This window comes from Epinephelus fuscoguttatus, linkage group LG6 (assembly GCF_011397635.1).
Source record: "Epinephelus fuscoguttatus linkage group LG6, E.fuscoguttatus.final_Chr_v1".
Taxonomy (NCBI): Eukaryota; Metazoa; Chordata; class Actinopteri; order Perciformes; family Serranidae; genus Epinephelus; species Epinephelus fuscoguttatus.
The window spans coordinates 17,700,215-17,761,209 of record NC_064757.1 but is presented as its reverse complement, the minus strand read 5'-3'; the positions used below and the strand labels follow the sequence as shown (position 1 = coordinate 17,761,209).

At 41.8% G+C, this 60,995-nt stretch overlaps 3 protein-coding genes across 9 annotated transcripts in view; 1 reads left to right on the top strand and 2 right to left on the bottom strand.

Moving 5' to 3' along the window:
• Positions 1–3,637: 3,637 nt before the first annotated feature.
• Positions 3,638–42,466, bottom strand: bmp1a (bone morphogenetic protein 1a). The gene is made up of 20 exons (XM_049579324.1): positions 42,107–42,466; positions 32,411–32,524; positions 26,812–26,937; positions 24,099–24,216; positions 22,497–22,675; positions 21,987–22,092; positions 16,753–16,877; positions 14,939–15,054; positions 14,715–14,817; positions 13,366–13,482; positions 12,822–12,967; positions 12,538–12,733; positions 12,157–12,282; positions 9,609–9,769; positions 9,273–9,453; positions 9,025–9,150; positions 8,720–8,847; positions 7,431–7,644; positions 6,258–6,508; positions 3,638–4,833 (listed from the first exon to the last, which is right to left on the bottom strand). The coding sequence occupies exons 1-20, from the start codon at positions 42,249–42,251 to the stop codon at positions 4,699–4,701; spliced, it is 2,913 nt and encodes a 970-aa protein (XP_049435281.1). The 5' UTR covers positions 42,252–42,466; the 3' UTR covers positions 3,638–4,698.
• A 4,841-nt stretch (positions 42,467–47,307) lies between these two features.
• Positions 47,308–59,406, bottom strand: kansl3 (KAT8 regulatory NSL complex subunit 3). Of its 7 annotated transcripts, none has more exons than XM_049579325.1 (21): positions 59,221–59,406; positions 58,823–58,877; positions 57,874–58,148; positions 57,528–57,698; positions 57,308–57,398; positions 55,468–55,653; positions 55,240–55,368; positions 55,011–55,127; positions 54,827–54,925; positions 54,335–54,406; positions 54,138–54,212; positions 53,850–54,007; positions 53,654–53,717; positions 53,323–53,511; positions 52,102–52,258; positions 51,669–51,746; positions 51,140–51,319; positions 49,933–50,020; positions 49,588–49,715; positions 49,063–49,169; positions 47,308–48,200 (listed from the first exon to the last, which is right to left on the bottom strand). In XM_049579325.1, the coding sequence occupies exons 2-21, from the start codon at positions 58,847–58,849 to the stop codon at positions 47,964–47,966; spliced, it is 2,628 nt and encodes an 875-aa protein (XP_049435282.1). In that variant the 5' UTR covers positions 58,850–58,877; positions 59,221–59,406; the 3' UTR covers positions 47,308–47,963. The 7 variants fall into 7 exon arrangements, with proteins under 7 accessions (XP_049435282.1, XP_049435283.1, XP_049435285.1 ...); XM_049579326.1 differs by having other exon boundaries at positions 49,063–49,166; XM_049579328.1 differs by lacking the exon at positions 58,823–58,877.
• Positions 59,407–60,345: 939 nt separating this feature from the next.
• Positions 60,346–60,995, top strand: part of LOC125890622 (beta-microseminoprotein-like) — a 977-nt gene continuing 327 nt past the window's right edge. Inside the window, exons 1-4 of the mRNA XM_049579340.1 lie at positions 60,346–60,500; positions 60,617–60,698; positions 60,801–60,906; positions 60,991–60,995. The exon at positions 60,991–60,995 is cut by the window's right edge and continues 327 nt beyond it. Coding sequence (XP_049435297.1) covers positions 60,498–60,500; positions 60,617–60,698; positions 60,801–60,906; positions 60,991–60,995 — 196 coding nt within the window. The 5' untranslated portion in view covers positions 60,346–60,497. The remainder of the gene's footprint in view (positions 60,501–60,616; positions 60,699–60,800; positions 60,907–60,990) is intronic.

The window sequence follows — 60,995 nt, the reverse complement described above, 5'->3', positions numbered from 1 at the left end:
TGATTTTTCACAGCAGCACTCCTTGTATGAAAATCACATTTACCTGCACATAACAAGTACAGGCAGCTGGTGTATGAAGAAATAATACTCCTTTAAAGGGAAATGATATGTTTCCTGATGTGGAAATACTGAAATACAGCCTGCCCTTACTGGAGAAAACTCCCTTCAATCATCGACTCTACATTAATGCTGATTCCTGTATATCTGAATGGGAGTATGGGTTCATTGTTTTTGCTCTTGACTCAAATGAGACACATTTAGATCTGACACATTTAAGTGTAGTTAAAGGAATACTTCACCCACTAAATGATCACTTGTGTATATGTTACTCACCCGGCCTTACTTTGTTTTTCTCAAATGCCTTCATTGTGAACGAAGAATCCAAAAACAGAAAAAAATTCTTGATGAATTAAAGTCATAGTCATAGTCGTCAGACTACATTCACCCATTTCCACACACATTCATACACTGGTGGCCAAGGCTACCATACAAATTGCCCTACTCACACACCAAAGGCAATTTGGGGTTCAGTTTTTTGCCCAAGGATACTTTTTACAAGCAGCCTGGAGGAGGCAAGGGATTGACGACCTGAGTCCCAACCATTTACAATCTCACACAACTCTTGCAGTGTAATGTAAGTCTTATTTTTCCAGTTGTATGTTCAGTACTTTCCACAAGCATGCCTTTTTGCTAAATCTGTATTATTTAAAACACGTCTGCATTAACAGTGTGGATATGCTATTCATCATTGTGAGACTGTTAACACATACTGTTTACATACGGTTTTAACGAAAGTGCTTGTGTTTGGGATGTACTGAGCGTATGACTGGATAAATAAAACCGATGTTTTGATATAGTTTTGCTGTTGTTAAACCCGGCCCCCAGTGACTTCATCAAAAATGTTCTCAGTTTTGGATTCCCCATTTACCATGGAAGCATGGGACCGGGGGGTGTGCTCCAGTTATCGGGGTATCACACTGCTTGGCCTCCCTTGGAACGTTTTCTCCAGGGTGCTGCCCGACTGTCGAATCTCAGATTCAGATGAAGCAAAGTGGATTCTGTCCTGGCCGTGGAACAGTGGACCAGCTCTTTACCCTTGCAGAACTGCTGGAGGGGCTGTGGGAGTTTTGGCCTCTGCAAGGGTTGTCCTTTGTCTCTGATTCTCTTTGTGATATTCATGGACAGGATCTCAAGGCACAGCTGGTGGAAGGAAGGTGTCCAGTTTGGGGACCTTAGAAAAGGTCCATGCATGATGTGGTTCTTTTGGCTTCATCACACCATGACCTCCAGCACGCACTGTGGGGTTTGCAGCCAAGTGTTAAGCGGTCGGGACAAGAGTCAGCACCCCCAAATCCAAGGCCATGGTTCTCTGCCTGAAAATGGTGGATTGCCCCCTCTGGGTTGGTTACCTCCTGAGTTACCTCCCCAAGTGAAGGAATTCAAGTATCTCGGGGTCTTGTTCATAAGTGAGGGTAAAATGGGGTGTGAGATGGATAGGTGGTTTGATGTGGCATCCACAGTGATGCGGGCACTGTGGCGGACTGTTGTGTTGAAGAGAGAGCTTAGCCAAAGGGCAAAGCTTTACCAGTCCATCTACAATCTGACTCTCACCTATGGTTTGGAATAATGATTGAAAGAATGAGATGCAAGCAACTGAAATGAGTTTCCTCCGAAGGGTGGCAGGGCATCGCCTTAGAGATAGGGCCAGGAGCTCAGACATCTGGAGGGTGCTCGGAGTAGAGCTGCTGCTCCTTTGTGTCGAGAGGGGCCAGGGGCATCTGATCAGGATCCCCCCAGGGTGTCTCCCATTAAAGGTTTTCCGGGCACATCCAACTGGTAGCAGACCCTGGGGTCAACCAAGAAGAGGCTGAAGGGATTATGTATCTCATCTAGTTGGGAAATGCCTCAGGATCCCCCAGAGGAGCATCTGGAAAGTGTTGCTGGAGAGAGGGACGTCTTGAGTAGTTTGCTTAGACTGCTGTCCCCAGGACCTGGCCCCAGATAAGTGGATGGAAATAGATGATGGATGGACGGACGGATGGCATGTGATGAAAGCAGTTTTTGTACCAGATTCAACCGGTAACACAGGGTGAGTAACTGATATACAAACGGTCATTTGGTGAGTGAATTATTCCTTCAATGATCTAGTGTTAATGATTTGGTGGCATCTAGCGTTAAGATTACAGATTGCAACCCACTGAAATGTCATCAGTTAGCCAAGCATGTAGAACTACAGGGGCTAACATGAAAACTTGAAAACACAAACGAAAATGGCCCTTTCTAGAACCAGTGTTAGGTTTGTCTATTAGGGGCTACTGTAGAAACAACATAACGGACTCTGTGGGAGAAAACCCGCTCTAAGTAGATATAAATGGCTCATTCTAAGGTAATGAAAACACAACAATTCTTAATTTTAGGTGATTATGAACTAATGAAAACATAGTTATGTTATATTCAGTTCAGTTTTTCCAATATATCCCCCTAAATCCTTCAGATTACTACAAACATCAGATTACACAAATCCAGAACATGCTGGATAATGTAATCATTTCCCATCTACTCAGATAACTAAGTAAAAAATGGACAAATGTGAAATTCCATCTTCAAAAGAAAACAAATTTATGTACAAAAGTACTGTACCTGCACCTTTCAGGAATCCTTATCATTTATTTATGAATGTGAAATGTGTCTTGATCCTTTTACAGTGTTTACCCAGACTGCAGTCTGGTTTCATCTGCATGTATTTTGCAGCCCTTTATGTAGTGGAATGAGGGGGCCAATTTCAGTTGTGCCAGTCTGGCAGTTTTCTGTGCAACTACGCTGCTTGGCTCCTCGTGTTTTTATAAAATAAAAAAAGCATGAGAGAATGGTAATGGAATAATTATTGAGGGAGAGTGAGGTTACATGTAGGGGAATGAATATTTAACAAGGCAGAGAATGAAATGCTTTCCTTCTGGAGTCTGAAATGACAAGCTCCGTCTATAAATAGTGACTCAAAGATAAGATGAATGAGGGGTATTTATATTTAGCTTTGTTGTTTTTTTTGTGTTTGCTCAGTGTCAGAAAGTTATTTCGAACACAGACCAGTGCGCCATTTAAGTCTTCAGCTCCGTATTACTCCTCCTACTCACATGTCCTGGACTGCACTCAACCAGCTATTCCGTCAGTGCGATTCAGGACATGGTTTAACTGAAATGGCACAAAACTGGTTTACAGTTATTGCTAAATAATGTGCACACAGGTCAGACATCACACAGATGCGTCAGACTGCAATGTCACACAACATTATTCTCATCGTGTTGAGTGAGAAATAAATGGAGAAAAGGAATGAGTGAGCAACATAGTATATTCAACAATAGACCAATGGCTATACATTAGAAGGCAATTATAGGGCTAATTTCAACAGTACCTTTCAATCTTTACATTATATATGTAATTACTATAACAATAAATACCCAGGCTCATTTGGTTCTTGAGAAATACTTCATTGTACCAAGAAAAGGCATTTTCTCTGGAGAGAAATTATTTTACATCAGAACTGTAAATCAACACTGAAACATAAGTCATATTTTTATTACCCCTTGTTACAGGGCACACACAATGTTCAAGTATGCCCGAGGAACTAAATGGAGCAATTAAAAAAAAACAAAAAAAAAACAAAAAAAAAAAAACCAGAAACAAAAAAAAAAAACCAATGAAGAATAAGAGAGATAAAATGCATTTAAAAATAAGTGAACTGGCATTGCATTTCACAAAAATTCATAAGCTCATGATTTTGGAACAATTCACTGTAAAGTGCTAACTGGTTCGAGCTGAGAAAAGCACATGTTCCCTTTGAAAGATCATACACATTACTTTATACATGGAGGTACAGTAATAGCCAGTCATCAGGCAAGCAATTACCAACCAGAAGACATGGACCACAACTCATTTATTAGTCCTTTAATAAGATAACTGCTTCCTTAATTTCCTTGTTAATGTTGAAAACAACGAGAATCTTGCCACTGGTTGCCAGGACAATGCCAATTACAAATGCTGGTGTTGTCACTGTACAGTTTTCCTTCTCTCCTTGTAATTACATGCAATTGACTGACATACAGCATCAAAAATCTCAAGTCAAGTCCTTCTAATCCTCTTACAGATAGGAATCCTTGAACCAAAGGGATGAGAGTGTGAGGAGAGGAGAGCAATTATTGAGGAGTGAAGGAGACCTTCCCTTACTCCTCCTCCTCTTCCTCTCCTCCCCCTGGATGTGGTGGGCTGGCCCGACAAAAGCAGGGATCTGTCCAGCTGATGCCTGCCTTCCTACAGGTCCTGAGAATCCACTGTTTTCCTTTGTGCCTCTCGTTAGGAGGCACGTTTAAAAAAAAAGAAGAAGAAACAAAAAAACATCTGGAGGGGTCTGGGTCAATAAATTTTCCCCTACTGTCCGCCTAAGGTGGACGTTCATCCTCCCACCCCAATCCTAACCATACAAAGGTAAAAACAAGGTGTACTGCAGAATGGCTTTACTCCTCACAGTCTGTGGGGGGAGCTAGAGCCCCTAGGAGCTGAGGTGCGGTTGGTGGTCTTGCGGCTGTTCTGTCGTGTCTGATTCATCTTGGTGGCCGAAGGTTTCCGAGCGTCAGGCTGGCGCCTCCCCTGGGGGCCCCTCCGCTTGCCCCTTTGCCCCGCACGGCCCCTTCCGGCCCCCGCTGGTCACTTGCGTGAGTGCAGTGTGTCCTGGAACTTGGTGCTGGTGTAGCGGACGTGGAATCCTTTTTTGTTGATTGTATCGTCAGAGCGGAACTTGATCACAATGGAGTCACCGGCCGAGTAGATCTCCTCTGGAGGCTGTAGGGAGAGACAAAACAACGGTTTCATTTGTGCTGTCACTGATGCGTTCTGCTTCTTTGACTGCACTTCAATTAAAACTAAAGACTTCTCACATGCTGAAACTTAAGTCAAATCAGTGACCATGACGGATGGCTTCTGACTGCCGAGGACTGCTAGTTCTGTCAAAGCCAGGGGCCACGTAAAGGGTCTGGGACCAGGATTGGCCCTTTCCAGCTTCATTCTGATTAAGGCTTTGGCTGCTATTGAAGTGAGGATAAAATATACGCCGATGATTAGTTCCAGGTGCACTGCTCTACAGAGCTCATTTCTCCCCTGAACAAAACCATATACTGCGCAACACTTCATATATTTCTACTGTCTTGAGTATAAAGCCGGCCAAACTGTTTCCAGTGAAACAAAAGGGGGTATTAACTTTATAATGTGCGCACAGAAAACACGTAACACTTGACCTGACTGCTTGTCAGATTACACGAATATTAATTCGGAACATCACACTGGAAAATAATTAGATGTTTTGAGGTGCTCCGGGTTACAACAAAAGCTAGCGCTACGATGTCAGGGCAGGCAAAGCTTGTGCAACCAACTGTAAAACACCAGGCTGTTGATTAAAGCTGTCATTCATAACATGAATAACATATCTACAATAGCCCATAAGTCTTGGTTTATTGGTTAAAGGGATTTAAAACGCAGGAAAAAGTGGCCTACAAATTTAATTGTACACCCAGCAAAATGTCGTCTGCTATATAACGTAGAGAAAAGCCCTTGGGCTAAAAGTAAGCCTCCCCACACTATAATGAGTTTTCACCCTACTTTGGGACTGAATTGTGTCAGTTTATTTCAACCTGTTTTATAAAAGGAAACTTGATTGAGGAGCCACTCCCCGGGGTTCCGCGGGTGTTATGTCCCCTCCAGCAAATGATTCACAGGAACAGGCGTGAGTAAAAGGCCAGAGCTTATTATTGAAGTGTGTAAATGAAATCAAGCTGTTCTCTGACCTGAGGAAACTTGTGTTTCAATTCCCTGCTGGCCTCATTGTTCTGGACTCAGGCTGCAGCCTCAGCATTGGCTGATTAATTTGCTGTTACAACTTGATGCCAGAGACTCTGATAGGCTATCGGCACCCAGGGAGTGATGGCTTGTGTTGACCTACAACCGCCTCCGCAGCAACACTCCCAAACCCAGAGCAACACATCAACTTTAACTAAGTGATTAAAGCTGGAGTATGGACTGGAATCAAAAGCCCCAGGGTGGTTCACAAAGTCACCCTTCTACAAACTGCTGGCAAAGGTTATTCAGCAGCAGCACTAATTTCAGAACAACTGTCAGACTAGTGCTGCTGCTACACAGTAAAACTGAAAAAATCTGTGACAAGTCAATGAGAGACATTTGGAGAGTAGCAGTTGTTAAGAAAATGTTCTCACCCCTGAGCCACAGTAACGTCCCAGCCGTGGAGACTTGGTGTCTGCTCCATCGAAGAGCTCCATGTAGTCATAGCCGCAGTCCGCCTCCTCCTCAATCTCAAAGGTCTGGAAGATGAGCTCCACGCCGTAGCCCTTCTCCGCTGAGATCACCCACTGACAGTCGGAGGCCCCAGGGTAGTTGTTGTCCCCGAACTGGGCATGGGAGAACAGGTCCTTGGTTTTGACCTCCGCCTTTAGGCGACCTCCACACTCTGTGAACAGAAAAGTTGAGTAAAAAAAAATTCAAATCATCCCTGCCCACATGAACTGGCTCTCTCCTAATGGGTCAGGGGGCTGTTCAGGATGGTCGAAGGGACGACGAGCAAACAACCCTCTACAGCCAGCTTCCTCCCAAGGGCCTGGGGGCAACTAAAGGGGGTAATCACTGCCTCACACTGAATAAACAAAAATACTGGCAACATGGAAAAAAGAAAGGAATGAAATTTACAGACGGAGACGAAAGAAATATCACAAAATGACTGGAAAATGGGATGTCATTAGACACCCCAGCCAGGAAAACACAGTTCTGTCCTTTACACATACACACACGCGCACACACAAAGGAGCCCTATACAACAGACTACCCTTGTTAATATACACACATCCCACACCACAGGATCTAACATATTAACGGGGATTTTGGGGCTTTTTTTGTTTTCTTTGTACTGTCTGCAATCCTGTCATAACACCCAATGTATTAAGTTTTGTCTTGTCTAGTCTCACCTCTCTGCCTCGCTTAACAAAAAGAAAAAAAAAAGTAATCCACGAAAAAAAAAGGAAAAAAAAGTTGAGTTGGATTTCGTCGTACAGCTGCTGTGCATGTTGTTCTCTTGCTCATTTGTGGTTTCACAGTCATACGGATACAAAGGATTCCTTAACATGCTCTGTAGTTAGATATGAGTCATAATCATTCTCAGACAGGGTGGTGAATTTCGACTAAAACTAAATCCTGTGAGCATTACACTCAAAAAACATTGTTAAGTTTGATATGTGAGTAGCTGACCTAAAATTAATTTGATGTCTTCAAACATGAAGGCTAAAGGATTTTATTGGAATCCCTCTTAGCTTCTATTGTGTTTTATTTCTTAAGCAGGAGGAGAAACTGAGTACTGTTACAACAGCATCTGTACTTACCTGCAGTATGTGAAGCCTCGAAGCCTTTCTTCTGCACTGAGTTATCAGAGAAGAAGCGAATGAACAACTTGTTGGCACTAGACATGATGGGTGGGGGCTCTTTGGTGCCACAGAAGCGACCCAGACTCGGAGCTTTCCCATCTCGCCCATCGTAAATCTCAATGTGGTCATAAGCACACTCCAGGTGGGCCTCCATGTCGATCTCATTGAAGGCCTGCGACAAAACAAAATGGTAAGTATGTTTAAAGAAGTGTGTAACAGATAGAAAAGCATGAGATCAAACTTTAGGTATTTTAAAGGGACAGTTCACCCGCAAGTCAAATAAACATATTTTTTCTCTTACATGTAGTGCTGTTTATCAGTCTAGATTGTTTTGGTATGAGTTGCCGAGTGTTGGAGATATCGACCGTAGAGATGTCTGCTTTCTCTTTAATGTAATGGAACTAAATGGTGCTCGGTTTGTGGTGTTCAAGAGCCAAAAAATGTGCTTGGAAAACTCAACAGAAATTCTCTTTCTGGAAATCATGACCCAGTGACTCAAAATAATCCACAGACCCTGTTCTGAGCAGTTTCATGTAGGAGTTATTTGCTTTCTGCCAAACTACACCCGCCAACCATATCACAGCTCAGAAGGAAGCGTGTATCTTCAGCTAGTTTTCCTTGTGCTGTCACAAGCACGAGCCTCTCATCCATGAGTAGATGCACGCTTCCTTCTGCACGGTAATACTGTTCCATTATATTCCAGAGAAGGCAGACATTTCTACTACCGATACTTTCAGCACTCGGCAACTCACACTAAAACAATCTTGATTAATAAACAGCACTACAAGTAAGAGGAAAAATATCTATTTGTGATTTTAGGGTGAGCTGTCCCTTTAAGCTTCTGACGTTTTCCTAACAGTGATAGGTGCCATTTCATTCTCTCAGCACACAGGTAAAACAGAGTTAAACAGGAAATACTTTGCTAGAAGATGTCCTCCAAATATTTTACATTCTTATTTAGAAACAGAGGCATGCATGGTGTACTTTGATATTATGAGTTGGTAACTGATTTTCTTATAATAAATCATTTACTCTATGTCAGTGACATGATAGACAAAAAAGCAGATAATAACAGAAGAGGGAGCCACACATCATTTTTAGGAGTGACATAACAGTTTCTGACAGCAGCACAGTAAACACAGATGTCCTCAGTGGATTAAGCAATTCAGCTACACGAATAAGCAGCACACAAATAACTCCGTGACTGACAAGTGAAATCATACAGAGAGCAGGAGGAAGTGACATACAATTTTGATGCGGTGGCCCGGAGTGGTGGTGAGTGCCCAGGTGCAGGCCTTCTTGCTGGGGTATTTATCCGGCCAATTGGGGCTGGTGATGACACCACTGACACTATTCACAGTGTGATCACAGCCAGCTGTATAAAGACATCATTGAGTCAATGCAGACCTCTGTATCATGCTAATATGGAACAGATTCCAACAGTAAGTATGTGCTCATCGACCCTAATGGCTGCTGTTACTATAAAAAATAAGGCAGGAACAAGAATAAATGTGCAACCGTATCAAAGAGACGAGATTTTGAGGTGAAATACCTTCTTTACAGTCATGTTTGTTTTCATGCAGCACAAAGCCACTCCTGCACTGACAGCTGTAGCTCCCAAAGGTGTTGACACACTCATGTTGACAGCCACCGTTCTCCTTAGAGCACTCGTCTTTGTCTGAGGAAGCACAGAGGACACAACCTTGGTGACTGCTTCCTTTTAAGACCGACAGATAGCGGCTCTAAGTGACCGATTGAAAAGACTTGCGATGCTTTGCACATCACTGTCAGAGGACTCACCTGAAAAGAACTGCGCTTTAAAGCCTTTTTTGGACACTGTGTTGTCTGACTTGAACTCAATGCGCATGTTGTTGTACTGGGATGTAATAGCCTCTGGTTTCTCTGCCCCACAGAACTTCCCATGTAGCCTTGAGTCTGCTGACAGTCCACTGCGCACCTCCACATAATCGTACTTACAGACCTGAGCGAAAAAACAGAGCGTGTGAAGAGGCTGGGACATTTTATTCGGTTTTAATTATGAAACACGAGGAGGACAGGGAGGTCTGTGCAATGACAGAGAGAGAGAAAACAGAACAAACCCACCCCGCGCCGATTCATAATAACCCCAGTGCTCACGTCATTGCCCTCAGTCTCGAAGACGTCAAAGAGCAGAGTGATGCGATACTGCGTGGGGGCAACCAGCTGCCAGATGCAGTTCTTGTTTGGGGGGTACTCTCTGGGCCACCCCGGGCTGGTGATTGACCCATTCAGCTTGGTGATGAAGCCTCCACATGCAGCTGGACAGAAAACACAACACAGGAAGAGACAAGGACAAATAGTTTAGAGCTTGATACAGATGTGCAGACAGAAAACAAACTACATCACCCAATGTTTGAAGGGGACACGTTCCAAATGTTACACAGCACACCATACAGCTAAAATGAAATCCCTCTGAAATATCCTTTTGTGTCCAGAATAAACCTGATTACCACCTGACCTGCCCGTGAGGACTCAGGCTTTATATCAGTTACGCAATACACACATGTTACAGCAACATCTGGTGTTGCTCCTCACCTGGTTATTTTTAGCTAAACTTAATGTGCAGTGTTGATCCTCTCCAGCTGAAATAGATGTTTTTATGGATTGTAGAGTTATTAGATGTAGGCATTAATAAAATGTTGGAATGGTAAAAGTTACAGTGCTATTACAGTAGCTATTTAACATGCTGTGCGGATGTCAGGCACTAGTTTCTTGCCTTTTTTCTTTTATTTGTTTGTGTTTTATCTGTGCAATTTGTAACTGTGTTTTGTACTTGCTGCTGCCTATTTTGGCCAGGTCTCCCTTGAAAAAGAGGTTGTTAAACTCAATGGGATCTTCCTGGTTAAATAAAGGTTAAATAAAAATAATTTTTTTCTTTGCATGTAAATGTAGGTATAACTGTGAAATACTACCTTCTTTGTTATTTTAATGTGCAATATTTTTACTTTCTTGACAGCAAACTCTTGCATAAGAATAGAGCTTACTGCTATGTTGGTGTGGGAATATTCTGTGATACTGTTTGTGTGTCTATGGGGTTGATTATGTGAGAACATATTAGGGGGTAGGGACAGGCGCGTCATGATTCTCTCTTGAAAGATTATGTTTCGATGCAGAAAAGTCAATAATCAGACATTTAAAACCCAGTCCTCCACATGTTGGTCACCTGTAACAATTTTGTAAGACTGGGCATAAGGCTGAAACAATTGGCTGGTGACACATAATGAACATAAACATGTGCACAGGGTTTTATGTTCTCAGCTAAGCTACTTGAGTTTTTGTGAGGATGGCTGAGTGTGAGTAACTGCAGATGGATACAATCTGAACAGCGCCCCCGCCTTAAAAACTAGCATATGGAAGCATTTTGGCTTTTATGAAGTTTTAGGAAAAAGGACCTGACAAAAGCTGTGCTGTGTGCAAGTATATTCATCTTTTGATTTTAAAGGTTCAGTGTGTGGGATTTACGGGGTTATACTGGCAGAAATGGAATTTAATATAATAAGTATGTTTTCTTTAGTGTATAATCACCTGAAAATAAGAGCTGTTATGTTTTTGTTGCCTTAGAATGAGCTGTTTATATTTACATAGGGAGCAGGTCCTCGTCTATGGAGATCACCTAGCTACACCGCCGTGTTTCTACGGTAGCCCAGAACAGACAAGCCAAACACTGGCTTTAGAGAGGGCCATTCACATTTCCAACTCGTCCACCTTATTTAGCAGCCTCTTAGCGACAAGAGCGTCTGATTTTCTAATGTGAAACTGCTTTATTCAGTGATTTTATCGGTTTAAATCACCAGGTCCTTTTGTTTTGGAGAGGTAGAGACCGCTGCGGATAATTCAACTTCCACTGAAAACCTTTTGAACAATGAACACCGAAGAAATTCTAACTTGGAGGTTTCAGCCAGTTGCAATCTGCTATCCTCATCATTTGATGCCACCGTATCCCCTTAACTAGACCTTTAATTCTAGAATATTGCAAATTTGCTGATTTAAAAGTAGCAAGTAGTCGCACAGTAAGAAAAAATAAATCCTGTATAGAAATAACAAATTCTGATGCATCAAGATGCATCAACATTCGTTTTATAATCACATCCTAGCCCTCTGAATCAGAACTGAATCATGAGGTGCCTTAAGATTACCACTATACCATTATATTTTTTGAAAATGCACTGCATTATTCTATAATTAATGTACATGACCAACTATACTCAACGTTTCTTTTCTTTCTTTTCTTGATACTTCAATCTAATCTGCTTGTATTTAATTTTAACTGCTCTATATTTTCTCCAAAACTCCAAAAATCTATTGCACAAGATGAATTCTGGTGCACACAGCAAAGCTGTAGTGATAGCTGAGTTTCTCCAGGGACGTACAGTGGCTAAGTGGTCAACCAGATATTGTACAGCTTGTGTACTAGTAGTTAGCTCTTAAACAACAACATATAATTAGAGATAAAAATAATGCTTGCATTGTTGTGACTCAAATCTTTAAAAGTTAGTGCCCTTCCAGCACAAGCATTACTGATAGCATGTTTTCTGGGTTTTAGGAATGGCTGTACTTATTGTATTTGGGTGGCTAACTGTTTAAAGTGCTTTAGCATGTAAATTACATGGTGAGCAGGGCTGGTGACTTTTCTCCCTGTACTTACCCTCGCAGCTGCGCTTGTCAGCAGCCAGCTCATAGCCTGGGTCACAGGCACACTTGTAGCTGCCTAGTGTGTTGACACAGCGTTGCTCACAGCGACCGTTGTCCGGCTTGGAGCACTCATCCATCTCTGAAAACACAAAGATATGTTAGGACCCTTTTTGCCGGCCCCCCTGGCTCGGCGGCTTACAACCAAAAAAACAAACCCAAAACAACAGCGGAGCCAGGCAAAGAGGGTCGTACAGAACCCAACAGTGAAACAAAACTATGTGAAATAAACTTATACTGCCATAATGTTTAAAAGACAACAGCAGGGGAATTTCTGTAACGTGTCAGATAAACAGATGCTGACATTCTTAAGAATTTACAACCCTTAACCTCTGACCTTTGAAGAAGTTGGCAGCAAAGCCGGCCTTGTTGACAGAGCCATCTGAAACAAATTTCATCCACAGCTGGTTGGAGCTGGTTTTGATGTCATCTGGCTTGTCGTAGCCACAGAAGCGGCCCAGCAGGGGACTGTTTTCAGAGTTTCCATCACGAACCTCCAGGTAGTCATAGGCACAACTGTCATGTCTTTCGATCTGAGGAAGGTTAGAGGGTTTAAGGTTAGACAGCAGCAAAAAACAAACTCCAACTGAATGAATAGATGACCAAGGACTGGTGTTTTACCTCAAAAGACTGGAAGGTAAGGCCTACGTGGTAGCCCTGAGCGACAGTAATCTTCCACACACACACTTTGTTGGGCCTGTAGTCATCAGGATAGTTGGGGGACTGGATCTGGCCATTGTCCTTCTTCACCTCCCCACCACAGATGGCTGCGTGTGACAGTAAAAACAATAAAAAACAATACTGAGCTCCCTCAACAGCAATTTCATCAGCACATGCCTCTGAAGGAAAAAAAAAAAACGTGTGCTCACTGTTCTGATTTACGCAATGTGGATTAGCTGAAATGCCTCCACCACCAGCTCCCACACACACAAACACACATCATCCCTTTGCACGGTCTGGAAACAATGGAGCTGAGTGTGAAGGCCGGCCAAAATCTGATTAATGCAGCGTAAAGTGCCTGACACATCAGCAATAGGGGAGCCAAAAACTGTGGATATTACTGCAGCCTCTAGGCACATTGTTGGATGTGTGACTGGCCATGCGTTCAGTCAGCTGAGCGGCATGCTGGAATCGGGTGCAGTGAGGTCGGGGAATGGGTGCTTACCCTCATAAACGGCGGAGAAACCTTTTCCCACCCAGTTACTGCTGCTGCGGAACTCAATCCACAGTCGGCTGTCGGTGGAAATGATTGGCTCAGGCAGCTTATCACCACAGAAACGACCTGGGTCACAGGTGAAGACACACACACACACACGTTACACCAAGATTTGATTATCAGGGCACCTGTGATAGCACAGCTCTCACAGAAGCTAAACACACTGTGAGAGGATAAGAGAGGAAATGAGCCTTAATTAAAAGAACATATAAACAGACAAAAAGTTACCGTACTTATTTTTAGCATTCAATATCTTCACATACTGTATGTCCTCAGTATAACTAGCTGAAGCTAATGGAGGTCACTTTGTTCCTCTTTCCCCCATCAAAACTCTGCCTTTTCCGGACAGTTAACTTTGTGAATAATGTAAATATTTTCAATGTTTAAACACAGTAAAACCTGTGTTTAGTGGTCGTTACTGTTGGTGCTTATAGCCGAGAGCCCAGGGACATATTCAACAATAAACCTGACTTATTGCCAGGTTTTCTTTTATGTTAATAGACTAAATATCCTTGAATTTTGGACTGTACATTAGACAAAACAAACAATAACACACAAACACACAATAACTCACCCTGTGTTACCTTGAGTTTGTGAAGAAAACTTTTTTGTTGCATGCTTCCACAGTAATCAAAGAATCAAAAAAAATGAGAAAAGCCTTGATAAAGTGCAGAAGCAAAACTGTTTCAACTCTCACACTACTCACACAGTATAATCTTAGTCTCATTTATCCAGCCAGACTCCACTGACAAAAACTGTTGTTTTACCTCGCTGAACACGGGAGCTGCTGGTTGACCAGCTGCCTCGATCACTTAGTTTGTTTGTGTTATTGTGTGACTTTGGTGTTTCAAAGGGTCAGTCTGGACTCAGCAATGTCACACAATAACTAAAACAAACTACCAATTGAGGCAGCAGTAGACCAGCAGCACCTGTGTTTAGTGAGCAAAGATCACTGTTTTTTTCAGTGGAGTCTGGTTTGGAAGAGAGCATAGATAAGTTTCGCTTTTAGCTCAGTTCCCCATCAGAAACAGCTTTCTGTTTGGGAAGTACTGAGCATGGATAAATGAGACTTGAATTATACTGCACAAATTGTGTGAGAATTTGTAAACAGATGGTTTGATATAGTTTTGCTGTTGTTGAATGCAGACCCCTATGACTTCAATTCATCAAGTCTTTTCTCCATTTTTGGATTCTTCGTTCACCGTGGAGGCATGCAAGAAAAAGTTTTCTTCGTAATTATAACGTAAACACGGGGTGAGTAACTGACACACAAATAGCATGCTACCGTTAAAACTGACCTTTAAGAGGCGCCTTCCTCCAGTATCCATCTCGGATTTCCACGTGGTCGTACCAACACAAGTGGCTCCTGTACAGATCCATGGAGGTGAAGTTCAGAATGATCTTAAAAACCAAGAGAGGGTGATTACCGACACGGTTTGGATAAATAATAGGACACCATATCAGTGTAAACAGAAAGCAAAGCATCTCTAAGCTGGTCGAGTACTTTCCATTATGCTCATACCTTTTCCCCTGGTGTGACTGATATTCTCCAGATGCAGTGCATGTAGGCTGAGTATCCATTGGGAAAGCCAGGAGAGGAGAAGTTCCCGCTGCTGTCCTGTAGACTGTCCCCACATCCTGTACACAAACACACACACACACACACACACACACACAAATCCGCACATAAGGCCTCAGCGGTGAGCAAGATGCACTACCAATTAGTCTCTGCCTGAAAACACCTAAGCCACTAATTCAAGCTATACACACACATTAGCTGTGAAGTAAATCCCCTGAAACCTTGCTGCAGACAGATGCTTGATGCTGGAATTATAACACCGAATGTGAAGTAAAGGGCAGCGCTTTTATGTTCAAAGGCACATCTGCTGATAATATTCACCCACAACCCCGCGCCTCACCCCTCCCCTCCCCCACCTACTCCAGATGATGATGACACAAAGGAATAGAGGAGTGTGAGACACTTTCTCTGAGCATCCTCTGAAAATAAACCTGGCCCACTATAAATAACCCAGCCCTCTGGAGGACGTGATGCATTATGTACGCCTTGCCAGTGAAAAACCACCCTTAGTTTGACTGGCAAAACTAAAGTGTCCAAGTGTGCGAGGACTGATTCCAAATACCGTGCACGGCCTTGTGGAATGGCTGAGGCAGGCTCATGCCAAGTGGGGGAAAGATGTGTTTAATTAAGACAGAGAGGAAATGACAGAGAGTAGATCGTATCTTCAGTTGTCCATCTTGAGAACGGTGCATGCATTCATTATTACTGTGTGTTATCTTTACCTTGGGTTGCATTTTGAGGGAGTAAGGAAAACATCTCCCCCTCCCCGACTCTTCACATTCATTGCTCCCCTTGAGGTTTGTGTGTAAGCAATAAAACGAGGAGCCCTGAGCTGCGAGTTGTGTAATAATGCTTGGCAGAGGTTTGCCAGTACTAAACCATTAACAAGCTCTCAGGCACACACCGGGGATGACAAACGCTCCCAGGAATGCTGCATGAATGGGAGATCCGTGGCTCTTTAAGGATTTTTTTTCCCAAGAACATGTGGAGACTCACCACCTCATCCCCCACAATGTGCGTCACATCATCCAGTCAGTTTCTTCCTCACGAGACAGAAAGAGACGAAACGCTTGCACAGACACATATACATACATCTCAGGTTCAAATTTCCAGTTCTACACAAAAACCACACCGGCTGGTCCAGGTCTGGTGACCATCACTGTTTATTCATTGAGCTTTAATGTGAGGCTGACAGCTCAGCTATCCTGGCCTGACCTACAATTAACTGTCTGACATCAAATCTATTCAGCAGGCTGTGCTCAATGTACATCTGTTAAACATCTATAAATTTTGTTTACTTCAACAGCATCTCTCCTCTCTTGAATCATAAACAAAGTGAGTGGTTCGGAAAAGTGCCAGGCTTATGTAACTCTCCTTAGTGTATAGCCTCACAGTTTAAAATGCACATGTTGTGATGTGCGGACACGAGCATTATTCCCAACAATCGGTTTAGACACTGTCCTCTCAAGACCAGCTGTTCTTTTGAGTCTATCTGGGAAAGTGCGATGACAAACTTCCTGTCCCTTGGTAGTGTTTACACTCCTCCCAGCTTGGGAGTCTCGGACGCTGTAGCCAAGGAACCACACCACATCAATAGTAGATGCTTGGCTATTTCCACATTGTGAGCTGCATCCAGGCAGGAAGGCAGGAGGAGCTGCAGACCTCTCTCTCACTCTCTCTCAGGGCAATGTTACACACACATGCAAAAATAGACAGGAAAAACCCATAGCAGACAGCATCTGTCATTTTGGTCTTACTGGAGCATTTGTAGAGTTTGCGTGCCTGTGCGATATCCCCTTTGCTCAGTCTGGTTCTCTGGCCAATGGGTGGTCGCACTCCGTTCACATCGTAGCGTGGCAGGATGGTGTCCAGGAAGATGCCTCTGTAATTCAGCAGCAGGGACCGATGTTAATGTCGCATGAAACCCAGACCTCATGCACACGAGCCTGATAACTATTCCAACATGCGTGCACGCCACGGCACATGTTTGCACAAGGATTAAGTGACTTACCATCGGACAGTGCAGTTCAATCACTGTCAACATTATTAATAATGGTTTCTAAAGGATTGCGACCAAATAAATACCACAGTGAAAATGAGTACAGCCAGTCTTGGCGATGCTGGACAAAATGTGGTTGTTTTGTAGAAAAAAAAAAAATAAATCAGCAAATCCAACAGACAAAGAGGGGCATGGGAAACTCATTTTCATATTCATTTTGGATAGGCTTTTAAACAGAGATTTAAATACAGTAACTCAGAACACTTATATGGATTTGCTACCAGAAAATGTCTAAATACTTTTGAGACTTCTGATTTAAAACCAGCATCTAATGAAATGTATCGATATCTCTTCCAGTTTAAACATATGATACTAACAGACTTATTGTAATGAGAAGCGGCACCAGCTAAATTTGGCAGCATGAAACTTTTTTTTATTGCTGTCACTGCATGAGCATGCACACCCACACCTATCTGGACACAAGAGTATTATCATGATCTTGACCCAGCTGCTTGTACAGTAATAAACTTTACACGATCAAAACCATTAACAAAACCTCTTATCTATGGATAAACAGTCTTTTAATATATAACCAGTCAGGATGTGGCTGATTCACTTTCCCACTTGACCCATCATCACTTTCTAATGAGGTACATTAGACCAGTGATGTTTTAAAATAGAAAAATTAATATTCTTAACTCTTTTTTATGCTTTTTCTTATTTCAGTTGCCATGTGTTCCTCTGTCTCCCATTCTCATACATGAATTTAAAAGTGTGCTAGTGTGTGTTATTTATTTACTTGAACAATGATGTTTACTCTATGATTCTCTCAGATCTACTCGTCTCTGGCTCAAGTGCAACAGATGGACAGTTGCTTGTCAGTTATCAAAGTCTTCCTTTGAGGTCAGGGTCACACGTTCTGCTTCTGAGGTTAACGCTGACATCATTCTTCACACACGTCTGCCTTGCAGATGGACCCAATCTAAGAGCTTAAGCGCTTCTCCAGAGGTACTGTGCGGTCAAAATAAATTGCATAAGCTGTGTAGGTAGGGATGTGAACAAAGTCCAAAACTAAAACTGTAAAAAACAATCAGGTAAAGCATCTACGTAGTTTTAAAAAATGGCAGAACAGTAAGTACAGAAAAACTCTTTTCACACTGCTGTCTCACTTGACACTTTGCTAGTTTATCATCTCCATTTTTCCTCCAAGTATTGGCGAGGAACGGCCTGGCTCCCTGGCCGTTCCCATGGTGACATGCCTATCAACGCCAGGCATGTGCAAACAGAGCAGCCTGAGCTAACAGTTTAGACTCTGCCTGCCTGTCTGTCTGTGAGCTTCCAGGAGCCCGTATGCTGGCTGTCGGTGAAAAACGCCACTCCAGCCGGTGTCAGAGCAGACAAAGGGCACACTGGCAGGTCTCTATTTGAGTTGGCGCTGCTCCACGCACCAGTCCTGAAAAATATCTCTGGAGCAAAGGAGGGGGGCAGGCACAGTTGTGGGTCGGGTAACACAGCCCAGACAAAAAGCATGGGGATCAGCCCTGCTTGTCCCCAGGAGACACGGCACAACATCAAGACAAGCCATGAAATCTTCCGAACAACACCCGCGGCAAAGGCCCTGGCTTCCCACGGTGATTTGCTGTAAAACACCGGGCAAACATGCCGACTAATAATGGAGTAACAAAGAATGACACTGGCACAGGTAAATCAGCCAATCAGCACTCAGGAAAAAGTGCTTGGAATGACTTGTGAAAAGCTAACAGGAGCCCCTTGTCTGCTAATACAGCTCTGTGAAATATTCCCCAGCAGTGGCAGCCGTTCCTCTCTCATGTCTAAACAGTCTATTGATCAACACAGTTCCACGAATTCAGATAGCAGCAGAGCTGAGAGCTGGAGTGAAAACAGAACAGGGCGGATTACCCGACATAAACATACTTTAGGGAAGGGCTGCTTCCATTGTGCAGCAGGCTGTAGTGCATACCACAAATTTAGAGGATCATGAGGTTAACTCCAAATCTTGACCTAAGAGTGACAGCAACGAAATGAATATCCTGTTTTTAAGTGCTGAGCTGACTGAAATCCAATACGAGACAAAACGGTCCTCTAAAAACACCTCTCTTTGTTAAAATATGCAAACAGTTTATCAGCTGCACTGGGCTTTGTTCAGGCCACAAAAGGATCCTGTAAACCTAAAAGCCCACTGGAGAAAAGGTTGTTGATAGGAGTTCTGGAGAATACAGTTTCATGTTATATCATACCAGATGTTATTTTATGCCTCCCATTCCTCCATTTTCCTGCACATTACTAAACGCTAAACCCAAAAGAATCACATTCTGCAAAAGACTGTGCAATACTTCAGCTCCGTTCTGTGTTAAGTGCATTCTCGACCTACAGTCTGGATGCACGGGGTCAGACAGGCATTTCTGTACATTGGCCTACACCCAGCCGCTGCCTCCGTTTAGACAAAGATTCCCTCTCTGCTTCCCAGAATCTGTTTGCCGCAAGAGCATGGCAGTTGACTTGGGAAGAGGCCCATACGCTGAGAGAGTAACACAGGGCATGGGAGAGCTGGTGGTGGAGAAAATGAAAAGACATATACAGTATATACAGCTGTCATGGAGGGCCATGTGAGAACAAAAGAACAGCCAACAGCTGGTTCTCATATCACAGTAAGGTAGTAATGATCAGAGTATGGGTTACCTTGTATTTTGCAGCCAATAGATCAAATTACACCCAGTCTGGCTAAATGGAGGCTGTCAAAATTGCATAGAACACTGCATAGTTGAAGTGACTGTTCCTGCAGCTGTCTGAAAGGTTCCCAGATTTGTTTATCTATGCACTAGAGGCAAGCGGCCATATGCAGTGTTCATACGTAAAACTTAGGTCATATCCTGCACATGGCAGCAGGAGGTAACCATAATATTTAAACGACTCTATGTAAAGTTTGGTTGTCACAGCTTACGAAATAATTTAATGTACATGGACAGGTTGTCAAGAAGCCACTTTGCTATGAGCGTAGTGATGCTTTTGTAATTACAATGATGACTCAGAAGCTGAATCTGAGTCAATTTCTCCCAAGAGGTCTATTTTGGCTTCTGCAGTCACCCAGCTGGTAAATAAGAGTTCAAATTAACCGCAGCCTCGAATGACTAGAGTAGGAGCCCAGACTGACCAGAGTTTGTCATGGGGGTTTTTTTGGTAAAACTTTTCCTCTGACGCCGCAACACCCCTGTGTAGTGCTGAATGACAGCACAACATCTGGGGCAGCTTCCTGTGGCATCTAAAAAAGGGGTAAGGAATGAGGTCAGCTGGCAACAAAATGAAGTGTTAAGTAAGTGTGACACATTTACACTTCTGCTTTTACAAACAGGACTTTGTCTATGCAGCATGTTTCCAGTTTCCAAGTAATTTAATAACAAATTTGGTTTAATCTGGGTCACCACAGGTCAGCCATTTATGCTTATTCATCAGTGATTTATCAACTATCTTAAGATACACGTTTAGAGTCATGTGATGCTATTTACTGAGCCCTGAGAGCATTTGGCAGAAAGTTTCCTTTATATGGGAAAACACGAGGGAAACATTAATTGAGACAATAAAATTTCCACTCCTCCAGTCCCTACCATATGTGGGTGATTATTAGTGGTTGACCCTAATTGTGCATGGAGTGCAGACAACATTTAGTAGCAAAGCACGTATTGTAACACCTGAGTGCTACGAAGGTGCTAAAAGGCTTTGCAGCCCAGGTCCCTGCAGTAGTTCGGAGTAAACATCATGCTACTAATCACCAAAGCCTCTTCAAAGAGTCGTTAGGAGCATAATGAGGCAGTTCATGATGTGAAAGCACAATTTTTACAAGAAGCTCCACATAGCCTTGAAAGTGGTGCGCGGAAATTTTGTCATGATGAAGCAGGGCTACTGTTGCTGTGTTAGCTCAGCCCCAGGACCGATGCTGCTTTACTGGGGCTGCCTGCTGCTGCTGCAAAAGCAGTGGGAACCAACCGAGGAGAGGAACCTTAATTCGAACAGGCTGTGGGAAGGAGCTGGCACATCCCAGACAAACACTTTCACTATGGCTACAAAGACTTGGCGTTCACTTTACAGGAAAAAAGATATTATGAATAATTCTAAGTATTCCAGAGACATTGGAATTAAATCATTTTAAAACACTGCTCAGAGCTGCTGATGCTGCACAAGCCACAATGAGAGTGAAAAGTGGATGCCAAAACAGGTAAAACAATGAAGCAACAGCTGAGCTAAATGTGAAACTGACAGATCTACTCTGCTCCACTGTGGGTCCAAAAAGAAGAAGCTAAATGGAAAAAGACCCGTTAGATTTCTTGCCACAGCTGACATCACGTGTATTATTTTTTTGACCCTCAGTATTTCCATTACAGCAATAAGCAATTTAATCTTTTTCCAAATATTACATAAATCACATTTGTACTCCTCCAGTCTCCCTAAAGCCCCATGTAATATGAGCATTGATTGTTGAAAAAAAAATAGTCCAGCCAAAAGAAAGAGGAGGAGAGTCCTTAGTTCAAAATAGAAGCTTTTTGTAGGAGCTACTTTATAAATATCCACCAAAGACCCACCTTCTCCCAGGAAACCTGTTTCTATCTCTTTGTATATGAACTCAAAACAGTGAGGAAACAATTCAGATCCAACACAGACATTCAAACAACAGTGAGCCTTTTCTAAACTTGATGTCCTCAGGCTACATGCTAGTTTTCTAGTGATTCATTATTAGGAAGAATTAAGTGTCTCATTCTTCTCTTTGGGAATCCTGCCACATTACTCAGCAGTAGCCCATAGAAATGGACCTGGTGCATTACAGATCTATACACTCATAAAAGTCTAAGAGCAGGAATGGAAAATAAAGATAATGGGTTAAAAGGTTGCCGCAGAGTGGGAAAACAGCTTGGCCTGACTTGATCTAAGACGAGTTTTCTTGTCTGGGGCGTATGGAGTGGAACTTGGCTTGGCTCCTACCTGGAGAATGTATTCCTGGCATAGTGCATGATACTGTCAAAGTCATAGACTTCTCCCAGAGAGTCCACCTCCCCCGGCTCCATCTTCAAAAAGTTATACTCTTGTCCTGTGAAAGGAAAAAGGGAAAAGCACAGTTGAAATATGAAGCTGAGTCATACTGTGCAACCTTATGGATGTATGTCAAAGGTGAATACAGTTCTCCTCTTCCCGAAAAACGCATCACACAATGAGACACAGCTGATAAATCACAGAGATGTTTAACGCTTTTTGGCATGACAATTGTTTTAACTTTTCACAGACAAGAATTTTAAAAAGCTGGCCTGGATAGCTGTTTTATATGTTGTTGACCTGTTTTATAAACACTTGCAGGCTGAGGATGAGCCTCTTTTCTGTTCTTACCATCTTAGCCTGGACTTTTCGTGTGAACAAATGTGTTACTTTCATTATTTCATCTCTCACTGCATCTTCCTAACATTATTGCTGAGGGATTGCTGAGACCTGGGCTCCTACCTGGTTGAATGTTGTCCCTGATAATGCTGACATGTTCGTCTCGGTCAGGCCGCGTGTGTTCATGCCAGAATCCAATCACGTGACCCAACTCGTGCACCACAATGCCAAACTTGTCACAGTTTTTCCCTATGGATATGGCCTGAGGGCCCCCTCCGCGTCGACCAACATAGGAGCAGCACCTACGAATTAGCAGCCAGACACACACACACAGAAGCAGTGTTAACAAACCCAAAACTTTATGTTTTAGTAAATGAAAAAAACACCAACAAGCAAGTGGAAACTACAGAGCGAGGCCAAAAAAGTCATGTTTCCCAGGGGAGCAGAAGAAGGAATGTGTCTCTGGCTCTTTAACGTCTATGGCTCCTATATTTTAACATGCTCTGTGCATATATAATGGAGCTTGTAAAGAGAACAACATTATCTCAACAACCTCTGGTCTGTTTTATAGGAGAGCTGGTCAAGGCGACCCATCATCCACACATACAGCAGCGACATTCATTCATGCGTCTGCCAATGCAAATGCTGAGAGTGACGGTGGAAGCTGGCTGGCTACAGCGCTCCATCTCAGTGTGACATGAAAGGTTCAGTGTGGGAGTCTGGGAGGACGGGCACACATCACGGCCCTGTGGGCCAGACAGCCGCTCTCTAATTACTGTGAGCCAGGCCAGGCTCTCCTGAGACACGCCTTGAACTTTGCACAGGACAGATGGGGGCCTGCTGAATATGCAGCAGAGTCAAGCGTTCCCACTGCTAACCGCTGCCGCTTGCGTGGATAATGTCATCCCTGTTGCTCCGGAGGCCAGTAACCAAGCTAAAAATGGCTATCAACAGTTGGCTGGAAAAAGCTCAGTTTCATGAGCTGCATCCGCTTTCTGTTAAGCTGTTTGTGTTGAGTGATGCATATCAGTGGGAGAGGTACATTGTGTGTAATGACATAATGGTTCCAGTTTGTGGTTTGAATCTGTGTGAGATTGAAACATGGGAACATTTTAGGTTTGTGTGTCCCCTGGGAACCTCTCTAATACTTCTCCCAACAGCTCTGGCCTCTTTTCCCTCCAAATCTCAAATTAATAGGTTGTACTGGTTTGTGTTCCCAACAGTAGCAAGTGCTTTAATTAAAAAATATTTCATCATTAAATAAAAGAGCCCAGCACGTCCAAACAGGTTGTCAATAGTCGCTTAGCAACAACAAGAGCCACAACCAGCACGTCCCCTGAGTATCTGTTTAAGAGGAAATGCTGAGTGGACACTGAGCCTAACTTTAGTGGAGTGCAGTAAACGGGAGGAAGTCTCTCCCTTGGATGCAGCTCTGTACACCATGTTTGACACAAGTGCTCAGTGACCGATGCAGTGTGATGATGAGGCACGGGAAACATTCCCAAACACTGAATGGCCGTCTCTCTCAGGACTGGTAGGGGGCTAAAATAACAACTCACGCAGAGGCTGCGAACAAAGAGGATGAACAATGGTGAAAGGCTGCTGAGCAGGAAGCAAGGAAAAGTACTTAGGCCCTAAATAATTAGCTGTAGATAACGAAGGCGCAACAGAGGCAAGCCATTGTTCGGTTCCTTCATGTGGGAGCTGAAAACCCCGCTGACTCACCCACATGGTCGGTAGGTGAAGACAATATAGCTCTCCTCCTGCGTTCTCTCAATAAAGGTCACACAGGTGTGCTTCTCCCAGTGCCGCATGGCTTGGCGGAATATAGCCCGCTGGCTGCCTGAATAGGATGACGGAGAGGGTGAGATCAGTAGAGATGACAAAAACACACACATTTTATAGTAAAGTGGAGGTAAATAGAAACGGGAACAGCCTGACACAGCTCTGAGATATAGAGTGGATAGAGAGTTACTGGAAATGAAGTCTTAAAGGAATACTTTACCCACAAAATGACCATCTGTAAATGAGTAAGTCATGCCTTCTTACCTTATATCTGTGAGGAAAACTTTATTTTTCTGGCATGCCTTTACAGAAAATCGCTAGCATATTGATTAAGGACAGTGTTTAACAACAGAAAATCTATGTAAAAACAACCATTGACAAACTCTCACACATCTCGTGTAGTATAAGCCAAGTGTCGTTTATCCAGTCGGATGCTCATTACTCTCCAAACACAAGCATTGTTGCTAAAAACCTTAGTATTTGAGTCTGGATTTGAAGAGACCATAGACCACTGTCACTTTCAGCTCAGTTTTAAACAGCATGGTTTTGAAAATACTGAGTGTGCGACTGGATAAAAAAGACTTGCATTATACTGCACGAGTTCTGTGAGAGTCCATTAATGGATATTTTCACATAGTTTCCTGTTGTTAAAGTGGACCCTAATCAATCAATAAATCAATATGTTTGGTGTTTTTATGGAGGCATGTGAGATTTTTTTTTTATGAATTCAAGGCAACAAGGCATTACTAGTTGTTATACAAATGGTCATTCTGTGGGGTGAAATGTTCCTCAAAAAGGTCCAGTGTGTAGGATTTAGGGGCATATATTGGCAGAAATGCAATATAATGTTCATAACAATGTTGTCATTAGTTTCACTGTCTTTTTATTGCCTTAGAATGAGCCGTTTATATCTACATATGGAGTGAGTCATCTACCACAGAGTTTGCCATGTTGTTCTCCAGTCGCCCAGAACAGACAAACCAAACACTGGCTCTACATAGGGCCGTTTGTGTTTTTGTATTGGTGTGTTGGCCACCATAATACATTTTTAATAATATTTTATAAAGTTTCATAGTCTTGTATTTATCATATTAAAATTACAATATTTATTTTGCTTTTGAACAATTACCCAGCAGAGCTCCACAAACGACTAGATGACATGTTACAGCAGTGCAGAGGAGGGGTCAATCTGACTCAAGACTTGCCTGACTAACAATGACAAATGATCTGACTTTGGCTTGAGACCAATGACTTGAAAGGATTTTACTTGTTTTTAAATATTTGCATTTTCCTGGATATTAAAAAGTTGACATTTTGCTAGGGCTGTCACGTTCTGGTCGATTGGTCGGTCCATTTAATAACAGCAGTTGTTGTTCAGCGCTTGTATTTGTCCTCTGTGATGGTTTGTGGCATTTGTCCTGCCCCTTCTCCACTGTGATTGTATGACTGATGACACACAGCGTCTTACCTGAAGTTAAACATTTTTCAACTCTCGTTTTTAATTGAAAAAAGTATAAATAATCATAGAGGACAATCGGTAACGGATTTATCATGGATTTATGTTCTGACTCTCTAAAAGTACACAGCAGTTCAAGGCTGGATTATAAAGCTTCTGAGAGTAATAGGAACACACTGGAGACTTGTCGGAGCCAAGATGGCCAAAGTTAGCATAAGTCTCTGTCTTGCATGCAGCGTTACAGAGATAATCAATGTTAATAATATTATATTATGTATGACATTGTCAACCCCAAAGTGAACTTCTATAGTGTCCAGTATGTCAGATTTTTTTTCCATCAGTCCCATTCAGTGCTTGTAGTGAGAGAGCCACGCACCCATAGCTCAGGTGGATAAGTGTTACAGTTCAAAGTTTATTTTTTTTTTTAGATAATATTGGACATCACATTTATTTTTCACTGGAGGCATCCCACTTGCCTGATAACAGAGTTTACTTGCCCTGGACAAGTGTTAATGTTTACCCCTGTGACCGGAAAAAAAATATGCGTTGGTGGACACACTACGCTACCAGGTAGACTGTGGTCAGTGCACTGAGGCCGATTTAATTCATCTAGAGACAAAGTGCAGATTCTTTTCCCCCACTGACCAATAAATTGGTTGGAGAGTAGGTATAATATCAGTCAGCCAAGATTTTCTTTGGTTGACTACAACCCTAATGCGTGCAAACTTAGTAACCCATAGGACTTGGCAGCCCAACAGAGTCAATGCACAAGGCAGCTATTGTGGAGGGGGCTAGTCCAAAAATAGTAAAATTCTGATTTAAGAATGATGCTGTCAGTGGCGCTGGTAAGAAGAGAACAGTGGTGTGTAAAGTCTGCAGTTAAAAAAAAAATCTTGGCTTGTCAAATGTTAGCTGGACATCTAGCTTTTGACTTGACCATCAGTATTTCATATGACTTGACGTGTGATTTGCTTGACTTACAGCAGGGATTTGACTTGACTTGCTTGATTCTCACCACAGTACCTTGGGACTTGCACGTGTGACTCCCACCTCTGCAGCAGTTTGTTTCTTTATTCATTTTTAGGAGTTAGTAAAAGATGATGCCCCAGTTTTTTATTTTCTGCACCAACATTACATCACATCATATACATAAACACATCCTCTGTTAAAGAGGGTGAGTAAATCGTTGTTACTTACCACTAAAGTTTCCACTGATGACATAGGGAATGACACCTTCAGGCCAAACACGTTCAGGTCTGGAGGTGGCAGCTCTTTTCCTGCGGCGTGAGCTTTGCCTGTTTTGGCTATTCTGATTGGTTGCTCCTGAAGATTTCAAATAAAAGACACAAAAACAAACAAACAAATGATGTTTCTGGGTAAAATGTTTCCCCAGCATTTAAGAAGACCAAATCTGCTTTACCCTTGGATAGTTCCTCAGATGACAAAAGAGACTTATTGAAGGTTTAATGCCATTCAGAAGTTCTAATTATTATTTCTCATTTAGGAAATTACATTTACTCCCTTAAAGAGACGTTTGCTCAAATAACATTGTTCTTCCCACTTTGCATAAATGGATTCTATTGAAGCTTTCTACCCTTCAAATTAATTTCACCGTTTTAATGTCACTCAAACACACATAAATGCAAGTAACCATGGCGACTAAGCTCCCACCTAAACCTGGGGATTATAATAAGAAACATCCATATGTGAACCACCTATAGCACAATCTCCCTGCTGTACTTCATTATTATGCTGCAGAACAGGCGTAACTTATATTAAAGCACATATAACTGCTGTCACCTGACATCAGCTGTTTGAAGTCCTTTAGGTACAAACCTAGAACAGTTATAGAAAAAAGTGTGCATGCAAAATATTGAACATAATGGCGAGCACATATGTTTTTGTTGGTTTTCAATTGATTTACTCGAAGTGGAAACAGACAGTTTCCCCCGCAAGCATTTCCAAGTGGTATTATTGTTGGTGCCGCTGTCGCAAAAACAACCAGATCGCTTTCCTTTTTCAGCAGAGCAGCAACTACCAACAACATAAGACATGAGCGTGAGTTTGTTCATTCATTTAGTCTATAAAAAACACATGACAGCAGATAGAAATGGTGCCAGGCTGTCAGATGACTGAATTGCCAGTTAGTCTTCATTTTCCCAAGAGATTTTGTACCTGGTGGCAGACAGAACTGCGTGATGAAAGCAATGTTTATAGGGAACCAATCAAACGCAGATGGTGTCATTATCTTATAGCCATTACATTGTGCAATCAACATTTACTTCCTAATGATGAGTTAAAACAAAAACTTGTCTATTGCCAGTTTAATGATGCAGCTCTGTGGCAGAAGATCCAGTGAAATAATTAGATTTTAATTGGCATTTTATGTTTGGCATTGGGTCATTAAGACAATAAATAACCTGATCTAAATAAACAGATGTGTCACACTGATGCTTTATTATTATTATTTGAAACTTATACGAAAAAGAAAAGATGGTGAAGACACCATGAAGGTGTTATTTTGTTGTCATTTTAATCACATCAAGTAATGATGTTTTATAGTTTTGAGAATTTGAGATCTTTAAAGAAAGTAAATGTTGACTTTTGACTATGCATGCTATATTAAATCATTTTCCATTTTTGTTTAATTAGTTTTTTTAGCCAGAAAACCACTTGAGATTAAAGAGTGTCCACATTGAACAAAAATACAAAATCAAATATGCAACTTCAAAACAAGTTATATTAAACGCACACAAAAACACACAAAATAAAATTACTACAACAAAAACTAAAAGGCCCGTTAATATATGCTATAAGTGAACCATAAATACAGGGGCAACTAAAAACATATAAAAAAAAACCCAGCTAAATACACCCTAAGAGTGACATGTATATTAATCTCAAGAGGTTTTTCTGGTCAAATAAAGGTTAAATAAATAAATATAATAAATAAATATTGGTGAAATTCCTGTAACAGTGCTTTGAAACAGCCTATACGACCCAATAAGTGTGACTTTAAGTTCTTCTGCAGAAGATTCCACATGTATGGCGCTGCATGTATAAAGGCAAGTATGCAACCTAAGTATAGACAATGATAATAAAATATATCCTTGTTAAAAAGTAGACTCTTTTCTTTATAAGGAAATCATTAAATGTGTGCAGGAGAGAAAACTTCAGAAGTCTAATGACGAAGGCGGAGAGCTACTGACCTACTAGAACTACCGACCTTTAGATACAGTTCATGCGGTGCAGGAATTTAATGGGTGTGTTGGGAAGAGGTCTGATTTTAAAGTCATACAATTAACATTTATTTCAAAAAGTACTGCCATACTTTCTTATTACATGGTTTTGTTGAATACTTGATTCTGACTGATCACTTACAGCACTCTGTGGTCTGTTATTTCTGAAGAGCAGACCGTTGCTATCAACTCATTTCTGATCATGTGCGGAAGCAATAAAATCATTTTTAAATCAATACAGCCATTTTTAAAATCCATATTTTGTGTTAGTTATTGATTTCTTCTTAATTAGGTATTTAATAAGTGGAATAATGTACTGCCAGTGGGTCATCAGAGCAAAATGAATGCCTCTGGGGTGATTCAAGACCCCTGCACTTTGCCTCAGGGCCATACATCACTGTGTCTGCATTCATTTCGCAGTAATGCCCTGCTCACTATACATTATCCCTTACATATTGTTCCATCTATTATTTTTCATTTGACCAAAATATTCATATATAGATTAGGTTGGTGTGTTTTACAAGGCTGGGACACCGCAGGTTTTCTTTCCACATAAAGACTCCAACAGCTGGTGTCACTCAGTTCGTCATATTTGGGTTAAATCTGTCAGTGTTTCAATTAAATGAAAACCTGCAGAATCCCCATGGTGCACTGATGCCCGTCCATGGTTCAGGAGTTAATGAATGATTAATTTAACATTGATTAAAACTATTAATTAACAAGCTGACCTCTATCCAAGGAGGAGTTTTATGAGACTGTTGCAGAAACATTAGTGATTTCTGGCACAACTTCCTCAATGATGCATGAAAAAGGGGAAATAGTCTGAGGAAGCCCAAATCTCTTGAAACACTTGTAGTATAAAGATCAACTATATTGTGAAACACCACCAGGATGACACTGACGAAGGCTGCAGGCTGAAACGTGTCAGTCTTGGGATAGACTTGTTCTTGATACTGTAAGTGTCGCTGTAGAAACAAAGGCAAGCACATCTGGTTTGAGTAGATCCTGCACATGGATTGCTGTTCCATAACAATACTTGAAGCCCTGCGACTACGAGCCCCCATCTTTTCTAACTAAATTTGATTAACATGCGAGCCACAGTTTGCACAGATTTTTTTTTACTTGCTGGAACAATGTGTTCTGTCGAACTTCAGTCTGCAAGAGTAAATCTTAGCAGCCTGGCGAGATCAATTAGCACGTACACTTGTGCATGTGTTGAGGAAAAGTCTGATAACAGCCAAATCTGCTCGCTTAACTGATAAGAAAGACTGCTGGGGAGACAAAATTGTGGAAAATGTGTTAATTACAATAATATGATTAAATCTACCAACTGCACTCATAGTCAGAAAGGGAGGGGTTTTAGGTCAGAGGTTTTATTACTGGTTATTCTGATCATGTTATTATTTAGTCAACCAAATGGCCCTGCTCTTTGATTAGTGCAGGGCAGACAAGGAGGGCTGAGAGGGATTAGAGTTCAGGGGATAGAGATATGACCACACCTGTGGAAAAGAAGAAGTTAATCATACAGCTGCTGCGTTCAGGTTCATGATAAGCAATTTCATAGTCCGGTGAGGTGCAGTGACAAACGCGAGACGGCACTGAGAAAGGTTTTACATCCACAAATTGAAATCATTGACACCATGTGGAAGAAATAAAAGTTATGATTTTTCTTGTTTCCTGAAATAAGGATGGCTTGTTTGATAATGAACACTTTTGAATGATGTGCATACACTGGGGATGAATCGTGACAGAGCGAGTGGAGAATACTGAAAAAAGATTATTTTACTTTAGAATTTTTGTACTGATTTGTAATGAAGTTGACTGTCCTTGAAGATACTTAATGTGCTCATTCATAACTATATAATAACAGACTTAAACATTCTACTCACTGAGATGTATTGATTTGTATGTTCTGGATTTAAAGGGACAGATCAACCCTTATCTGTGGTGCTATTAATTCATATAGATTGTTTTGGTGTGAGTTGCTATGTGTTGAAGATATCGGCCATAGAGATGTCTGACATTAATGGTGACCTCCTCTGCGGAGTTGTAACTTTAGCTAGCTCAGTGGTGCTAGGTGAGCAAAAAGTAGATGCACCCTTCCTTCTACACGGTGATACAGTTGCAGGGTGTAATCGGTAGAAAGAAAATAGTTCCTAAATGAAACTGCTCACAACAAGATCTGTGTATTATCTGGAGTAACAGGGTCATGATTTCTGGAAAGAGACATTGCTGTTGAGTTTTTGAAATGTAGATTTTTGGCACTGTGAGCACCACAAGCTGAGTGCCTTCTAGTTCTATTATATTAGAGGGAAAACAGACATCTCTACAGCCAGTATCTCCAACACTCTGTAGCTCACAGCTGATTTTGTGGTGAGCAGTACCTTTGAGGGGACCTCTAGGTGGCACAATATGGTAGGCACAATAGTGTGTAAAGGTCATTTTGACTACTAAGTAGGATCAACACCTGTGTAAGTTGATCTGGTATAGAGCTGGGTGCTATAGAGACAGTATTTAAAACCAGGAGAAGACAACACTTATGATAATACGGCATCCAAAATCCATGATGATCTCTAACCTTGTATCAGAATATCGATATAACAGCGATATATTACCCAGCCTTACTCTGGTGTATATACTGAAGTGATGGATTGTCTGTGCAGCCTGAAGAGGGTACATGGGAACAAAATACTAGTGTGAATAAATGTTGCGTTTTAAAGAACAGCCTTATGCAACTATGCTGACTGTGTTTTTTCATTTTTCAACACTAGTGTATCCTTTCCACTACTCAGCAATTAGATGTGCAGTGACTAACCTGTTCAAGTGGACAAATGGATATTCAGAGGCAAGTGTACACACAGTCTGTCTCTGAGCCATGAGTCTCCTCTTAATTCCCTGCCTCAGGGGTCACTGTTTAGTCTATAAATCAATGTTACCCTGTGGATATTTTGAGAGCAGTTGAAATGTATTTTTAATCCTGCGAAGTGTTTCTTTTCCCTCAGCATGCTCATTAACTCGAGTGAAAAACAGCAGACTGACACCGTCCACGAACAAACAGCAACATGCATGTACCTGTTGGTTCATGCTCACCTGTAGTTTATAGGATTGTGAAGCCTGTCGGTCCCTGCTGGAGCACAGCTGTTGCTTACGTACTGCTTTATAATTTAAGAGCAATATTTAACCTGACAAAGCCTTGCAATTACTGTTGAACATGGTGATACAGGTGTAGCAATGTGTAGTGATAACAGGACAATTGTAGGCATAAACATTTGAAGACAGCTTGTGAAAAACACAAAACTGCTATCTGGCAGGTGCTGCCTCTGACTTTCAGGTGGAGAGGACCTGAGCCTTTTGACAGTTGTAGTGTTAGAGAGTAAAATGTCCTTATACAGAATTATTCCTCAATAAGAAAAAATGTACCATGTTCATTTCAGGTGTTTTGCTGCAATTTTGTTTTATCTGTAGTGCCAATCTGAGACACTTTGCCTCAGCACTCTAACAAGGGGTTTTTCACCTCGAGCTGTAATCTCTGAAGAGGTGGTTTCTGTTGTCGTTACCTGTGTCTGTGTGATTTACAATCTGGACGCTTCTCTGAGCCAAATCTATTATTCTGTCCACTTTAAACGATCGCAGGTCCTCCTCATCAAGAGCGATGTCTCCCAGAAAGGCAACTGAAACAGACAAACACAGAGAAGGCACATGTCAGACGATTGCAAGGCGACTGCACAATATGGAGCATCAGTCTGAGCCGCCAAGTTGCCTCGAGCTTTTCCTGCTGCTCAGACAGAAAAGGCTGCGTGGAGGCCCAGTCAAAGCACTTGTGGAAGGCCTCGAGCATGTAACACGTAAATATAAAAACATCATTACTTTCTTGACCCTGCTCTGTTTACCCTTTCCATGCATTGAAATAGAAATAGAGTTGTGAAACAGCAGTATGTTTGTTTGGATAACAGGAAGGCCGCCTGGTCTGGACTACAAATTATAGGACAGAAATGTAAGCAACATATTGCACGTGGTTCGTGAAGGTTCATGCAACAACGAGGGAGTATGAACTCAGAAACCTGAACATTGACATGATTAATTGAGCCAGATTTAGTCCAGATGTTGCCAACAACAAAATTCACACTATGCGCTTTGGCGTCCTTGAATAGAGCTATCAGATATGATACAGTGAGACACTGCCTCAATAGAGTAATATGGGGCACCTTGAACAAGTAATAGCTCTTTAATGAGGCCAAGGAGAGGGAAAAATAACCAAACAGTCCCATTTTACGAGGAATGTGCTTTATGGGATTCCTTGCTAAATGCCCCATTTCTGTGGAGGATAAGCTATAGGAGTCCTCTCCGCAGAGACAGGGCGCTCTCTTTTAACAGGCTTTTAACACCAGCACGTCTCTAGAATTTATGGCCCGGCTTGTATGCAGGAGTTGGAGTAGGGTGGGGGTGATGGGGGATTTGGGAGAAGCAGAGGGGGAGAGAAGGGCAAAGGGGTGGCACTGTAATTCGTTGTCTGAACAGAAGATGACAACGAGAGGGGAAGGGAAGCGAAGAGAGGAAGAAGGCATATCCTCTGCCCACACCGCAGCTCTGAATAGGGAAGGCAGATGTGGAGCAGAAAGAAAATGACAGCCTTCTGCATGTGTGTTTGGAGGTTAGTGTGGTGGAGGGGGGGAAAGCCCAGAGGGGTAAGAAGCCCGGAGAACCACTAAAGTTAATGGGAGTGATTTACAGTAGTTGTGTTTGTCAGAAGTTGAAATCTGTAAATCTTCAACGTGTCACCATGATAAAAGCTACCCTTGCTGCAAGAGAATATCCATCATGTGTAGATTAACTGGATTTTATTTAGATTCAAGGCAGCACGTTTTTTTTTTTCCAGCATGCAACAAAAACATCCACATGAACGATCTTTTATCTCCTGCTCTCCTATAAAGTTTGACAGAGGTCTGAGACAAGAGAGAGAGGGCTGAAAAGCACAATAGAAACAAAGACAAAAAAACACTTGGCTGCCATCCCTTTCCACCAGAAGAGTATTATTGAAACAATCTGGAGCTGGCTTTGGTAGATACAGGCTAGTCTTCCACCCTGCAGGACGTGGAGGATGCACAGCAGAAGGACTGTGTTTGGGATTAGAGGCTAATGACAGCAATAAGAAAAAAAGGTGTAGATCACAACCAGCAAGACAGGGCATGCACCGAGGACAGGTTTAAATTCCAGAGGTCGAAGGGATCCTCTAATTTTCGCTCGCAAAAAAACACTAATTCACTCCAACCAAATCCCCGAGACACAAAACAGACTACTCACAATCTGCACTCACACTGACACATTGCCAAAAACACCACTGATAAGGGGAAGCTACCAGATGTCGCGCAGTAAAGGATGGATAGGCTGACTACAGAAGGACATATTTCTCTTTTATCTTCACATTTTTATTTGATTCCCAGAACTGGCTGAGCGCTGGAAAGAACAGACAGTGCTTAAATCTAAGTTGATGTCATATAAGGCCATAAGCACTAAGAAAAGGTATTCAAAATATTTCTATGAAACTCTTTCATCACTCAATTTTCGCTGAGGAAAATTAAACAATCCGAGGGCGTTTCTTTTCACATACAGTATCAACTTGCACCATATTAGCAGTGTTATGTGCAGGCTGTGACCAAATAACGAGGTACAGGCTTTCTCCCACCCCCATGAGGTTCACAGAGGGCCACGCTCTCTGCCCAATCATCCACCACTGTGCCGGAGACAGGCCGCTTAATCCGCAGTGTCATTGTTCTCAAACAACAGTGGAGATTGAAGTGAGCAAATGCACGGCCCGGCGGCATTAAGACTCATTTCCCCTGGGCACAGCAGTCGTCCTGGAGACGCTGTTGCAGGTTTATGGAAAGACTCTCAGGGATTGTGGATTAATCCCCTTGTCTCCTGGCTTTAATTATCCACAGACGCACGGTTTTAGGGAATCTTTTGTACACAACTCTAGGCTGGGATTGAGGACAGGCTATGGAGAAAGGTGATAAACTCATCTAGATACCGAGTGCTGCAATGATACGAAGTACAAACACAGAGACTTGTGTGCTGTAATGTAGATTAAAACCCAGTGAATGTGGCAGATGGCAAGTGATCACCGCAGAGTACAGTGCAGCATCTCTTTCCAAACATTATTCATTACCTAAATGACAACAGCTGCAGCTGTAATACTATTTACTGTGCAGGATAGTTAGGTAATAGTAGACGGGTTTTTAGCCGCTGTTCTAGTTCAGATGTCCCTCTTTAATTAGAAAAAACACCAAAAGGTTGTTGTTTAGGTGTAAATGCAAATATGTGTATTAGAACTGCAACAATTAATCGATTAGTTGTCAAATATTACATTGTTTGCCAACTAATTTCATATTCCATTAATCGATTTGAGTGGGGGTTTTTTTGGGCAATTTTAGCCTTTATTTGATAGGACAGACAAGCGTGAAAGGGGGAGAGAGAGAGAGGGAGTGACATGCAGCAAAGGGCCACAGGCTGGAGTTGAACCCGGGCCGCTGCGGCAACAGCCTTGTACATGGGGCGCCTGCTCTACCACTAAGCCACCGACGCCCCGATTTGAGTGTTTTTAAAGGGAAAAAAAGCTTCCACTTCCAGTTTCCAGCTTCTTCAATATAAATATCTTCTGGTTTCTTTCCTCCTTTATGAGAATAAACTGATTATCTGTGGATTGTTGACAAAAATGACAGGATGTCATATTGGGGTTTAGTTAACACTAATCAACATTTTTCACCATTTTATAGACCGAACAACTAGTCCATTATTCAAGAAGTTGACAGGTTAATCGACAATGAAAATAATCTAATGAGGCTAAACTAAATATATGACAAAGAAATTTGATAAAATGTTGCGCAGAACATGTTTGATGTGTGATAAGGTCAGAATCCACTGAATTATTTTAATTAATCTCAACCTTCATAATCCTTCTCATCTCAGACTGACCCGTCAATCAGTGCACACAGTCAGATTATACATGAGATCTCAATCAAAATAATCCCATTGATTCATGTAATGCCCTAGTCTCGACCTCTGCAGTGTCAAATAAGCCACGACTATTCCCATAAATCTCCTTCTGTGAATACCAGACCACGACATCTGCCACTGAAACCTGCACAAACATCAATACTAAGCCTATACAGACACTAACACCAGTCTATATTTAGAAGGCCAACTCCGCTGTGAGGCCATGGTTTGCTTCTCACTGTGCTTATAGAGATGTTTAGACAGTCTTTTCACTATACAGGACCTGCTGATGAGGGATGTGAAAGCCCAGCCAATATGTAAGCCTGGAATGCATCACAATACCCTGGCGCCGCCTTTCACGGCTTGTGTTTGGTAACAAACGCTGCATTTGAATTCCAATAAAGGCCAATAGCGTATTGCGTTAAGGTGATTACCATCTGATGACAGTGTAAGTATCCCTTTTCAGGTTTCATTCTGTACCAGCCCTTTCTGCCAAATGCTGACCAATGTAGTCACTGTGGCTGAAAACACTGTTTAAAACTACACAGAAAAAAACAGGAAAGAAGCAACACCTTTGCAACAAGGATATTGCAACAAACTGTTTCTAAAAAGAAAAAAAACCATGATCCTAACTAAGGAATGATGGATTGTATTATGCATGCCTGTTGTCGTGTAAATATGGTCCCTCTCCTCTGTAAAAACAACACCAGCTGTTATTTCTTTAGCCAAATGCTTACCTTGACATTTCCTAACACTGCAATTTGAGCCCAAGGCAGGAAAGGGAAAAAAAAGTCCACTTATCTGCACTCTGCTCATTTCAGAAAGTTAACTAAGGTATGATTAGAAGAGAGATTCTGGCCAAGTCTGAAGCTACAGCCTGAGATTGGAGTAATTATTTCCCAATAAAAGCCTGAAGTCTCATCATAGCCACAGCTGAGATCAAGACCGAGTTACTGTCACCACGCCGCAGCTTCAATCTTATTGGCGAAATGAGAGCGACTTCAGCTGCAAAGGGCACGCAGCAAGAGACTGCCTCCCCTTTAACATTTCACACTCCATCAAGCCCATTAGCAGATTGGATTTCCCAGCTCATCCCTGCCACTGATTACTGATATACACTACTGCCAGTCGAAGCCCCTCTAATGACTCATCAGCTTGCCAGCCATTTGTCTTTTTTAATGTCAACGATACACAGCATTTGAGCTCCTTATAGATGAATAATTCATTGCCACACAGGAGGGATGTTCACCTTTGACAAAACTTATTTTGACCATCTAGACTCATATTTGTGGCTTAGACAGCAGACTTAACACACACTCATGCTGTCTGGTGTGAAGAAAGAGCAGGTTTTCTCAGGACAGATTTCCTAAGCAAAGTTTAAATGGGTTTGTGGATTAACTAAATCTGGAGTCAACCTGCAACACTTTCCATAAATAATAGCTATCTGTACTCACCACAGGTGGAGGGAACAGAAAAATAATTCTTCCAGAGAACTGCAAAGTACCACCGCTGAATTATTTAGAAAAAGCAAACTGTGAATAATGAAGAAGTGACTGTTAAGCTGCTCATTATGGCAGGCTAATTGGGCATCATTCGAGCCATTCAAATGAGCTCTCCCAAAGCATTTGTTGTAAGGCTCCGAACCAAGACTTGGTATTAATGTAATGCAAGATTAGTTATTACTTAGCTCTGACGACAAACATATTGCTCCAACTAATGCATCGAGATCGCTCCGACAGATCGGCTCCTTAATCACCTGAACCCTGTGGAGAGAGAAGTGGCAGGGGTCCTGTAATGTAAAAAAAACACCCAGTGTGGGCTCAGCTATACAGCCTGCATTCCATGATAAAGGAAAAGCATCTGCTTAAGTGTTGCTTAAAGGCCCAATCACAAAGTTCAACAGGCAGCCCCATCTCATTGCCAGAGCATGACTGAGGGAGGGAGCATGGTAATGAGTGTCATCTGCTTGGAGCTGCCATTTTCAGACGAACACAACCCGAAAATACAAACTAAACTTTACGATTTTGTGAAAGAAGGCAATTCACAAAAACACAAACCAAGCAAATACACACTAATTAGCAAACAGATCAAGTCAACCCATGGGTCTGAGTCATGTTGGTGTTTTTTTGTAGAGGATTGTTTTACATTTAAACATTGTAGAAATGTTTCTATCCTGCACAGAGTGCTGGGTGTAGTTTTAAAAAGTACCAGTACCACTGCTAGAATACTTCATTCAATGTCTTTTTCCTACTTCTTTCGATAGACATCAAATGAATGGAGGCTTTCAGTTGAATAAAATGCCACCATACTTTTGAATATTTCGGTGGCATGTTGTAGAAGTGTAAATCATAAGTTTCATCACAACATTAGTTCTTTGGACAATTTGATACATGCTGATATCACAAAGTCTACCACGATGTGATTTGATTAGATTCAATTCAGGGGTCTACAGTCGATATGAGATGATATCGATAAATATCCTGCATCGTCTTTTTTCTTGGCTGCTTGCTATTGTCTACCTGGTGCTAGGCTGCTAGCAATGCTTGGATGTTTAGGAAGGAGGTGTGCTTGGATTGAAATTGTGACATAGATGTGCCATCGGAATTTCAAATTAAAGGTGTATGTTAAAGTTGACTATATGGAGTGACGTTTAACTTTGCATCAATTATATTGTTTGTTGATCATTGAATGGATATATCGATCTAGGTCGATGTACTGTTTGACCCGCAATCTCGACATTGCTAACTCCGTCAACTACCCTGCGCTCTGCTTCAACATACCACAGACTGTATGGGTTGTAGCTGCTGTGGAAGGGGGCCAATAGCGTGTCACATTAAATCAAAGAATGCTTTCAGTGATTGGCTGCAAGACAAACTTTTTTTCTGGGTACAAAAAAGATCATATGGACTAATTAGAACTGGGTTATTTTGGCCGATACCTTAAAAGTATTGAGTACAGATATCCAGTCCTATACACAAGTGACTGTCTATTGAGTAATTATAACGTAGTAGGGTCACGGGGGCCCTTTACAGAGACTGAGTAACACTCCAGTCCAGCTGTCAGATCTTTAATGGCCAAATCACAGTAAAGGTCCAACATCGAGTGGCGAGAGGAATAACACAAGTCGCTGTTGACAGCAGCAAATATTTCGGATGCAGCGAGCAGGTTGTGGAAAACCTTCCAGGCAACCTCGTGAATGGCTTGCACTCACTCACCAGTGCTGGTGTGGCACAGTGCGGCTGGCCTACCATCCACCTTCCCGCCGTGCTTTCCCTTGGCACAAGGTGAATGACCTACAGTCAGTGTGTGAAGTGTTTGAGCCAGTCATAGGAGAGAGCTGGGTGCCCAGATAGACCAGAAAACCACTTGCGTAAGAGAGGACAAGAGAAGACGGGGGGTGTTCAGGTTGCCCTGTCTGCAGCTGAGGCCACAGCAGCACAGAAGCTCAAAAGCATCCCGAGTTCAAACATCAGACAGCACAGACAAACAATGCTGTCGCAGGAGTCTTTGGTGGATTAATATGTTTGCTTCATAAATGAATGCATACGTACATATCAAACCAGTCACTGCTTTCATGATTATCATTTAAGCACAGCAGACAATGAGCGTGAGTGTTTCTCATCCATTTTTCATTTTGAAAATGAGTGGATCTAATCTCAGAGGGTTGTTGGAGTCTTAAATGACTTCCTGGGATGCAGCCAAGTTTGGAGTTCTGCAAACTAAGGAATTTTCCACTGGTTAACTTCCTAAATAGATGGCATTACTTCAGTGTTAGTGCACTGCTCGCTTCAATCAATGCACATTTCTATCATGTCTGGTATAGTGATGAGTTATTTAATCCTTTGTAAATGTGAACATTTTTGAGGGATTCCTTTGGCTTAGCTGTGAAGGAGTGGTGCATGTGTTGTGGCAACAAATGAACTTACTGCATTTTAAATAGTCTGAGGAAATCGAATGTATTGGTCACTTCATGGTCAATTAGCCAACTGAGCAGCCAGTACAAATTAGCGGAGTATCACAACAGGGGTGTAGGTTTTGTTTCAACCTTGTCCCTACACCCAGGAGATTTGGGGCATCAAACACTTAGTTTCTTTCATTCTGAAGATTTTTATGCATCAGTTTTTGCCTTTGTCTTTATTTTTGTCTACTTCTGTGCTTTTATTGTGGGGGACAAATGCACATGTTGTAAATATTGAGGGGAACGAGCCCCTTGCACCTATGCATCAATGTGTCATCTTGAATGGGAATCATTATGACTACCTTCCCTTTCAAGATGACGACAGGAGAACAAGCTCACACATGTATCCCACCAATCAGTCCTGACATTGAAGAACAGTGTTAACCAAGGACAACCCTACAGAGGACACGAAAGAAATGCACTCCTCGCTGAGCATCAGAAACTTCACACAGCCGTAAGCATTTTCCTGGGCGGAAGCAGCGTGACATAAAAACGCTGACCCTGAGGCCACAGAAAGCGATCAGACAGACTCAGCGCAGTGATGCACTTGAAAAATGAGGGGAAAAGAGAGGAAAATCAATAATCCAGGAATCATCACCTACTAGTATGGAGTTGACTATTGTGAAAAATCTGTGTATCAACTGAGTGAGGAGTAAAAAGGAGAGCTGAGACATCCTGGACATTTTGCTGCTTAGTAGGAAGGAGAAAAGCAGGTGGGTGTTGGACGAGCTGAAGACTAGGAGGGTTAAAGAGAGTGGGAGTTTGTACTTGTGACCGTCTCCCAACCACCTGTCTGCAGACGTGCCCAGAGGAAACCATAAACAAAACGGCACTCCATCCGAATGACACTTAAAAACTGATTACTAATAATGATAACATCCTCACAAATAAGACAAACGCCATCGCTGACTGGGGGATTATCAAGTGGAAATGTCCCCGATGAGACATTTCTGGTAAATATCAACGATTTCTGGGAAACAAAGAGAAAAAAACATGTGAAATATAAACACAGTATCTTTGACCCTTGGTTCGTTTACCCTCCGAACACTGTGTCAATGTCCGTTGATCCATACTAGTGATGCATAACAGTCTGCTATGACTCAAATCAAACAATGAAGCAACAACAGGAAGCGACATCTTCACTGACTTGTACATTGGTTCATCTGCTGCCTAACCTTTGCCGTGTTAATATCAAGCCACAGCACTCTCTAAAGGACAATCTTTGCATCTCCGTCGACACTTAATCTCCTCCTCGGGGGAGAGATAAGGAAAACAGATACCGGATTGAATTGTGTTTTATACACTTGACTGCCACATCAGAAATTGTCAAATGCCAAATCAGTAAGCACTTCCAGGACTTTAGAGGTCACTCCGAGTGAAGCCAACTCTCTGTATCTGTAACCTGAATACTTTCACCAGATGGAAAACACAATCTGTTCAAACTCCCCCAAAGGGATTTGGCAAGACAGTGAGTTCACAGTACACACACACATACACACACAAAAAACACACACAAAGATTACAGTGACAAGTGTGATATGCTTTTGCCAAATGATGGTAAGAAATGTGCAGGTCTCCCCGCGCAGCAGAAAAGAAGCAGACATATTTATACCTTGGGCCATGAGACAATAGCCAACAGAATTATGTGTGCATAATTCCTAAACTCCACTGTACTCTCCTCTTTCCCCTCCTCCACTTTGTTTTAGTGGCCGTGTGAACAGCCGGTGGAAAAAACACACACACTATTTGTGCAGTGACAAAAACCAAGCAGAAAGGGAGCAGAAGTCCTAAAAATCAAAGTGCAGGAATCCCTCGTTTGCCCAACAGCTCGGGCTTTTTAATAATAGACAGCAGACCGCCTGCAGGAACTACAGGATCACATTTTAAAAAATAAAAGCGCATTTGCCGCAAACAGCAGGCTGTAACTTTTTCAACGAGCACTTAAGCCAAAACTTTTGGAGTCTCGAGAAATGCATTCAGACACTCATCCTGTTTTATTTTCATTCTCACAATCCTTTGCAGCCACTCTCCGAGCTGGGTTATCCCAGGCGACTCAGTGTGTGTGCTTCAAAAAAATGTTTCAAACTGCAGAAAACTATGTCACTCAGCACAAAACAAATGCACATAATGTTCCCCCAAGCCTTTTGAAAACTACATCCACCGCTGTCATCTCTCAGAAAAGCGTCTCTCTGGCCCGATCTGTGCAAGCTCCACAAACAGATTCGTGGCATGTTTCTACCTCCACATAAAAAGGTGAATCACACAGCCCGTACTACAGAGGGAGAAAGGGGGAAAATCTCACCAGCTTTACAGGGATCCTTATAGTCGATCGCGTCTGATGTGGCAGTGGGCTCCACATAGTAGCCTGGATCAATCGCGTCCAAATCGATCGCCAATATCACGCCGAGACAGGAGAGGAGACACAAACATCTCGCCGTGAGATCCATTATTGTGGTGGGGGAGACGGCGAAAGGCGAGGGATAAAGGTAAAGGAAGAGAGAGAGGGACAGAGGGAAAGAGAGAAAGAGAGACAGAAGAGTGAGTGAGAGAAAGAGAGAGAGAGAAAATGGGAGGTTTTTGGGGGAAACGAGATCCCTCCGGAGGGCGGGTTTTAAATCCAGCCTCTCACCGGTGTCTTCTTGGCTCTGGGGGCAGTGATTTCTCTCCTCCAGCCGGAGCTTCGGGCGAGTGCAGAGTCTGCTGCCTGAGAAACTTTGATGATCTGGCAGCTCCACAGGGGCGGTGAAAATGCCCCCATTACTCGGTGATGCCCCTGTGCGTTTTTATTGCTCCCCGGTTGGTCCATCAGGGGTCCTTGAAGAGCACATGAGGGACTATAATTTGCTTCAGCACGTATTATCTCTCTGTGAAGGATGAATATGGTGGTGATAGTTCCCTCTCTGCTATCTCAACAGTCCTCTGTTTATAGTTATGGACCTTAATTCAATATTAAATCGACCAAAGTAAAGCTATCATTAGCTTCCAGGGGCAGGAGCTTGTTTAAAAATGTCCTGGTGGCGTTTTATTTTGGCTCCCATGTTGTCTATAAAAGTTCAGAGGAAGCTGTAGCCTACTCACGTGACATATTTGAGGGTCATTATTTTCTGTATATTTATGCAGTTTAATTAAAGTTATTAACACTTTAACTGCCTCCTCCTCCTCTTGTTTCCCTTTTTTTTTACCCTTTAACACACCAGAGCGCACGAGACAGCTTAGCAGCACCGCGCACTGTTTACGCACGCACAATTTTTCACACGTGCGCACTGGACTCCAGCCGCCCACACGCGCTATCACACGCGCGCGCACACACACAAACAAACAAACAGACAGACGGAGGGTGACTGCAATAGGCTTCACCCGCACAGATAAGGAGCCACGGGCAAAATGAAGTGATGAGAGCGCCACCTGTTGGCTGTTTACGGAACAGGACACGGAATGATGGTGAGTGAAAGGTAAACAAACGTGTACAAGGGGTGTACATCATGATAGTCTGAACTTAATAAATAAATAAATAAATAAAATGTAGTTTATTCACGGATTAATTGGAGCAGAAGCTTCTCTGGCAGTGAGGACTTAGGTTCATGATATAACCACAGAAAGCCCACCTGGATTTAAAGCCTACATTTACTTATAATGATAATAGTAGTAGTAGTAGTAATAATAATAATAATAATAATAATAACAATAATAGTAATAATAATAATAATAATAATAATAGTAATGATAATAATAACAATGATAAAGAAAGGTCCATAGCAAACCACACAAAAATAGACAATCATCCATGTGCAAAATATGATATAATCAATACTATATATATATATTTATATGGACAAAATTCAATAAACTGCACCCACAAACAAGCTGGATTTAATTATGACATTAATTAATCATATTTTTTTATATTACTGATTCCTTTGTTTCCATCTTTCCAACACTGTTTATTTTTCTCTGGCACTTTTCCTAACCTCTAGATAAACATCTGTTTGGATATACACCGATCAGCCAAAACATTAAAACCACTGACAGTTGAGTGAATAACTTTGACTATTTTGTCCCATTGCATTGCACTGCTGGGAAACCTTTGGTCCTGGCATTTGAGTGAGTGGAACATGTCAGGTGGTATCCACATGAATGCCAGAACCAAAGTTTTCCCAGTAGAACAATGCATTGGAACAAAAGAATCAAAGTTATTGATCAGTGTACAGTCATAGCGCATATAAATAGATTAACTATTCATGTTTTTGTATTCATCTCCCTATACCTGTGAGTATGACATATTCTATGTACAGTTGGTTATAGTTCAATACACAAGCACAATCCTGCATATAACCTTTTCTTTAAATTGCACTACTAACGGCATGATCGACATTGCACTGTGCATATTCAGCACGTGTTAGAGTTAAAACTCATAGTCCTAATTTTAGGCTCCATTCAAATGTACATAATTATAACAGAACAGAATATCAACCAACAATGGATCCAGCAAGAGAGGAAATGCAGGTATTCCCTGAGTTTCTTCTCAATTTATCTCACTATAGCCAATTTCCTGCCAATAATTACTCACTGTTATTAATTAAGTGAAGATTGCCTCACTAAGTTGAAACCTTCTCTCCAGTCTCACCGGATTCCTCACACATCAACCTAATTTCTGCAAAAAACAACAGAGCTGTGGTGGGGATTGCATGGAGAGACCTCAGATGGATTGCTTGAATATCCACTGCTGCTGCTGATGATGATGGGAGGCTAAGCCAGCAGCTCTGTTGTTCTGCGTCTGACTGGCATCAGTTATCCTGTCCCTGCCTATTACACACAAAGCCTGGGCTTATATAAGAGGGAGGAGACATGCTCTGCTCTTTATCTTATCAAACTGCTGCCTATGTGTGGAATTTAAGACAGGATGTCAGCTGAGTTGCGTGGGCTGTATTTATGCTGTTGCTGTAAACACAGCAGTGTAACTATCATGCATGAGAGCAAGCGCCTTCATTATATCTTGAATAAGAGGAGTTTCTTCAGCTTGCTCAATACAAGTGTTGAACACACAGGACCAAATATTTAGATTAGCAAACAGGGAACATAGAGTCATAGTGTCTTCAGGCAAATCATTTTTTTATATACTGTGGCAGTTTCAAACAAAAAGTCCATATACAGCAAAGTGATGACACACTGCAGATGGGAAATATTGCCTTATACAGTAGTTTAGTGGATACAAATATAACAGATGCTGTTTATTGTAAACACAAACGGACATGACCTTTCATGTAACTTTCTGAGTATATATGCATATTATTCAAACTGAGCATTGCACAGGTGCACAGTCAACCCCATATTGTTTGTGACAATATAGTGTAGCTTCTGCTGTCACACAGTTATGATCAATACTAGCATTCAATTAGCACTGAAGTTTAGTTCTTACTAAAACATATTTTAAAATCTATAATATGGTGAAGTTGTTATGGTGAAAGGAAACTGCTGCACAAAAAGCAATTATTATGATGAAATACTGTTGATGATGTGAATATAATTACTGTGATAAATAATATGTCTAACATTTAAATTTAGTTATTTCACAAATATGGAGATATTCAGAAACATCCTCTAAATGCTTCTCACGCAAGCTTGCATTCCTGTTAATTATACATGTTTCGGCCTATATGATAAATGAGATGATGATAAAAGGATTAAGACTTAATATATATTCAGAAAAAGCTTTTAAAATCTTTTTTCTCTATATTTTTTTTAGCTGAGATATAGGTGTATAGTCAGCACCAAGACTGTCCCTCTGTAGGCTGTACAGCGTTATTACCACAGTCCAGGTAGGCTGCAGTTCATCCTCACAATATAATTTGCTCCCTTGAGGATAACGTGATGTGTTTAATACCTGGCTGTCACAATGTTAAAGGTATAAGAGGAGAGCACAGACTGTAGCATGAAGACCACCACTGCAGTGCAAGCAGAGTGAGTGCTACCCATCTGCGCATAGAGGTTAAGCAACCAGCTCAACCATGGCTGACAGCGACTGACTGCCTGGCCTTTTCCAACCATCTCGACAGGGGAGCTCTCTGGAGGACGTAAGGCAGGTGTTCTGCATGTTGTGGGGTGGTGTGTTCATCATTGCAGGGGAGGGTACAGTCTCATCAGCAGGCTGCGGCTCCCAGATGCCTCTGGCACAGCACCAGCTTACGTCAGGTGTGTCACCACATGGAAACCTTTCACTGCTGTAAAAGGGCACAGTGGAATTAATGAACTCCAGGAAAATAAGCCTATTCATATTAAAGTCTTATGGACAAAAAAAAAAAAGTGTTAGACACTTGGCTGCAGAACTGACTGACAGCTTCAGAGTGCATACGGTATCTCCAGTAATAATGTGAGGATATTATCAGAAGTGCAGTTCCCTGTTGTACACAGCCTCCTATTTAGATGGATTAAGATAATACTGAGCTGATGAAGTCGTTCTCACTCTGCAGTCATGGCAGATATTTATGTAACTTCCTATTATGACTGTACCTCAAAATATTAAAAAAATATCTGTCCAAATACTTGTGCCTCGAAAATAAGAGGACATCTGTGAAAGCAGCTGTACTATTCAAAGTTCTCGATTAAATTAAGTAAAAGCCGCTGTCCACACCTGAACCTTCGAGGCAGCATCATTTTAAACCATAAGGAACCATATCAGCGTGTCTTTGTTTATATAAACCTCATTATGTGCATTCACTAACTTACAATGCACATTAAGCCACAACATGCAATGATAAATTGGGTAAAGGATTACCACTTAGGGCAGGTTATTAATCATTCATTGTTTAATACGTTATTTCCTCAAAAGAATAGTTGCGGTCGGCACAATTATTGTATGGCATTGTGGTTACCATGGTAGTGAAGATATTCATAACAAGATAAATTGCCTTGGGTTGTATGGATAACAATGTGGGCAGTGTGAATGCAAAAAAAGGCAGATGTTGCATGAATCAACAAGCAGAAAGCCAACACATTGGAAATAATAAGTAACCAAATAAAGAGCTGCAAGTACAATGAGCCTTTATCAGGAGCTGTTAAGATGCTTACATAACACACACCTTAGGCTCAAGGGAGCGAGCCGGCGTCACGACCTCGCCAGCTTGGCTGAGAGATCCCACTCTACTCGGCTGTGCTCCTCGCAGGGTCACCGTTATGGAAGTGGGGGCTTTCTGCCCTACTGACACACAAACAAAACTGCTCAGCACTAACAGCTAGGCATGCTAACCCACAGAATACACTAGGAGTAAAAATGGAGTAAAGCATTTGACTGTCATGTTGTGATGGAGGTCATTGGCATCACCTTTGTGCTTTGAGGTCAGGTTAGCAAATTAAAACAGTAGCAGGTTGTTGGACAATGAACATAATGAGAGGTAAAAGCAAATCTGGAGCTTTAGTTGGTGAGGTGAGCGGGGGGGTGACAACACGACTAAAAGAACTCACGCTAAAAGAAAAAGAAGGAGAAAAAAAACAGGAGCAATGAAAACATGAGTTTGATTCCAGTCTTTATTGTAACAACAGGAACAGAGTTCGGGTAATGCCGTGTGCTAACGTTATTGCTGTTCAACACGTCTCTGTCGGAGGTCAGCATTCATACATATGGGTATTATAAGCAGGTGACTTAATGGAAGGGTTTACAAAATGTTACCACATGAAGAGGCAAACAAAATCAACACAAACATGAAATGACAGCTCTAACAAACACATCTGACATACAAAGCAGTCTGGATTGAAGTTCTGAATTTGGTCAACCATACCCACATTGGTTTGCACATAATTCACAATTCGTCTGCATCAAATGGTTTCATACATTAATATTTATTTTACATTTGCATCCATTTCCACATAAACATTATGTGTCAAACATAAGCTGGGAACTCCAAATTTTGACCTTGAATTTCCCATATGGCTCTTTAACATGAAAACAAAACATGTTGTACGCCACTGATCTGTCCTCAGATGCTCTATATCTGCTGCGCACGTGACTCTGCACATCTTATATCAGTCAGGCTCTTCAAGGCAAACTATCTACACACACGACGACAAAGCTGTCCTCCACAGTCCTCTACTGTGGCGATCCTCCCTGGCCTACAGACGTCCTGAACTAGTGTTTCCAAAACAAAGGATGAATGAACTCTGAGCATTCAACGTGGCCGACGTGTTTTGGCAGTTCGAGACATACCAGCGGTCTGATTGGTGATGTGTGCCAAGCCGGGCAAGCTGCTGGCAAGTTTGGCCAGCCCGCCATTAGTGAGCAGCTGGTGGATGGCGGTGGTTTTAGCCACTCCTCCTGTGGTGACCACAGGCAACGCCCGGAGCAGAGTGCTGCTGCTGGTGCCGACGGAGCTCAGGACCTGACCCTGGGGCTTGCCACAGACTGCCTGAGGGTGGAGAAGGAGAGGAAAAACAAATAGTTTAAGGTCTTGTCATAAACAAAGACAACACAGAGAGGATGAACTCCTATAAGTAAACTTTTGTAACAGTTTATATATTAACCTGTTGTGTTTACTGAACTGTTAGGGAAGTACTGAGCATAAGACTGGATAAAGACAGTTGGACTATTCTGCCTAAGTTATGTGAGTTGAGTGGTTCGTAAACAGACGTTGCTGTTGTTTAACATGGTCCCCAATCAATCAATAAATCAATATGTTTGCTGTTTTCCAAGGAGGCATGTGAGAAAAAATGTTTTCTTCATGAATTCAAGGTAACACGACATGACTTACTGATTTCCAAATGGTCATTTTGTGGGTGAAGTATTCGTTTAACACTAATGATAATGTGTTCCTTTGTAGGTGCCTGGCAAGGTTTGTCACATTTCACGAGTATTTTATCGCACAATGACACTGTCTGCATATTGCATGTGATTTGTCTGCTGACCCGTCTTTTCTCAGAAATCCAAAATACTTCCACACTTCTGAGTTATTCTAGCGAGGGAAGTAAATATCCTCATTGTCTTTTTCTTGGCTGTTTGTCACTATCTGCCTGGCGCAAGGCTGCTAGCACCATTTAAATGTTTAGGAAGGAGGTGCACTTGGATGGAAATGGCAGCACAGACATGCCATGGGAATTTTAAAATAAATGCATATTCTAAAAATAACAACATGCATTGATTTTTGTTCACTCATACACACTACTGACAGGCTCAAACTGGTTGTTTTTCATGATTAATCCAACTAACTCTTTACACAAGCAAATCCTCCATTGAGGTCATTCAAAATATTTTGCTATGTAACCAAGGGGTACCTGGGTGCTGCCTGGGTTGGCTGCTGTGGTGGGCAAGCTAGGAGCTTTGGTGACGATCTCCTGAAGACTGAAACTTAGGCCTTGTAGCAGACTGCTGGCGGAAGCTGCTGCATACAAACACAAACACAGTGAACCAATGGAGCTGAAATGTGGTTGAAATACACATGAACTCCTTTTACAAAGCGCTTCCACCAAATCCTCCCCACAGGCCTAAACTAGATGGACACACACACACACACACACACACACACACACACACACACACATACACATACACACAAACACACCATATGCACGTCATGTCCAAAGGGTAAGGTTCGGGACAGTGACAAGACAGCGATGGCGCAAGAGGTAATCAATGATGATGTTTGCTTAAATATGTTGTCCTAACACACTGTTCTCATCCAGTGTTCAAAATTTCACTCTAACAAATCGTTAGAAGTGCACTGTGTGTTGAGGTTACTGTGCTGAGATTAGCTGCACAGCTGCGAGTGCAAACAGGCGTGCAGGACAGGACAGAGATACCTTGGGCAGTAGCCGGAGCTTGCGCCTGGACTGGTGTGGAGGACCCTGACACCATGCAAGGCTGCACGCTGCTGAATGAGCTGGAGCCTGGGGACAGGGCACCAGATACCTCTGAGAGACTACCAGACCTGCAGTGACACACAACCACCAATCTACTCAGGAGCTACCCCAGCAAGTGATGTTTGGCCATCACTCAGCTCCCAGACTACACCACTCATCAATCCCTCTGCACCAGACACACTTTTGTCCAAAAGGGTGGGGGTGTGGGCATGGGTGTAGGCATGATTAGGGGTTTAAGCGCTCTATACTGAATACGCCTGTTTGTTGCAGGGTAGACGAGCTTACCGCTGGCCTGTGAGAAGTCCGGAGAGCTCCTTGGCACCAGCCACAGTCTGTCCCACTGTTACAGTTAAGGGCTTCCCAGAGACACCCACTGCATTGAAAAACAATCACATCATGATGTACCGGTTAGACAAACTTTATAAGGTTGTTCTTTAGAAACAGCCCGAAACAATAACAAAGCCAGGTAGTTCATTTATTCCTTAAAAGGTATGGTACCTGTGGTGGTTTTCCAAAGTCTTACTTTCACTTTAGCAAAACTGTACACCAAACAAAAACATGTTTCTCTTCTCATCATTCTATCCTGAGATCTGTACAAAGGTGAGCTTCAAGAGGTTGTTGCCCCATCCTGTCCACTGCTGATTTTATCAATACACAAGACAACAACAACAACAACAAGAGGCTGCAGCGATGTCCTGGCCTACACATCATATTCTACAGACTTAAAGACATATTACTGTATGCAGGATTTTCCTTTAACAAAAAAAAAAAAAAACAACCTCACCTATAATCACTTATGACCATATAACAGTGTGTGATGGTGTATTTATCATTTGCCTGTATTTTATTAGTTTCTTTTTGTTTTGCAATGTGTTGGAAATTCCTGGGCACAGCATGCACCCAAGAGGAAGGTATGAAAACTGTATACATAGCGCCAAAAAAAAGATAGACAGAGGTAAATCATCAAGAGGTGTGAATCTAGGGTTGGCTTTCACTTTTGCCAGTAGCGCTGTTTACAAACAGTAGCAGATAATTCTTGCATAGTATAGTGTTCCCTCACATTTTCAAAATTTTTTCCAAGACCTTTCAACAACCAATAGTTGGCTATGTTTGGGACATTACGTGGGTTATCCACAAAAGATTACAGTAGCAATTAATCTTATTACACACAACAAAATTCAACGACATTTCCAAACTATGATTTTTTACTATTTCCATGACTTAAACCCAATATATACCTTTATGAAAACATCTTGCTTGGGTACAGACCCCAGCAAAAATCACACCACAATCATTTTAGTATGTTTTCAATGAAAAGGAGAATAATTATGTAAACTTGATAATTCCTGCTAATATTGCAACTCATATAGCAATTGCAATATCAGTCAAAATAGCTGCAATTACAGATTTTTTCAAAATTGTTCAGCCCTGTATCATCTACTGCTTATGGTATCACATGTAAGTAACAGGGTAGGAAAACCAGGTTTTGTACCTTCCTGTGCAGCAGGGCTGATGGTGCCCCCTGCTGACTCGCTCTGGGAAACAATGGTGACCTTGATCTTGGCTCTCTTGGAAGCTTTGCTTGGCGTGGGACTCGGCGTCTGCCTCCTCTTGCCATGGGACCTCAGTTCATCTCTGTCCAGGCCTTCCATCTGATCACTGGTCACTGGCACTGCACCACACAAACACACACACACACACACACACACACAAAAACAGAGATATTGACTATACTGCTGGGGGAACTTAAACCTGGGCTGTTTTATCCCTCTGTCTCCCCAATATTGATATAACATCCTGTCTGTATGTAATATAAACCTGCTCTGAAAATGGTTCAGCAATATAAAATGTTCTATTCTGAGTTCAAGAATTGTAAAGTTCAAAGCATGACACTGGGAGTTAAGTGAGGAGCCAGTGCAGTATTTCACTGTGTGACATTCATATAAAACTAGGGCAATGGAAACAAGGAAAGAAGTGAAAAGATACAGAGGAAAGAGAAAGGAAGAGGGATAGATACTTACCAAAGATACAAGGAGGGGTGCCAGGAGGAAGATTTTTCCTCACAAGCATGTTTTGTTTCATAAAAGCAGCAAACTGAGCTGGAATGAATTAGAAAGAAAGCCGGAAAAGAAAGTTGTAGGAAGAGAAGAGACAGAGGATGAGAGGAGAGTATTTCAGTCACGTTCTATCTCACCCTATCAGAAGTAGTGGCGTGATAATGTCTTAAATTCCTTTACTTGCAATCATTTTCACATCTCACATGCCACCCCGTCTGTTCAGCTCAGCAGGAGTTGAGGTGAATGACTCATTGTGACAAGTTTACATAAACAAGTGGGGCGAAAGTGAGAGCTCTGTGTACGCACAGGTACCAAGGATCACTGCGCACATGTTGGTGAACGTGACTGCATACTGTGTTTTCAGTGCATCCAGATTTAAGCGAGGTGGTGAGCTAACCTTGAGCCTGCTTGTGAGTGAGCACTGTGCCAGAGCGCTGCATGTGTGTCTTGAGGAGCTGCGTGGCCGTGATCAGACTGGACTTCTGTGCTGGAGACAGACCAGACGTCTTGGGTTTGGGACTTGAAGTGGGACTGCTGCAGACACTAGACAGATCCTGGGGACAGTGAAGGGGAGAAACACCTGATGAGTAATGATTCATTAGTGTCAGTCATCGAACATGTAAACCTACAGCTTTCAGTATTGATTTGGAGCAATGCTTGAATTGAACTGAAAATGGCTGCAGCCAGCTCAAACCAGGTCTGTTCATTAGAGTGCAAATGCGGTCTGCAAATGGTAAGATTATTATAAATCCACAGAATATAGGACATATTTATTTCCCAAGTTCTGTAATACTAGTGAGTGGAGGAGGTGAAAACCCATCATTAAAAATATCCCACCTTCATGATTGTCTGTCACTACAATTTAATATTATTCAGCATTTTTTCAGCTCAGCAAAAATAATAAAATGTGAGATAGCGTCACTTTCTTTTGTAGAAGATGCAATGACTTTCAAAACACTACCATTTTTCTTACATTTTTTACTACTGGACAGCTAGTCTAAAACGAACCCAATTTTGAGGATTCAAAGCAATCTATACTCTAGGGGTGGGGATCATGATTTGATTCCGATTCAGAGGGCTACAATGCAATTATAAAACACCCACCCCCCTAACAGGAGCCCCTGCCCCTCTGAAAGAAGCATACTAATTATTTAATGTATGATATTTATCTAATTAATGTGCATTACTTTTATTCAGCTCTGTGTGAGAGTCTTCACTGCGTTTTGCTGTCACTAACAGGCACTCTCTGTGCCCGTCCATACACATAGCAGAGAAACAGGTAAAGTGAACGTTAATCGAATACTAACAACTCCTTACGTTACATGTAATAAAAGTAAGTTCCCTCAAAACAAAATATGACAACCGTGGCGGGTGTGAGCCGCTCTTAGCAAAGTCGACAAGTAGGTTTGAAATTTCTGGTTAGTCACATCAAGATGTAATCTTTAAAGAGCGACTCACGATGCATCTAAGAAATGCTTTTTTCCCTCACCCCTACTATAAACATAATGAAACTGTAGCTGATTATTATTCCATGAAGCAGCCATGGTGGTTCATCTAAGGGCTAAAAATAAGTGACACTTCTAACCAATTACAAAATGTTGGGCTTCTGTTCACTGACCTCTGAACCTGATGGTGAGATGGGAACTCTAAGCGCAGGGGAGGAAGGTCGTCCTCTCTCCATGTCAAAGGGAAGCTCCCGACGAGGCCTTTTCTTCTTCTCTGTGTCCATGTCCCTCATCTCCCCCGAGCCATGGCCGTGTCCCTCTGCCCGTGTGAGGACACCTGACAGGAAGTCAGCTATCTCATCCTGCAGATCAATCGTGAAAGAGGAAAAGACTTTTGTTGTCAACATCATAGGCATTTTTGTCTTTTAAAAAAAGGTTCTGCAGAGGAGGAAAAACTCCAGAGAAAATGGTGTAAACTTAGTATTTCCAGTTAAAGGGACCAACCTGAATGCAGCGGTCCACCATGGTCTGTGTCAGTCCCTCTGATTTCATCTTCGCTGAATTGATTCTGTGGAGGGAAACCATTTGGCGTTACTATTACGACTGAATGATATTAAAATCCCTCTATTCAGCTCGAAAGAATATATTATATTCTGATATTTCTTGTTTCTTAAATGGCTGATTAGAGGTTGTGAATGACCTGAGGTTGTCATCTGATCCTCCCACCACCACCATGCTGTTGTCTGCCCTCAGCTTCTCTCTGAACTCCTCCATGCCTTCTATGCTACACTGCAGAGCATTCTGGCCAACCACAAACAATACGGGGGTCTTCATGTCCAGCAGGGGGTCATCCACATCCTGCAAACAAGTAGCACATTAACATTCATTACAGCTACTGACTTGAGGCCAATTTTTTTCTGAGTAGAAGCAATAAAATAAAAGAAGTAACGACATGATTATCACTGGAAGATATTGTCTTGGGTCTTACCCCTCTTGGTCCGTTGACTGTTAGCAGGGGGAAGCCAAGACACACCACAGCGGTCAGATACTCCATTAGGGATACCTGTAATTAAACAGTATTTAATTAACTAATGATGCTTTAAAGAAAAACATTTGTATTCTTTATTGGATAAAAACTGTTTTGCCTCACATTAGATGACAATGACATGTTACAGAAAGTCTTACGTGACAAGCGATGAGAGCACCAGCGTTCCAGCCAACCAGGATAATGGGTTTGTGGGGAAAGTGACTGTGAACCTGGTGGTTAAATTTATAACACATAATCAATACACCTGCAGACACAAAAGTCAAACATAGAACAAAACAGAGGCTGTATTCTGCATGGTTCTATTTTTTCCCATTTTGCCATCACAATCATGATCACTGAAGTGTTAAAAGAAACCGCAGAGACAAGATAATTGTTTGGGGCAGTTAATTTCATTAACAGACATTTTAGCATAACGTGTCTGGTAGGTCAGTTTGTGGTTAATGTGCATGTAATGAGAATTGCCAGTACATAATGCACACACAAACAAACAGCACTCTGCAATCTTTCGTGCAATGAATGCTAATGTGAATTTGCACATTAAAAAAATCAACTACATGGATTTCACAAACATCACCATGACACTGCAACTAAAGTCACATGAGTAGCAAATAAAAAACAGAACATCCTACCTCCATGACCTTGGCCCTGACAGTGCCCAACATGTGTTCCAAGCACTGTGTGATGCCAATATTGGCTCCGCTGTTCACGTGAGTGTGCACTGGGATGACCTGACAAAGAAACAGCTATTATAGACACTATTCTGAGATGAAAAAAAAAACCTCAAATTAATTTAACTCGGTTAAGATTTAAGACCTTTCCCAAACAGGAGAGCTGCGACTGCCAGAATCTCATTCGCCGCGAGGTAGAGAGGGCAGGATTGGTTGGGCTTGATGGTGCGATTAGGATGAGTGGAGATCCAGGAAGCTTGCTCTGAAACATAGAAGTAAACCATCAGAAATCTGGCCTAGTACTGTTACATATCATGAAGAACAAAGTAAAAACAATGTATAAAATTGCTTTCTATTACAATGGTAAGCATTACCGGTTTGTTTTGAGACAAAACTCCAACAGCTGGGTCCCAGGGCCGCTTCAGTAGCAGTGACAGGGCCTCTGCACTTGGAGCGCCAGTCTTTGTTGTTGTCAGCAACATTCTGTCGATCAGCAACGGCAACTTCCAAGACACACAGAGAAATAGAAATGAATCACAATGTTCCGATCTTGCTGAGATTGATGCAAACTCTTATTCTTAATTCAATTACACACATCATACCTTGCTTTTAAGAGTCTGCAGCACATCCAGGTATGCAGCAAGCATAGCGAGGCTTAAGGATTCAATCATGGTGGTGTGTAACCACTGTGTCAGTTTGGTGTCCCAGTTCACACTGGCTAATGCATGCCGCACCTTCCTGGCACACTTGTCCACAGCTATTCTCCGCAAAATTGGCTCGTTGGAAGCCTATGGGAAACAAGATCATACTAGAGAGTCAGCAATATTTCAATAATTGTTTATTTAATAATTAAAAAGAGTTCACAGCCTAAGCCACACTTTAATTTAATATACAAAACCCTAAACTATGTACAGTTATGCCAACAATGCCAATTTACAAACAGCTTTAGTCATATCACTTTGCGGGATGACAATTTGACTTTAAGGGAAACTTTGGTATTTTTCAACCTGGACCCAATTAACCCATGTTTTTGTTTCAAAGTGACAAATTGAAACAACATTTTTAAATTGGTCCAGTATTGAGAGAGAGATTGTTAGATTGTCATTGTAAGTGTCTGACAAACTTACAGAAAAGACACTACAAGGAAATAAAATGTTTGTCCTTATGTTCCACTGATCTGGCCTGTTTGAACTGGAAATCAGTTAAATGTTCAGCCATGCATAAAAAAAACCTTTAAGCTAACACTAAGCTACACTTTCTGTACTCCAGTAAAACATACTTTTCCCAGCACTCCTGCCTCTCACTAATGTTTCCACCATTGTCTTCCTGCAACAAGTCACCCCTTGCAAGATTTTAAAATGATGAGAATTTTCCTTGAACTAGACTTGGTTAGACACAGTCACAAACAGACCGGCTCAAGTGAAAGGCAAAGAAAGACATCTTATTTCTCTGAAGGGATTCTTCCCATAATATTGTCAGACACTTAAAATAACAATCTGAGCCTGTCAGTGGCAAAAACAAGCACTTTGTGGACATACTTTGACAGTGCGCCACTGCACAGAGTGGTTACATTGCAGCCTGTTTTTGCCGTTGTGGCTGCAGCGCTCTTTCTCAATACTAGACCAATTTCAAAAACTGTTGTCTCCATTAGAAGCTCTGATGCAAAAATATAGGAAAATAAGGTCCAGGTTTAAAAATACTTCAGTTTTCATTTAAAACATGAAACTCAAAATAACTACGCAGGTGCTTTATGAGGATACATGCTGGTTTATCAATAAGCTCCACATTTGATTTAACTTACAATAAGCATTTGACCTGAGTCTACAGGCTCCTCAAAAAATCAAGAGTTAAAAACAGTTACATGTATTAAAAATACAGACAACAATACTTTGGCAAATAAGAAAGTAGGGTGTAGTCACCATTTTATAATGTCATTACTTCTTGCATGTAGTGCTGCCTGTCACAGGACCAAACCCTGTTTTTGGACACTAAACCCTAGTGCTTTTGGTGTCCAAAACAAACTGTACTGGTTTGCAAGGTTTTTTCACTGGCAAAAAGATGTGTTTTCTCCCAACAGAGTACACTGTTTTGCAATAGCCGTTGAGATTTGTTGAGCGTTGGGTGTATGAAGAATAAAAATGATCCAGGTCTAAAGTGACAATCTAATGAAGCAGTGATATAAGCTATATAAACTCTGCAGTCCAAACAGTCATCCATGCACAATATATTTTGTTTTACAGTGCCTATGATATCAACCAGGGGGGAAAGCATACACTGTTGCTAATATAGGTAGGCACTGCATGTGCACTGTGCAATAACTGCTAGTCTCAGGGAGAATAGGTTTTTCAATCCAGCACTGAAAATTGGTGCCAAAGAACTTGAACACAATGTCTTAAATTTAAAGCTCTTAAAACAGAATTAGATCAAGTAAGGACAACTTACATTTTCATTGGCCAGCCGAGCTAATCTTTCAGCTTGCAGAGCTTTGAGAACTTTATTGAACAGTTTGTTCTGGGCCACTGACCATCCAGTCCTGAAACACAATAATGATTATGTCAAATAATGCACTGTGATTGAGACACTTTTAATCATAACTTCTCAATCAACATGAGTGTTAAGTAGATAATAAATGAAAAGTGGATCGCTCCAAATGTTTGTTTACTTGTTTACGTGTTCCTCCCAGTCATCAGGGGGTGGAGGGCTCTCAGCAACTGTGCGAGCGAACAGAACATGTCGCTCACACTCCTTCATCACACTAAGAGCTTTCTGATTATCATACAGAGGAACAGGTGTTGGTGTGACGGTCTCCACGTCTAACACAGAGTCAGAGTCTCTGCAGACAGAGAAAAAATATCAAGTTACTGCAAGGCAGAAAAAGTAGTTGTGGTCAAATAGATCACTATGGAATTCATTTTCTAGAGCTAAGAAACAGATGTAAAAGCTGATAATGATCCCAAACGGCAAGCTTATATCTAGTTCAGTTACAGATTATGAGCTTTTTGACTCACGACAAGGGTTCAGGCTGGCGACGAGGAGTAACAAACAGTGTCCTTGTGGGCCGGGCACTGCTGGCGTCTGGGTGAGCATTCCATGGCTTGGCATAGCTGTGGTCCAGAAATACCAAATCCAGCTCTCTTTCATGAGCTGACAGCTGGAAAAGCAAGGATGTGCCCATCTTTCGTGCTGATATCTGGAAGTCCTTATCCCCACCACGATGCATCCTCTTCCTGGGCCCAAAAGGGCCCCGGGAAGGGCTCAACAACTTGTGTGGGTTCAAACCTATCTGGGAGAGAGAAGCCAAAATGCATTATTTGAGACAGGCCAGGAAAACAAAACATTTCTTTCACTGCCCTCAATCAAGGAAGTTGTGGGGGGCAAATTTTCCATCAGTTTACAAAAGGATATCAGGAACTTTCACATCCTCTGATTCACGTTATGACAGAGCAGTCATTTCATAACCAGAAACCATGGATTGCCAGAACCATCCAGAAACATGGACAATTATTAAAACAGCACCCAACAGTGTAAGGAGATGCAACACGGACTAAATAACAGTGCACTACTTACAAGAGCTGATGGATCACATTTCACTGCAGGTGCACTTTGTATAATTCCATGTGACAAATTAATGATTAATTGAGATTAAATTAAATAATATAATAAAAGGGCACTTTACTGATTTTACTGCACAAAGATCAGTTTACCAGTTGCAGTAACTAGTGTTATCTCACAGCTTGGTTGAAACTTTTATATGTTTTTGAGAGCCCCTTTACTTTATAGAAGTGCCATACTAAACCATAGCAGTACTCCTCTGCTATGAGACACTTCTACAGAGCAGGATTTGTGATATGACTCTTATGAATATGATCTGATATACCACGTTGAACTTTAATATAGTAAACTGCATATGTTTGGGTTTTGCACTGTTAGTCACAACAAGACATTTAAAGACGCTACCTTGGACTCTGGGAAAGTGATGGACATCGGATCATTCGCTGTTTTGTAGATGCGCCTATAGCAAACGACAAATCGAGGGAATAATCGATGGTTACAGCCCTAGCATAGTCTGACGTTCAAACATGCAGTTGTTTTGTCCACGGATAGCACCACCCATTACTGCCATGTACGTACTGGTTATAATTATCTAATTAATATCACTGACCTTTGGGGGGTTGCGTTTATCTTTTTAACCATCAACACGTCTGTTCAATATGATATTTTCACGTGACTGTTAGCTTATGTTTAGCTCTTATGTTATCGCTGTGTAGGGATAGTGTGCTGGCCTGGCATGCTAATGTTAGCATAGCAAGCTAAAAGCTACCCAAATGGCGCTATCGCTATGTTTTGCTGCTCACCTTTCTGCCTTATCACTCCATCTTTGTTGAGACGGTTTAAACTCTTCTTTTGAGCCAAAGACCCAAAGTAGGAGGTATTTCTTTGTTATTTCTAGAGGTTATATAAAACACAAATATTCAGTGCGTAACGTTACGAGCCTCACTTCCTTTTGTTGTGTGATTTGTTGCCATGTTGGGCTTCATACCCCCCTTTTCAGAGCATTAAAGACACGGAGGATCGTCAGGGTTACATTTCAACAAACCTGGCAACCCACTTTGTGGCGCGTCAGTGAGTGACGTAATACGTGCACTGAGTCTACAGCAGGTATGGATCATTTATTTAGCGCTCTTGAATACCTTGTCAGTTTTATTTTTCTAAATGCTAAATATTGTATCCACAGACAGAAATTCTGTAAGTTACCTCCTTTTAAAGATCTCAAACCATTCAGTTTATCAAAAAACAAAATAAAAGTGTCAAGCTTTTGAAAAGTTATGCAGTCTGAATATAATTTTCCCCCCTCTGTATGCTTGTATCCCTGTTGATCTTTTTTGTCTGCTTGTTTATTTGAATTGTCTTGAAATACTGTTATTTATACTCTTCACATGTACTTATGTCATACGTATTTGTTTTTATTTTTACATGTGCTAATATTAGTCATCTGATGTTTTGTACATGTTCATTTTGTCAGTTCAAAAAAGTCTGGATCATTTACTTCCTCTACAAAAATACTCAGTGTTAATAACCTAAAAATAATGAATGTTATGCCTGTGAGTTATAGCCTAATTCGTGAGTGCTTTGCTGTTTTGATGCATAATGCTCTTTTCTACTTTACTGAAGTGGTTAGTGCCTTGGTTGATTATTAAGGTAGTTAGTTGAAATCTATCCCCAGTATGAGAATGACAATAGAAATTTGGGCAGACATGTAGGCCTACAGTCACTTAGATCATGTGACACTCTGATCAGCTGCCAGAATGTCCGATGGTACCAAAAGACCGAGACATTTAAATATGACTCTGAGGAATTATGTTTTGTCAAATGTTAAAATTAACCTAGCCTATTTTTTTTAAATGACTTTTAATGTGGATGTTTTTTGTTTTCTTTTTTTGGACAAATGTCCTAGGAACAGTGATGAACTCTCCCTAGTAAACTGACCTCCCCTCCACCCTTCACTCCCCTTATTTGATTCCAAAGGTCTGTGAAGACACACTGTTTAAAAGACAGAGCCCCTCACTAAAAAACTATATATTTTATCCTCTTACCTAAACACAATTCAAACCGGACGAGTCTGACTGCCACTATGGTGAGTTTTAAAACTGATGAGTTATGAGATTTTATGAGAAAGTAATATCAATCATGGAGGAGGAGAGAGTGGTTTTAAAATGTGTTGTTTGTTTCTGTTTTATTTTCTCCATAAAGAAATATTTGGCTCTGGCTTTTCTGCTTTGTGCTTTGGCACCACTGTCCAATGCATACTGCTTCCAGAAGGAGGTGGATCCAGGTAAAGGAGAAAAGCACATATCTACATGCAGACATACAGTATCTAGGATGAATATATATATAAATCTTGAAAACATTTACTACTTTTTCTGTCCACCCATAGACATGACCCATTGTCAGGACGATGCGGATGGGACGTGGCATGCTGTCGGATCTTCATGGAGAAACAGTCGATGCATGGACTGTACTTGCAGTGGGTGTTGCAGTGGGTAAGTACACAGATCACAGTTACTAAAGTTATATCTGTATTTACATATTCTACTGTTAACTGTGTATTTGCTGTGTATTTGCAGGTATT

What these genes read in the sequence shown, in the direction of transcription:
- bmp1a (XM_049579324.1), bottom strand. Translation starts at nt 42,251, where the DNA reads ATGGATCTCACGGCGAGATGTTTGTGTCTCCTCTCCTGTCTCGGCGTG. An exon ending in TAAGGATCCCTGTAAAGCTG is followed by an intron (nt 32,525 to 42,106) that starts GTGAGATTTTCC and finishes TGTCTGTTTCAG; the next exon opens with TTGCCTTTCTGGGAGACATC. An exon ending in TAAAGCGCAGTTCTTTTCAG is followed by an intron (nt 9,151 to 9,272) that starts GTGAGTCCTCTG and finishes GTGCTTCCTCAG; the next exon opens with ACAAAGACGAGTGCTCTAAG.
- kansl3 (XM_049579325.1), bottom strand. Translation starts at nt 58,849, where the DNA reads ATGTCCATCACTTTCCCAGAGTCCAAG. An exon ending in TGCAGACTCTTAAAAGCAAG is followed by an intron (nt 55,369 to 55,467) that starts GTATGATGTGTG and finishes GTGTCTTGGAAG; the next exon opens with TTGCCGTTGCTGATCGACAG. An exon ending in TTTTGTCTCAAAACAAACCG is followed by an intron (nt 55,128 to 55,239) that starts GTAATGCTTACC and finishes TCTATGTTTCAG; the next exon opens with AGCAAGCTTCCTGGATCTCC.